The sequence below is a fragment of the Tursiops truncatus genome, chromosome 13 (assembly GCF_011762595.2).
Source record: "Tursiops truncatus isolate mTurTru1 chromosome 13, mTurTru1.mat.Y, whole genome shotgun sequence".
In the NCBI taxonomy this organism is placed as follows: Eukaryota; Metazoa; Chordata; class Mammalia; order Artiodactyla; family Delphinidae; genus Tursiops; species Tursiops truncatus.
The window spans coordinates 60,969,079-61,041,167 of NC_047046.1; the positions used below are offsets into that span (position 1 = coordinate 60,969,079).

Here is a 72,089-nt window from a genome sequence, read left to right on the forward strand (position 1 = left end):
CCTATTTTGGCCTAGGGGTGCTGTAAAAAATATTACTGAGACAAAGCTTGGATACCTTTGGCATATTCCTTGTAGACTGAAAGATAATGCACTGTGTGGTTTCACTCCTGCCTGACTGGTATCAACCCACATGGCCACTATGTCTCTACAGCCTGTAATGCCTGTATTAGCTACGTCTAGTGTCTGTCAGCTATCTCTGAGACATTTACATTGCCCTTCACTATTTAATAAACAAAGAGAAGCTTCTTCATAGCTAATATTCCCATACATTCAAGATTATGTTCTTAGAATAAACTCCTAGAAAAAGAATTGCTGAGTCAGATTAACCATACTTTCAAGCCTTTTGAAAATTATTTCTGGATTGACTAAGTTTAATTTGAGAATCCCCAAGACAGAGAAAACTTCCTGACACACAAGTAGCACTGAATTTGTGGGAACTGAGTTCAATCAAATCAAATCACAACGAAGCAAATCCAATCAAATTGAATCTCTAAAAGCACAGGACTATGCTTTTACTTCTCTTTGCCTGAAGCTTCCTCTACCTGTGGTACAGGCTCTGGCCACAGCAGTCAACAGCCCTGGAACAGGAGAGCTCTTGCTGTGGAAAAGGAGTCTGTGGACAGATTCTTTTACAAAAGAACTTGTCTGAGTCCTGAAAAGCCAAAGAGCTTAAGACTTAAGTCTGGCTTTGAAGCCAGACTGATTTTAAATCCCCCATTGACTAGTTGTTGACTTCGGGCATATTACTTAAACTTCTGTGACTCAGTTTCCTCATCTGTATAATGGGAATAAAAATAGAACCTATCTCATGAGGTTGCGATGAAGATAAAAATAACACAATCTAGGTAAATGCTTTGTACAGTGTCTGATATTTTAAGTTCTCAATGATAGCCATTAATTTTATTTGTTCTCCTGGATGCTGTTGTATGTCCTCAAAGCAAGATGCACCTGGATTTCCATTGCTTCCTATAGGCTCTCTGCTCTTGCTGTTGGTCAAAAACGTAGGGAAGACACAGCAGTCTATGTCCAGCCTTCTTATCCCAGGAACTAATCCATTTCCTATCATGGTCCCTGGATCCTTTTGAGCCTCCCTGAACAGGAGGCACTTTCTAACCCCCTTCTGATTAGAATACTGGACAGGAGGTCCAGGGATTCTTGTCCTGGGTAGAGGCAGCTACCAGAGCAACCGGTTCATAGAGTAACAAAGCCAAGACTATTGCCACCTGAGCTAAGCAAATGGAAAACGAAAAGAAAAATCGCTATTGATTTTGGCTTAAGAAGAAGAAGGGTTTCTTTCTGGTCTTCATCATGGTTAGTGACCCATTGCTTTGAGCATTAGAGGGCTAGGTTTCCACATGTAACATGTACTCTCAGGGAGAATTTTCTCAGGGACATTTAAAGCCTGACTTTGTGTCCCTGAAATGCCCCATGCTTCATGCCTCCAATCCCCTCCTAGTCTGTCTCATCCTGCAGAGATTTCTCTGAAGATACCACTTGGGTATCTTCAGAGAGCTATGAAGTGGGAAGCAAGCTCTCTAGAATACACTAAGCCAGCCAATGGGGATGGCCACAAGCCCCCCAGATACTTGAGTTTCACAGCCTATGCTGCACCTGATACAGCTCTTAGCTTGGAACCCAGGAACTGCATGATTCCCTGCCCTGCGCCTTGTGGGCCCCCTGACGACAGCTTCGATCCTCATTTTATTCACTTTTAAAATGGGGGTGATAATGTCTATGAAAGGAAAAATGGAGATAACCTCCACGAAAGTGCCCTGTTAAAATATATATGTAACTATGAGGAATTTTAATTAAGAAAAAAAGTTGAAGCCCACTGTGTATTGATTGATCAGGCCTATAGGAAGACTTCTTGTAGAAGAGGACTTTGGATACCAGAAGGGCTGCATAGCAGATGGATAACGAGAAAGTCTATGAGGGCCAGAGGGCCCTGGTGGGGATTGGCCTGGGGTGGACAGGCTAAGACTGAAAGATGGACAGGGTAGGTAGGAAAATGGATCCAAATAAGACTTTGTAAACCAGAAATTGGAGTCTTTTCTGACTAATCAATCATTCAAAATATTGTGATTGAGAACATTCCAAGGGCTCAGCATGGTGCCAACTTGATTACAGCTGTCAGGGAACTCTATAATCTGTTTGTGGGAGGTGAAATTGTCAGAGTCAAAACAACCAGAGATGATCCAGTAGGGGTAGTGGATGCAGAGCTAGGGGTCCAGGGGTGCTCTCAGAAAGGAGGAAGCTGGCCTGAGGTTGCTCTCGTCCTGGGCTCAGGGCTGGGGACGGGGTGAGAGGGTGGGGCTGAGGCTGCCACAATGTCCCTATTAGCTTTTCCCAATAGCGTATGACCAAGATTTCCTTCAGTGATGGACAAGGTGCTGAGAGAAATGACCACAGGAAAAATGATTTTTGACGAGGAAAGATTAGTACAGGAAGGAAGTAAAGGGTTCACAAACTTTAGAGCCGGATGGAGTCAGTTAACCCCAACACAGGGCTCTCATTGCACACAGACTGGAGCTTTGATGGATGACGTCACTTAACCTGGAAGTGAAAAGCAGGTCTCCAGCCTCATCATTTGGCAAACTTTCTACTCCTTGATGATAACCTAAATGGAGCCAGGGCCTAAGACCCTGGGCTACTATGGGGACAGGCCTGGATTGCATGCTGGGACATCTGCAGTGGGAATTGTGAATCCCTAAGCAGCCAGACAAAGGTGAAAAGGGACCCCAGGGAGAGAAGAGAGAGCAACACTCTTGATCGGTCCTGTAATAGTGCCAAAGCTCTGCCTCACCCCCATCTTTCTTCCTACACAGCCAATTCCCTGTGCTACACAGCCAGGATTTGGGATATATCTTGAACCTTGAGTGGAAGTAAAATGGACCAAGGGATGGAAATACGACCACAGTGGCTCCTTTACCATTCTCTAGATTGGAGCAGGTAGAGAAATAGGAACTTGGCTTCTGATCCATTGATGCTCTGCCCCCAGGGGATACCTGGAGCCAATAAACTCCTGTGCCTCAAATGAAGGGCTATGATTTGTTGCGCTTACAATTTATGCAAACAATTGATATTCAGATGTGCCACAAGCATGGCAGGGCCAGAGCCAGCTGAGGTGTGGGAAGCATTTGAGAAGAAGGCTGGAGCAGCTGCCTTCCAAACTCCCGCACGCCAGCTCTGCGCGGCCACAGCTCTGCCTTCCCCAGACAGGAGACAACATGTTCCAGAGACACTTGTTAACATGAAAAGGGAGAGGGAGGTAAGCAGAGGGGAAGAGATCTGTTCCACCTTGCAGCTTTCCATCTATAGCCCAATGGAGTGTGGGTCATTTGTTATGCTTAATGAGCTAGTGCCACCTTATGTGGAGGCAAAAATGCCAGTGGGATGATTGGGCAGGTTGCTATGGGAGACCAGGGGACCTCCCTGAAATTTGTACAGCCTGGCAAAGGAGTTTTCAGAAGAGGAAAGCTCATCTGTCTCCTTCCGTCAAGGTAATAAGCCCTTGTGTTTGTACTGAGTTTTATGTATTTCAAGGCTTTTTTGCATCTATTGTTATAATTGAGCTTCATAACCATCCAATACACTAGGTGGGTCTATTGTTATTTTCCCTATTTATCAGGTAAAAAGACTTTGGCTCAGAGGAGTTAAAAAAATTGTCCAAAGTCATGAAGGAGATAGATGGATATATCTCAGAACACTAGTTTCCAGATGTTTTTCCATATGTGTCTTTTTTTTAAAGAACACATCACCAGGGACTTCCCTGGTGGGCCAGTGGTTAAGACTCCACGCTTCCACTGCAGGGGGTGCTGGTCCGATCCCTAGTCAGGGAACTAAGATCCCACACCACATGCCACGTGTGGCATGACCGAATAAATTGATTATTAAAAAAAAAAAGAAGAAGAACACTGATAGCAATCAGGGGATCTTGACCAATTATACCAAATCCCATAGCAAGATGGAAATGAACAATTTAAGGTGAATCAAGGGAAGTCCCACTTCATAGAGGACAAATCCATAGACCTCGTTACCAAAGAGAAATTTAGATAGATATCTGCACTCAATGCATCTGGAAGAAATGACCAAGGAAAGCTGGGGTGGGAGTCTCTAGCTGAGCAGGGTAGGGTTCCTTGCCCTGGCCCTCGTACCTTTCTAGGCCAACCTGTCAGCACCGCCCCAGCCATACAGAACCACAGCTGCTCCTTGAATCCATCAGACTCTTCCCATTTCTGTGCCTTCTTGCATCCTTTTCCTGAAACTTCAAGTTCTAACATCAAAAAATCTTAAAGCCTGTAATGAGTTCATTGCTCCCTACTCTGAAATCACATTGAAATGCTGGGATGTTCCCCATCTATCTCTTCCACTAGACTGTGAACTCTAGAACTTCACTAGACTGTGAAATGTGATTTATTCATTACTCAATCCCCAGCATCTAAGGGGCCTGACACTTATTAGGATCCTAGCAGATGTTTATTAATTGAATGGTTCCATCATCATCACCATCTTAATTTAAATCAAAATCATTCATTGAGCATCTCCCTTGAACTGGTCATTATGTAAGTGATGGGGTGTGTGATGTTATCTCCACACTCTAGGGCTTGTGGAGACCTTTGGCAAAGCAAAAAGAGCATGTGCACCATATTGAATTCAAATAATTTAATTGACATAAGAGTCTGAATGGGGTGAAAATCTGAGCTGTTCAAGGATCTGAGGAGCCTTGAAGGAAGAAAAGGAGTTATGGGACAACCTAAGACTTGATTGAGGGCTCTTGCAGGGTAAGTTCTACGGCAGCTGCAAGATCAACATGAGGCAAAGCCCAGGTGTCACCAAGCTGAGAGGTACAAAGGCAACACAGCTGCAGCAAAAGAAGAAAATGAAGGACTATTCTAAGGAACTATTTCTGCCATGGAGGTATCAGAGGAGTGAGGACTAGAGTAATAGGGAAGGCTCCATGGAGGAGGTAACATGAACTGGGCTTTGGAATTTATTTAGATAAACAAGATAGATAGGCAGTCCTAGAATAAGGGACACCAGTGGGCCTAGAACCAGTAATTAATCAATATGGCTTGGAACAAGCAACGAGTAGCTCTAAATCTATCCTCTACTGTAGGACAGATTCCACTGCAGGCAGAAAAGACATGAAGATATGATACCTTTCTTCGCACCAAGGAGCTGTTTTTTTTTTTTTTAATATGAAGAACTGAAGAAAAAATAAGGCCTCCAGATGGATTTTAAACACAGTGAGGAATTGGGCGGTGTGACGGCAGATGGCTATTTCAGCTGCACATGGGTAAAAATAATTTCAACTCCCCAATACCCAGGACTGCTCGGAACTTGTGAAAACCTCTTCAGGAAAAGTCTCAGTGTGATGTGCAAAGCCCAGAGCTGCCGCAGATGGGGTCCAGGGCTCAGAGCTTCCCGACAAGAAGAGACCTACCTCTTCTGGAGCAGTAGCACCCAGACCATTTAAGGAGGCTCCCTGCTCACAAGACTCTGCCAGGGCTGACCCTCCGTGTTAGCCCAGCCTGAAGCAAATTCTCAGCCGTTTCTTCCCTTGTGTTGGGAGAGAGGGAAGGGAGATGGGTCAACTTGAGGGCTAGGTGTGGGGCTGTGGGACGAAGACATCAGGAAGCAGAAACTATCTGAAGGGTATAGTGGTGCGTGTGTGCTCATTGTGGAGAAGACGGCCCTGGAGGAGGGCAGGGTGGTGACTTTGAAGGTTGGTACGTCTGGGTGTCTGACAGCTGTGGAGTTTGCCAGACTGGCTTTCCTGGGGCAGGCTGGGTTTACCCACGTTTACTGCCATCTGCATTTCACCCCAGAGATGGAAGAGGAGCCCTATGTGGAAGCTCACTTTATCCATGTGACTACCACCTTCTGGAACACTGACCTTTTGTCACACTATGCTGTAGAGGCTGCAGGAATGAGCCGCCCACAGAAGGCAGCCAGGCCACCAGAGCACGATGAAGCAAGCATGCTAGGGCTCCAGTGCCAAAGAGCAGACAGGCACAAGTAGGTAAAAAACAGGAAGGACATGGGTCTACATCCCCCAGGAGACTAAATTCCAGAGGAATCATGTAGAACAGGAATGATTGACAGAAGCTCTTGGCTAGTTGTTCTGTGGTCCAAGGTCCAGAAGGTCAAAGGTCCAGGCAGGAGACCCTGAGGTGAGCTCTGACCCTAAACGGAGACAGTGCTTTCTGCCCTGGGTAATAGGTCCTGGTGATTAGGGACCACATTCATATATGATGTGTGCCATGGTTTCCTGGACAATATGGACTTGGCTGGGCAGTATGCTAGGTGCATATTAGCCAGAGGACACAAGTCACAACATGACAGAAAGGCTGGGGGCACACTGTGACATCAGGGAAGACTGAGTTCTAGAAAGGACTCATTTACTTGTGGCCCATCCAGTTTGGCATTCCCATTTAATGGTGGGAGGATGAAGAGGACGGGGCCATGGGTTTATACACAGCAGTGACTCTCAGTGACAAGCACAACAGGAAGGTCTCTCCAAGTGGACTCAAGGGACCCCAGGGTCAGGACCAACCCCAAGGAGAAACAAGTGAGGGGATCTGTCTCAGGGTCTGGCCTATGGACTGGACTGGGGCTGAGGGCTCAATTCCAGCTGAAGAAAAACGAATGAGCCTTTCTTCACATGCCACACCATCGAGGGCAAGGCAGAGAAGTATTAACAAAAGGTACTGTTGCTTTGTTGGTTCAAAAGGAGCCTTAACGGCTCCTTGTGTTTACGTGTGTGAAGGATGCTGGGGACCTGAGGTGAGGGTTATGTCTACCATGCCGGCTCCCGTACAGCCAGGCTCTGTGTCCAGCTCGTTCTTATCAGCCATGAGATCCTGCTCTCCCTTCTCTTGCTCTCAGCAGCCTTGTCTGTCAGGTCAGGGTGGACCGAACACCCTCGAGAGGCTTCATGTGACCCGCTCTGCCCCTTGTCAATCTCATTTCTTCACTCTCTCCCCAAGGCTACTACAGACACTTCCCAGTGATGTCCTCTCTCCCTGCTTCCCCCAGGGTCAGGGTCAACCACCAAGAGGAGGCAATGCCTTCTGACCCCAAATGGCAGATAGATATGATACTGGGAACAGAGGAGGTCATCGGGTGAATAAAGAGACACTCAGGTATTGTGGGTGGTGGGGTTGGCTGCCCGCTAAGTCCGAGTCAGGGTGGGCAGTGCTGAAGCTGCCTCACGTGGGAGTCAAGGACCCGTGAGGAGGCAGAGGCTGGGGCTCCCGGGCAGGCTCTGCGGAGGAAGCAGCCCCTATGCAGCTGTGCACAAAGGGGGGCCTTCAGAGAGGTGGGTAAAGGGGAGCACAGTCACAGATTTGGCATTTTTCTCAAGGGTCCCTGGCAGTGCAGTAAGTATTACTGCATAGCATTCTTAAAAGGGCTTGGAGTTAATTTGCATCTGATATCCCAATTCATAATAAAATCAAACACTTAGATTTTGAGATTTTCAAGACAAATCCTTTCATCTTGTAGATTTAAAAACAAGACCCAGAAAAGTGAAATAATTTGTTTGTGGCAGATCCGTGACCTTTACAGGGCTCCCAGTACCAGGCTCTGGTCCATATATGTCCATCATCATCAGCTCAGCCTTGTCTTGAGCTTGAAAGGTACAGCAGAGAGAGGAGAGTGAAATGGACCCTAGCAAACCCTGTGTGACTGTCAGATGGGAGAGGCAAGGGCGTCTTCTCCACTTACGGACCAGGAGAGTAACTCCTGGTGCCCTTACCACAAAGTGGGCACCAAGCGTGGCTGGCTCTTCCATCCCCCAGGTTTCTCTCCTCCCCTCATGTGCGTGGTTTTCCCTCCTCCTTTCTTAGTCCCCCAGTGCCCTGGAGCTGGGTCCTCACTCATAGAGTACAGATCGCCTAAGTACACACTGTTTGCCTATCACACACTAAGGATTCAGCAGTGGACACCCCAGACAAAGGTCCTGTTCTCAAGGAGCTGGTAGTCTGTGGGGGAGATATGGTCAAACACAAATAAATATGAAGTCAGGAGGTGCTGGGTGCTGTAGAGGAAGTAAAACAAGGAAGAGGGACCAGGAGAGCTGGTGGTGGCGGGAGCTGTGTTAGACGAGGTGCGAGGGAAGGTGGCTCCAGTGAGGGATGACAGCAACCTGGAGGGGGGAGGGAGACCAGCCACTGGAACACCTGGGACAGGTGCACTTATGGGCAGAGGATAGCAGCAAGTGAGAAAGATGTGGGTGGTAGCTGGGCCTACATGTTTGAGGAGAAGCTGGGGGCTGGGGTTGGGGGCTGGGTCTTGGGCTGGGTTGAAGAGAGCAAAGGGGAGAATAATAACAGATGAGGCCAGAGCAGGAGGCCATGGCAAGGCTTTGACCTGGAGCAAGATGGCAGCCATGGGAGGGTTTAAGCTGAGGAGGATCTGACATCTTAAGAGCACCACCTGGCTAGAGTGTGGGGGAAGGGACGTGAGGGAGAAGCATGCTCAGGTAACAGTAGTAATCAAGGTGAGATGTGATGGGACCTGGATCAGTAATAGGGTAGACAGGGGCTCCCAAACTTCCCAGCTCAAAGACCCCATTTTTGCATTAAATAACCTCCCAGCATGATAACAGTTACCTTTTTTTTTTTTTTTTTTTTTTTTTTTTGCGGTACGCGGGCCTCTCACTGTTGTGGCCTCTCCCGTTGCGGAGCACAGGCTCCGGACGCGCAGGCTCAGCAGCCATGGCTCACGGGCCCAGCCGCTCCGCGGCATGTGGGATCCTCCCAGACTGGGGCACGAACCCGTGTACCCTGCATCGGCAGGCAGACTCTCAACCACTGCACCACCAGGGAAGCCCAACAGTTACCATTTTGATATCTGTTGATCAGGCAAACACTTAAGGTCCACATTTCCAAATGAATATTCACATTTCAGCAGCATTTACATACATCTGAGAGAGCCCTAGCAGATGCCTGTGAGTTGCACTGTTTATTAGGTCTGCAGACTATTCAATGAGTAGATGATTTCAGACCTCCTCCCCACATTGTCACCCCAAAATTGAGCACTGAAACTTCACTCTCTCACCTTTCCCGTTGCTCTGGCCAGCCTAAGCCCTGCTTCCTCAGACCTCTGATAGAAGGCTCCAATAAGCTTATGTGGACCAGGGTGGCAATGGCAATGATAACTGAGCAGGGATTCATGGCTTGGAATTGATCCACAGGTGGGATTCGAAAGATCCAAAAACAGCCCAAAACTGTAAGCAAAATATCAGTGAGCGTGTACTATTTAAAGTCAGCTTCCATTCACTTCTCAATGGTCCTTTACTAAGAAAAAGAAGGGGGGAGGGGTAAGAACCACAAGGTAAATCAGTTATTCTTCCCAGATACTATATATGCTTTAACAGGGACTTTCAATGCTTAACCCCTAATCATGAGCACCAGATAGCAGAGGATAGACATTTTATAACCATATCCAGAAAGACCCACACAAGGTATAGATAAAAATGTAGTATCTCTGATTCCAGAAAGACAACTTTCTTTCCTTCCTAAAGTCGACCTTGAACCCTGCCTCTAACATGCTTAAAACAATGTAGGAGATGAAAAAAGGCCATAGGAGTGTTCCCATATGAGAAACAATATAAAGGCAAAATCATTCATAAGAAACTCAAGTATTTGGAGCAATAAGTAAATAAATATTCCATCCAAAGCCTGTATGCTCCCTTTGGATAAATTATGCTTGATTTGAAGGTCAAGAGCATTACAATGCCCTGCTTCACCAAGGTGTTATGAAAGCTGAAGCTTGTGGTTTGCTAGAAGAATTTGCAGGGTATAACTATGCACCCCTTCAACATCCCCACTGCCTTCCACATGATGTGAAACAATGTGTCACAGTCCTATACAGTCAAAGCAGTAATTTACAAGAGTCAGCTATTCCACAGGGCAGGTAGGCCATATTTCAAAATGGGAAAGGGAGCTGTGGGGAAGGAGTGGGGGACCAGCAGATCAATTTACAAAGATCCTGTTTCTCTGCCACTCTCTTGACCTTTCAGGCAAGACCTAATGCCAATTAGCTCAGTTATAAAGTCCATAATTCTTGTGGGGAAGGCTGTGTGTAGCACATGATCATTTTACAACGTTTGCCCTAATTTGCAGCCCCCAAACATGGACTCCTGGGGCTGCAAGGTGGGGGTGGGGGCAGTGTGTTGGCAAGCGATGGGAGCAGCTGGAAGGGATCACAGAGCACAATTACTGTCTGCGCATGGCCACATCTGGAAAACAGCTCCGTGCTGGCTTTAAAACGCTATTAATGAAGAATGGAACCTTGTGCTGGGAAGGATGGGGTGGGGGGTGATAGGAGGAAATAACGGGGGCGCCCTTCTACCCACCTTGGTGGGGATGAAAAAACAACAAAGGAAACAGCAGGCAGGGTATAAGACCAAATCCAAGGAGGAGTGGGTGTTGACAAGAAAGGGGAGGCAGAGAGATGCCGTGACTTTAGGGAGAGGTCTCTAATCCTTCTCATTTTTGCCAACTTCAAAACTGGGTATCCACACAGGACCGGCCCTTTCTGCATTGACTGGGCAGACATTTGTATATGGTGTGAGATTTTAGTGGTACCTGGAAGATTCCCAACTAAAAGAATGTACCCCACCAGTACCAAGTTCTACCACTAAACATTCAGTCCTGTGGTCAAGGGGTCCCCTCTCCTGACATAGATTTGAAAATGCAGATGCACCAGCTACCTTTGGGATCCCAGGCACATAGTATTTGCTCAATAAATATTTGTTGACTAGAACTGAATGAATGGGCTGAATAAGTCATTTTGTGACTATGACCAAATTAATTCATATCTCTGGTTTCTCAGCTATAAGGGTTACACTAGACCAGTGATGTCAATGTGAGGGCAGAGGGAAAGGGCAGCAGGTCTTTCCAAGGGGGTAAATCAAATTCCATGGGGAGGGGAGAAGGTAGCATTTGTGGTTTGAGAAAGACCATTCAATAGTATGATGTAGTTTTAGTTTGGAAAACTGAAGAATCTGCTCCTAATATTGATACAAGAGACTTCCTTAATATAATCCACAGAAATAAATGCTCGACCAAATCTTCCTGGCTGGTGAGGATTCATAAACTGACCTTAGAATTCAAAATGGGCACTTTCCATCCCGGCAAAAATCAGAGCATCTCTAGATCTCCCAGGGAAGGAGGGGGATTTATATTATCATGGATCAAAAAAAGGCTGAGGGCTTCCCTGGTGGCGCAGTGGTTGAGAGTCCGCCTGCCGAGTCAGGGGACATGGGTTCGTGCCCCGGTCCAGGAAGATCCCACATGCCGCGGAGCAGCTGGGCCCATGAGCCATGGCCGCTGAGCCTGCGCGTCCGGAGCCTGTGCTCCACAATGGGAAAGGCCACAACAGTGAGAGGCCCGCGTACTGCAAAAAAAAAGGCTGAGAAACTCTGAGTAGAGGGATTTGAAGTTCCCAACTCCAATCTTTTTCATTGGGCTGTTTCATGTTCCCACACTGATCAGACAGATCAGCTTCTCAGGTTCCCAGGGACTAAGGTAAATTTAAAGGGACAGGGCTTCCCTGGTGACTCAGTGATTAAGAATCTGCCTGTCAATGCAAAGGACACAGGTTCGAGCCCTGGCCCGGGAAGATCCCACATGCCGCGGAGCAACTACAGCCCACGAGCCACAACTACTGAGCCTGTGTGCCATGACTACTGAAGCCTGCGTGCCTAGAACCCGTGCTCCGCAACAACAAAAGCGACAACAATGAGAAGCCCGCGCACCGCAACGAAGAGTAGCCCCTGCTCACCGCAACTAGAGAAAGCCTGCGCACAACAATGAAGACCCAACACAGCCATAAATAAATAAATTTATTTTTTTAAAAAAACTTAAAGGGATAGTAAGAACACATTGCAGCGAGAACAGGGAGTCAGGGAAATATAATCAAACTTCACCTTCCTGGTCTTTGTGTCTGTTTCTCCGCCTGCCCGACACTGCATCTTTGACATTGCACAGGGGTGTGGAGGGCATGGCCCTGAACTTAGCATACGTTTCAGTGTTTGCCTGAAAACCCCGGAGGCCAGACCATAGACCTGTAGAGGTGAAAGGAAGCCTATCCACCCCTACCCATGAGACAGAAATTCCCCATCAGTGTCTGTACAAGACACTCTACACCGTCTCATTAGATACCTCCAGTAAAACATAGAAACTAAGACCTTCAAGCAGCCTTGGGCTCAAGTCCTAGCCATCTACCAGAGAAGTGACCAGAGAAGGCCAATTTACTTAACCTTTCTATGTCTTGGTTTCCTTTTCTATAAAATGAAGATAGTAGTACTCCCCATCATGGGATTATCATGGGGATTAAATGAGATAATATGTGTTGTGTGATTTCCCTGCTGTTTGGAATTCTACATTATATGCAATCTGTGTGTGGTCACATTCAGGATGAGTTGAGCGTGTGTGCCGAAAATGACGTAGGCAGTTATTTCTGCTTAGAGTCGACCCCTCACATTTAACACCCATAGAGGGCGATGTTTGTGTCACTTTCCCACTCTTGAGAGCACAGGCTTCTGCATGCTTTTACCAATAATAAGTATAAAAAGTTTATACACATGAGAATTCTTTAAAATACTCTTACCAAAGAAAGCATTCCCTACATGTTCCAAATAAGCCCAAAATGACATATCTGCAGACCTGAGCGCAGCCAGCTTTCTGCTATAATGAAATATAGCATCAGGCCCCACCCATAAGTTTTAAGAAAAGAGCAGACAATACTAGTTCAGACAGCACCTTCGCTGGTAGTTCAGTTCTTGTTGGGAAACCTGCACCCTCTAAATGCCTACTTCTGCCCCCGTGGGAGTACTACCCACAAAAGGAGAAGCTCTCACCCAGATGACAGTTCACTAGATATGTGACAACCACAGTGCTGTGCTCTCCATCTCTCACCCCCATCATCATTTCCCCATGCCTCCCATTTCCCTTCCCTAACAGTTCCTGCCACCTCGATCTGGATGTTCCCTGTGCCAGTGTCTCTCTTAAAAAGGACGTGTACACTCAGGCAGGCTGCGAGCCCTGTTAACACGTCTAAGTTTGCATTTACTTTCCTGCCAGCCCTGTCATGCCACAGCTTCAGGGACTAAAGCTGTGCACACATAACTTCCTAAGGAAAAGGTATTTGGAAACAGCCTGGAGCAGTTGGGTTTGATTCACAGTCTCCTGTTGTCCCCCCAAAATGTCCCCAACACTGTTTCTTTCAGGGTCCCAATTCCCAGCATCTCTGGACTTGAATTATGGCCATGAGAAGTTCTTGCCTTCATAAGACATGTCAGAGGCCCCACTTATTGGGTCTGGGGGCTGTGGGTAAGCATCACCCCAGTGTGGCTTCCTCTCCTACTTTTGCCTGTTTTGTCTGGAGAGCTTTCTCTCTTTGAAGCACTGGGAGCCCAGCCATAGTTTCTTGCCCACTTAGTTACTCTTGCCTAGAGACCATTCACACTCCTAAAGCAGGTAAGGCACATAGGTGAGACTATCCCCAGACCCACATGGGTATGGACCTATGAGGATGCCCTCTTCCCAACTCCCAGTGGGCTGTAAGAGTGAATTCAGCCTGTGTCTGACGATTTGGGTATTTCCAAGAGTGACACAGGCATAAACCAAACTGATTGTCCCTGGCCCAGCACAAGGTGGGCACTCAGAAACACTTCAGGTATAAATACTTTGTCAGTATGCGTAATTCCCAATCCTGGCCCACCATCTACCTTTTTGACCCATCTCTTACAATCCTTTCCAGCCACTCTGTTAGTTCACTTTTCCCAGCACTTTTTGCCCTCTCGCTTCCACATCTCTCTTTCTCTCTCCTTCACCAGTCCAAACCCTGCCTCAAGGCTCAGATCAAGCACCACACACTCTGTGAATCCCAGGACCCCACCTGGAAGAGAGCTCACCTCCTTGAATAGCCATGCCTTGTGTCACTAGGATGACCTTGCCTCGAATGGTGTTAATCTATGAATCTGGTTTACTCGACCCCACCCCAGTGGAACTGCAAGACCTCGAGTATCAGGCACAATGCAGAGAAGGTGGAAATGAGAAAGGAATCGTGCTGAGGAAGACAGCCTCTGGGCAACCACCTTGGGCGTGAGCTTGTTTCTCAAGAGCCGGAGGAAGTGGTTAGGAATTGAAGGGGTGTAGAGGAGAGAAGAAGCCACAAAGGCAGCGTCACCATGGCAGGATCACAGAGGTGCTGCATGTTATGTAGGGAACAGTAATAAGTCTAGCCTCACTGGGATAGGGGGACGGGGTATAGGGAGGTCGGAGCTGAAGCCAGGTGATGGTTACCTGTTAACGCTTGCACCTTGGAGAGCATGAAAAGTTCTAATTCCCAAGTGTCCATTTGGTCACAGACACCAAGGGACAAGGTGTTAGTTGGTCACTAAGGACTCTATCTTCCCAAAAAGTCATCAAATATTTTTGGTTTCCCTATGTGCCCAGTACTTTCCTAGGTGGATTAAGGGACACACTGAATTATAAACCAAAATAATCGGTGTCTTCAGAGAACTTAACAGTGTGAAAGAAAAGGTGAGGCACTGTGAAACAGCCACGATGCTAGTCAAGGAATATTAAGTCAGGCGGAGGTGGAGGCACTGAGCATTCCGAAGCTTAGGAATGGGAGAGTAGAGTGGTGGAGAGCAAAAGGTGCAGGTGAAGTTGAACCCCTTAACCCAGTGGCAAGAAGATGGGGTTTGGGTGGGGCTCTGATGATGGAACAGAGCGGGCTAGAAAGAGAGAAACAAGAAGGTGTGTTAAAGTGGGTTGGGGTGCTCAGCTCCACTCAGCAGAGAGGAGGTCTGTGCAGGGCGGCCAAAGTGGGAGGAAACACCAGAAAGACCTTCTGGCTGGTTTGTGGAAGGTTCCAGGGTCTAATTAAGAGGTTCAGATTTTCTTTCTCAGGGAACTAGGAAGTTGGGCATCCCAGATACATGAAGCCCTGTGGTATAAAATGTGTCCGGTCCTTACATTCTCCTCCCAGGTATTTCCATCCTGGATTTGATTCTGGGTCTTTCCTAATTAACTTTATGATTGCTGGTTATCTTCTAAACGTGTGGCCTTGGTGCTCTGTGTGCCATTTGACCAGATTACTAAAATCCAAGGGGCTGCTCTGTTTCCCATGTCCTCTGTGGAGTCGACTCAGTCCTGAGCTCTGATGGGGGTGCTTGAACCATCAGTGTCTATAGAGTCTTCCTCTGCCCGCATATCCCCACCCTGGGTCTCTAGACCAACTGTGAGCCATGCCCCTCCAAGGTCTTTCACTCACTTGTCGCTCGCCTATTCCTTCAGACTGGCCTGCGTTGGTCTGGCGTCCATCGTGCTGTCACACTGATGGCATTTATTTGTATAGCACTTGGGGTCGATAAACACTTTCACATATTTTACTTGTTTACATCTCAGCAGCCCAGCAGAGTTGTATCATGCCTTTTCTAAAAATAAGAAACCTGAGTCTCAGGGACGCTAAATGGCTTTGTCCAAAAAATAAAAGGTCAAAAAAATCTGTAACTTACCATTGCTACCCCACAGATGAGGACCCCATCCCCGCTGCCAGGACTTCCTCTCCACCCTGGTCTCCCCCCTCCCCCCACCTGCCTCTCTACTTTTAAACCCCTGGGGCTTAGCCCAGTTCCCTCTCCTTCCCAACCATGGCCTCCCATCCTCTCCCCTGAGTCTTCTCTTCTCCTAAGACTGGCTGACGACTAGGGTGCTGATCCCTGATGTCTCCTCACCTTCCCAGCTGCCTCTGAAAGAAACAACACCCCTGCATTCTATGGGATCTGATCCAATGTCCCTCCAGAGAAGGGTTAAGAAACCCTGGCTGGAGATAACCTTGATCTTCTCTGAAATGAGAATGAACCTCAGCCTTAGCCTCAGGTTCGGAACCCTTGTCCCTAAATCTCCTCGTAGGGCCTTCCATGCTTCACTCTCTCTTCCAGTCCTGCTTGTCCCCACCCCTCTCCAGGAAGGATCTCTTTTACGCCGACTCTGGAAATTCTGAACAATGTGGAGTAGGCCCATCAGACTTGCAGAGGACACCGGATTAGGCTCTGGTATTCTCGTCCCTTTGCTCAGCACAGAACCAGTCAACTTAGGTCCTTCCCTGACAGAGCGATACAAAGATAAGGCATCTTCCCTGTCACCAAGACAGAAGCGACAGCACAGAGCAGTTTGCGGTTAAAGCCAAACAGGCAGTGCAGATAGGAGTTCTGAGGACTGGAGGGGAAGGGGAAAGGTGGCATGTGGAGTCACAGGCAGGGCCTGGGCCAGGCAGAAGACGTTTATGGTTCAGAGCACTGCAGGGGGACATCCGGATGGGGAGCAGGTCAGGAACGAGTGAGGTATGTTTTGGGGACAGTGAGGAAGCCAGGCAAGATGAAAAAAGGGTGGAGGGCCTGTCTGGGGGCCCAGCCAGCAACTGGAGACTTCACCCTCATCTTGCAGGCCGCCAAGGTCCCTGGACTTTGCTCAGTGGTCATCTTCCCTCCCTCTTCCTGTTCCCTGCAGCCCAGCAGAGTCTGGGGAAGCTCCCTTGGGAGGTCACAGCAAAGTCAATGACTGGTTTGCTGCCAACCCAGCCCAGGTGTTCCAGGGCCAAGACAAGAAGTGGTATCTGTCCCTGTAGCCCACATGCCCCAGCCAGACCGAGGTCACGTAGCTGCAACTCACTACTGAGGAGGCTGGGAAATGGGGTCCGGGACTGGGCTGGGAAGAGGGGCAGCCCACTAAGAGGACACCTCTCCAGTCACTACCTCATGGACAGCCATGTACTCACCAAGCCAATCTAGCAAATGTTAACATTCTCTTATTTGCTTCAGATTTTTATAATGAGAAGAAAATATCTAGAAGGAATTAAACAGTCTGGGGTCCCGTTCCCCATTCTCTCCCCTCCCTCTGCAGAGGCAAGCCCTACCAAGATTTACACGTATTTCTTTCTCACCTCTGTGTTCATACATGGATATATTCACATGGCTCCATAAAACGCTGTGTGGTATTGGTTTACGTGGCATTCAATCTACATAAATTGTATCTTAACCAACATATTGTTCTACAGTTTGCCTGTTTCACTCAACATTTCTGTTCTGGGAATCTATATATATTGATAACTCAACTCCATATTCTTTATTTTAATTGCTCTAGAGCATGTTATCATATACCATATTCTTCTTATCTGTTCCCCATTGATGGACATTTTGCTCAGATTTTTTTTTATTTTTTTGTTATTTATTATTATATTTTTTATTTTTTCTATGCAAACAATGTTGCATTGAAATCCTATTTCCAGAGGCACACAGGTCACTATCCTGTTGTAGAGAAAATGCTGAGACTCTCCATTCCAGTCCAAATGCAATTATTAAGCCTCTATCCCACGCAAAACACCAAACTAAATACAAAGGATGCACCCAGAAGAGTTCCCGCCTTGGAGGAGCTTACAGTCTGGATGTAGGGATAAGCCTGTTAGAAGTGTGTGTGTTAAAAACTCTAGGACAGATGCAGACAGCCCATATGCAATTAAGAGATAATGCGAAGTTGACTCAATACAGAGGAGCTGAAGGCAGTGAGATTAAGTGGAAAATCTACACGGAGATGGATTTTATCAGGAAAGCTTTCTTAAAAGAACTTGATCTTGATCAGGGCCTCAGAGAAAATATAAGATTGAAGTGCTCAGGGCTAAGTGCTCATGAACAGGAGAGAGGGCATTCCTGGCAAGGGAACCTTAGGAGCAAGTGCCCTGGGGCAGGACTAAGTGTGGAATGTGAGATGTCTGGTTTGGCTGGAACGCCTGGCGGAGATGAGCGGGAGCCGTTCTCTCATTTTCAAAGTTGAGCTCAGGCCCACATGCGGGATGGTGTCCACGTGGCCTGTTGCCTAGGGCAGCCAGCCCGGGTGGTATTTTTCCATTACCCTGAGCAGGGAAGAAGTTCAGTCACTTGTTGATAGCAATGTGACCATTCAAGGAGAAAACAATTAGGGATGCTGACCTCTGGGCCCTCGAGAGGAGGGAGGGAAGGAAAAAATTTTCCCCAGAGGGAAGGGGCCCGGGTGGGAAACATCCAAGAGGGTAATTGGTAAATATTATTGTTTCATACCATGTTTGCCTGCTCCGCTCAGGTCCCTCTGCAAGTGGTGAGTTTAAATCACAGTCTGACTTTGGCAGGTTTAATTGAGTCGCCACTGAAAAAGAAATTAACCCTGTGCTATTAATTTTTATAGTTCCTTAGGGCTTTTAAAAAGTGTTTGGATTTTCTAGGTCTTTGAAAATGAAAACATTAAATTTTATTAAAAGGAAACACAGGGGGGCTGGCAGGGCCCAGCCAGGCCCTGACCAGACTGTTGGTGGAAAGGTTTGGGCCCTCACAGGCAGCGTAACAAAACTTTTGTCCCTTTTAGAATTAGAGTTAGATGGTCTCCAAGGATGTGTGATGTCAGCCAGGCCCGTGTTCCCCACCGGCTCACCGTGGGTGCCCTTGTCAGTGCCACCCAGACCCTGTCCCACATCCAGACCTCCTGCTGGCAGCCACAGGCCTAGGAACAGCTGTGCGAGGGAGCTCCTAGCTGGGCCAAGGGGTACATAGGGCAGACCCAGCTTGGGGGGGGGGTCAGAAAATTTTACAATTTGGGGGACCCTTTTGAAGAAAAAGCATTCAAAATTCCAAATACAAATTATGTTTGAAGGTGAGATTATATTTATAAAGAGAAAAAGCAGTCACAACAAATTACAAATTTTAAAAAGCTGACAAATTCCAGGCATCACAAAATCTAAAATAACTGTCTGACACTCATGTGTAATACTTTTCTTCCTACTTTTTTTTTTAGCGACAAACTCTTTGATCATCTCTTTAAATGAGTATCATTTTTCAATCTCATTTTTATAGATAGAATACAAAGATAATTCAGTCTCTCCTCTAACAAGTTGATCCAATTTTGTATTTTATTATTCACGGTTTGAAAAGGTTTCTTTCCGTCTCACAATTTGTCATTGGTAATGCCACGTGAATTTCCAGAATTGTTATCAACTTTGGAAAAACCTCTGTCAAGTATCTTTCATGCATGAACTATGAGATTTCAGGGCATTTCAACTTCTCTTTTTCAGCAACAAATCTAAGATACTCTGAATTTATGAAACTTACTACCAGATTGTCATCCAAGTCCTCATTGTAGTGGCGTATAATGAGTTTTATGTTGTCTCCGTCAATGTCACTATTTCCTGTCAAATCAGCAAGACATTTAAACATGAGAATTCTGATAAATTCGATGTCAGTAATTCCCATCAAAAAAGAAACAAAATGAATCGTGCATTTATGATTATATTACTTTGCATGATCAAATACATTCCTGAGACAAAAGAGAGCTTTCATTTTAAGGAGGCAGTGATGGGAACAGAATCCTCTGCCCACAGACCTGACGATTGGAGGAATCTCCAACCCACCTACTGGCTTCTGGCTCTGTATGTGTTATACTCTCCCATTCTCCGTGCACTTCCATGTCCCGGCACCATAGGACATGCTCACTCAGGTCTCCCTCTGTGGCCCACACAGAGTCTGTCTGCACAGGGAAGCAGGGTGTTCCTTGAAGACTTCCCCCACAGTGACAGCTAGCCACATGCAACTTACAAGAGAATCGACTAAACACCATGTAAATATGTCCCACTAAACCCAAACCAACACACCCCCAACTCAACTGCCCCTTAGGTAGTTTCCAAAGGGGACACTCTGATGCCACCAAAATGAGGATAGTATGAGGGGGATAAATCAGAGGTGAAAGAAACAGTGATATTAACAGATTATAACTGATATATTTTACATTCACCAGCTACACGAAAATGTATGACCATGAAAACACACTGTGCTGATGGGGGCCCTGAAGTTGAAGTGTCATTAGCATCACAGAAAATTTACTTCTGCACACTATGGAAGATCTGGGGAGAGGACCTTGAATTAACTAACTGTGCATCTGGAGACATAAAAAGAGCACAGGACTACACAAAACGCAAACATGACAAGGAAACTGAAGGGACTTGGTGTGGGGCTGCCGTTGAGGTGTAGACAAGTAGGTGGTCAGGGTGTGATGGAGCCCAAGAAGGCAGGAGGTGGACCTTGACCTGATTCAGATGGTGAAGAGGAGTGCAACTGTGTGTGTGTGTGTGTGTGTGTGTGTGTGTGCGCGCGCGTACCTGTGCCTCTGTGAGCCTGTATGCTTGGGCATGTGTCATGTGGCCACGTGAGCACGTGCAGGGAGGAAAGTAGTAAGGGATCAGCATGAGGTCTGCAGGGGGATCAGCCTGGCATGATGGTGGACATCAATCCGTCACATGAGGAGGACTCTGAGGCCCAGGAAGGTGAGGGAGCTGGGCCCAGCTTCCACAGGTGGTCAAGGGTAGAACCCAGAGCCACACCAGGCCTCCCGACACCACGTCCAAGGTGTTCTCCTCCACTTCACACCCCAGCTTGGACTCCTTTCCAGGGCTGGACCAGCGCATCCTGACCTGCTTCTCCACAGAGAGCACCCTTCTCAGCACAGGAAAGATGCAGGTGAGCCTACAGTCATCCTGCCTCCTCCTGAGGGTCACTGTTGCCGTAAATCAACCAGCCAGCCCTGCCCTCTTACCCTGTCCCCATTTAAAGCCACAGGCACTGGGTGCCAGGTGGGCGTTGAGTTCAGGGGAGATGTGCCTTTTGCTTCAGTGGCAGAGTAGTGGTGTTTTGTGTACTGCTTCCTTAAGGAAACAAAGTAGGTGGGGGTCATTTCTGTCTCAGAAGTAAGAACTCTAGGTGATTTATGCATTGTTTCAGGTGAGGAAACAAGAATGTGGAATAACTCCAATATCAGTTCAGGTAGAAAGTAAAGGAATAATAGTAACTTTAGATTTCTAGCCCTGTGCTAGGCACTCAGCGTTCTCAACCCTATAACGGTAATTCTTTGATCATGCCCATTTTATAGGCAAGGAAACTGAGGCTTAGAGAAGTGAAGGTGTTTGACCAAGCCACACAGGTAGAAGTAGCAGAGGCAGGATTTCAATTCAGAGGGTCTGCTTTCAGAGCCTGTGTCTTAACCACTATGATCTACTGCCCTCAATGGAGAAAAGTGGGATAATGCTCTCATAAGCACAGAACATTGACCAAACCCCCTAAAACATGGGACCATTTAAAAACCCTCTAAACAGAAAGCTGATGTCAGCCCTCTCCCTGCTATCTCTGACACACACACATACATAACACACATATACCACACACACACACACACACACACACGTCCACATCACTGCCTCCCTGATCTGGCCAGACGTCCTCCCCGTGGCTGTCCCTATCCTGACAATTAAGGCTCCAGCCAGTCAGCTACCGATCTTTGACTCTTGTTTAATCTCCACATGAACCTTCAGTACTTGCTGCTTTCGCCTTTTAATATTTCAGTGTATTAAAGGAAAAATCTCAGGGACAGGAGATTCTATCTCCATTAGCAGATAACTGCAGGACAGGGCAGGCAGAGAATACTTCCAGCTTTGCTCAGAAGGTCAGGTTTGCGAGAGATACCAGAGAGGGGGAGGGGGCAAGGTGAAAGGTTTTCAGAATGTGTGTGTGTGTGTGTGTGTGTGTGTGTGTGTGTGTGTTTTCAAGGTATTTTCATGTAACACTAAAGATGCATCTTTTAGTGGTCAATGGGAGTCTGGTGACTGATTTGGGTTGAGTATTTGAGAAAATCTAAATGTCAACTACTCTATTGTTCTGTCTCATTTTACAGCTGGTGTATGTGCACATAGCATGTGTGTGTGTGTGTGTGTGTGTGTGTGTGTGTGTGTGTGTGCAACTCACAAGGAGAGAAAGGACCAGAGAGTTAGCCTGACACAGGCTGAGGGATACCAGTTCCAAATTTTCTTCGTAACTCTGTTTACCATTGTTCATGCCAAGAAGTAAAGGCCAACGCCTTCTCCCAGACTGAAGTCATAAATCTCAGGCCTGTGGGAACAGGGCCCACCCTTCCCAGCAGAGATAGACAGAGACACTGGCCCAGACACACGGAGTGTGGAAACTTCCACTGGCCTGCATTTGACCTCCTTACCTCCAAGCTCTTGAATCTTAAAGGGCCCCTGGCTGACAGAGAGCAAGCTGGCTGGACAGGCAGATCCATCTGCCGGTTTTGAGCTGTTGTCCTTGAGCAGGGGGCAGCTTCTCTGTCTTATTCAACACCTAGGATGCCTGAAAACTTCGGAACGACTCAGAGTGTCCCTTACATGCAGAAGCCTGAGCTTATTTTTACTCTACTTCTGAAAAAGCTAAGCTGTGTCTGGGGGTTAGCTGGGCGAGTGTGAGGCACACAGGGCATGTGCGGAGGCAGGACCCCTGGGCCTCGCTGCCCTGCTCTGAGCCAGCTGCTTGCCTTCTGGGCCTCCACCTTTGCCAACCATTTCATTGGAGAGTTGTTGAGTTCAAAGTCAAAGTGGTCAGTTATGTCAAGAGGAGGCCTGTTTAAGAAAAAAAAAAAAAAAAAACCAAGTAAGTGTAGATAATTCGTGAATAACAGACCCAAGCCACGGTCTTTAGAAGAGAGCAATGAGGACATAGAGAAAGGAAGCTATGGTCTCTCAGAACCTGCCCCTCAGAATCACAGGGCTTGACCCAGGCTTGTCCTTCCAGTGTCCTGACACTAATTACTGCAGTTGAACCAGGGTGGGTGTTGAGCTGTCCTCATCCCCTCAGCCAGACACTCACAGGATGCCCAGCTTCTGCTCCTGAGAGGTGCTGGGGGACTGGGCCTCTCACAATGGCAGCGTCAGTGCCCCCATGATAATGGGCAGCCTCCTTTCTCTGTCTTACTGCTTGTTCCTCATGTCCCCAAACCCTTCCCTTCCATTGCCACCCCCAACAGGACCTTGCCCCACCCATTCCCTGCCTTGTCTGCCTTCTGCATTTTGTGGCCTGTGGCCGTGGGGCCATGCTGATTGGTGAGCTCTGTGGGTGTGGCTGGCACACCACTTCTCGTGCCTGGCACTGTGGCTGCCCAATACGGCACCTCTACCAAGAAGCAGGAGCCCGGCATGGCCTTGCCTTCAGAGAGCATGTTGCCTGGCTGGAGGACTGTGGCAGTCATTAGCACTGTTGGTTAAATATGCATGGGCCTCCCCCATCCAAGGCGTGTAGTAGGATTACTCTTCCTGCTGTCTGTGGAGCGTAGAGTTCCAGCCAATGAGTTGTGAGCAAAAGCGTCGTGTCACTTCCAAGCCAGAACATCTCATTGCTGAGGCAAGACCTCACAAACGTTCTCTTATCTTTGGCATGAAGACCAGCTGCTTCATCAGCCTGAGTCTCTGAAGAACAACGTTGATCAGAGCCCACCACCCCTAACCCCCATAAACCACGTCAGACATTTAGTATGAGGAAGAAATAAGCCTAGTTTTTTAATCCACAGAGATATGGGGGGGCTGTCACTGCAGCACAACCTAAGCTACCCTGACTGGTACAGAGACACTTGGAGTGGAGGGAGATCTTGGATGAGACGAGAGTAATAAAGGGATGTGCATGGTCATATTCTGAATGTTACAGAACTGGTGGTAAGTGCCAGATGCAGTGAAAGAAGAATTTATCACAAGCTGGCATGGTCTGAGAGCACTTCCAGGAGTCTGAGTAGGATTTTAATTAGGTTGATGGGAGAGGGAGGAAATGCTCATCTCCCCAAGTTCCCCTTAAAACTCAGGCGCTTATTCCAGCCACAATGCACTTGCAACATTTCATTAGTCAGGAGGGCATCAGGCTTCACCTGCATCCCTCATGACCCCCTGCCCCCATCTCAACTGCCTCTCTACAAACACCTTCAATCTTCTATGTATTTCTATCTTCTCTCACCCTTACCTCGAGTCTGAGAAAATGTGGTGCCTTCCTCCTGTCCACATCCAATCCACCCACCAACGCTCAGGGGCTCTACTCTCAATGATCCACCCTTCCCTTCTCCTGTGTTCATGCCTCCCTCTCCACTTGTTCCTTGTCAACAGCCTGTAAATGCTCTCAAATGCTTCCCTATTTGAAATAAAAATCACCTCTAAGCCTTGAATCAATCTCTGCTCTAGTCTGAATGATTAATTAATATACCAATTCTATACTTCCCTATTCCTTTAGAATCCACTATGAGCTTCCTCCTTACAAAATCAAATTCAAGATTTAGGAATCAAATGCTATAAAAGCAACTCAAGGTATATTTAGCCCAGACTTCATATCTCATCCCTGGCAAGCATTAGCCACATTGCAATATATCTGGGAAATCAGTATTCCATAAAATAGGGATTTCAAGAGGAAAGTTTACTTTGGCTGGCTAAATGTGGGTAATTAGGCATGCGGTAATGACAACAGACCTGATTTACTGTGAAATGCTCATGCCATTATGGTAAAATAATTTGGCTCATTAAATAATCTGTCTACCAAGAGTACTGGTCCACACCCTTACCCACTCTCAATGACAGTGGGAGATAGAGCTCTAGGGTGGAAGTCAGGAGTCCTTGGTTCCCAGCCCCTCCACCAGCTAACCAGCTGTGTGACCTTGAGCCCATCATGCGCCTTCTTCAGGCTTCAGTTTGCAGCCCACCCACCTCCACCCTTAATCAAGAGAGCTTGACTAAAATCCATGCATTGGTCTTTAAAACTGCAAGACTATTTGATTCTTTCTCATCATTCTTTTCTGTGCTAAATTATAGTGTTGTCAAGAATGAAGAAAGAATTGGAACTGTATCAATTTGTTCCAGATAAGCAGGAACAAAGTATCTTTCATCCTGTAGCAAGTGTGCCATTGAGGGGAACCAGCTGGTGAGGGATTGACATGAGCTGGTGTGTGGTTAATATCTCTTAATAGAGAGGAAGTATAGGAAGAGCACAGCACCCTGTTCTCGTCCCAGCAACACCCCTGTTAGCTGTGTGATCTTGAACTTGTCACTTAACCACTCTGGGCTGCCTTTTGGCTCTAAAATTCCATGACATCTTACATGTTCTTGAAGACCCAATCTGCAGTCTCCCCAAACCCTCACCTCACTCTCACCTTGAAATGAATCTTTTTTTGGATTATATAGTTGGCACTTAACCCAAATAATGGATCTTAAAGAACCATGGCAGAGGTCCTTCCTCTCATCTCCCAAAGCAGACTGCCTGGGCAACTTCCTACTCTAAGACCAACCATGCCTACATGTACCCAAATACTGGGGTCTGAGAGTGACAGGAGAGTAGAACAGCAGTTTAGAGAATTCACAGCTTACTCAGAGTCCACTGTTTTCTGGCACACAGTACATTAGTAACTTGGAATTATAAAATTCTTATAAAAAGTAGCCATCCTTCATATTTACATTGTCTTGAAGTCTGCAAGTAGTGTGACGCCATCATTTTAATTGATCCTCACAAGACTCTCCTGGGACTTTTGGCAGTATCACACGAAGGGCCAGGGACCTGGGCCATGGAGCCTCCTACAGCGCCGTCTGACACCAGAATTGTGAAGCAAGGGCAAAGAGGGTGTTAAGAAATTGGAAGATGTAAGTGTTTCCTTGTTTCTATATTAACAAATGCAGATAAATTAAGGAATTTACCCTATCTCCCTCCACTAGAGTAGAAACAACACAAGACCAGGGTCTTTTTATTGTTGTTCTTTGTTGACTCCCAAGTGCTACAGTAGAGCCATGCATATAGTAGATACTCAGGAAAATTCTGATGAATGAATGAAGGCACATAGTATATGAATTTTTAAGCTCAAACTTGAGACTTTGGGGAAATGGTGTCATCAAAGACATGTCACTTTAAGCTCTAACCCTAGGCTCCTTGAAGTTCATTAGTTTATTTGCCCGAGCCTATGGGGCACTTCCTGAAGACTGGAAATTAAGAAGTGATTTATCCCACTTTACAGAGGAGGAAGCAGAGCTCTATGAATGAAAAACATGCTCAAGGATACACAATCCGGAAGGAATGGAAGCCAGGACTAGAACACATGTCAACTTGACAATCATTTATTTAATAAATTCTGTGTGCTGAGCATTGTGTAAGTTGCACTTTTAAATACAAGGGAGCCACGAGGGACTTCTGTTCCCAGCTGGCTTTCTTCCTGGCAGCCCTGTTCTTTTTATTCTCTTGACAGCTGTCCATACCCAGGCCTGGCCTGTGGGTTCCTGCCATTCAAGATGTTATGCCACAAAGCCTTCCATTTTTCCTTTCAGACCCTGACAACAGGCTTGCCATCCTTTTTCAATTCTAAAGATTTACTGGTAAATTCTATGGGGATACACAGAGGAGTATAAAAAAACAAACATGTGATAGTTATAAAGTCTAAGAAATTGGACAACATTTTTACAATTACAGTCCTGATCTGTAGCTCCTGACTGGTTATTAGGCATTATATGGAAGTCTTCAGATGCCTACACCCAGAGTCCTTTCTACTGCTCCACCATACCTTCTCTTTTCTTTTCTGGGTCCATATTTTTTAATATGCCAGCCAAGATCACTTATGTCTGCCAGACTCCCCAGCCTGCCAAGACCATGGCAATCTGCTCCATTATTTGAAAAGCCACCAAAACTCAGAGACAACTGATATCTGAAGCAACAGAAACATTTCCTCATTGAACACTATCTGTGCTGGACCCTCCTGGGGCAGCAGTTTACAACCCCAGCTGCACATGAGAACCACCTGGGGAGCTTTGGAAATATAACAGTGCATGGACCCCATGCTGGACTAATTAAAATATAACAGTGCATGGACCCCATGCTGGACTAATTAAATGGGGTAGGATCCATTTGCTTTTCATTTTTATCTTTTTTTTTTTTTTTTTTTTTGGCCACACCATGCAGCTCATGGGATCTCAGTTCCCCGACCAGGGACTGAACCATGCCATGGCAGTGAAAGCCCAGAATCCTAACCACTAGGCTACCAGCGAACTTCCCTGAGGTAGGGTCCAGATATGGATTTCTTAAAGCTCCCCTGTGATTCTAATATGTAGCCAAGATTGAGAACCACTGCTGTGATGAACTTGCTCCCTTTCCTCTGGGGTATCTGAAATTTTGTGGTTAGACCAGTCTTTAAAACTATTAGGAGTTAAACACATAGACTGGCTCCATGGAGCCAGCCAAGGTAGATTCCAAGGTAAGTTTCAAGGGTTCAGGCCTCAGACTCTGTCTTCTTTCCTGAAAGTATGTGATCAGATGCCCCCAACACAACACCAACTGAATATCCCTTTGACCTTAGAAAAATCTAAAATATTACCAGTGACCTATTATGCCAGTTTTCTCACTCGGAGTTTCCAGATTCCTTTGCCCACTAATAAGACCCTCAATACCTGGCCCCAACATCCTTTTCAAACTTTCACTCATCCCTCAACACAGACCCAACTGCTGGTAGATGGTTCCCATCTGCAAGCCCATTTTAGTCTATATATTTAATCCTGGCATTCACCCACCTGGGCTGATCAAAAGTGCCCTTCCTCACTATCTGTCTCTCCACAGCTTATCTTTAAGTCTCAACTCAAAACCCATGTTTGATATGTAGCATTCTGTGTGACCATGCCAGCTCTCAGAAGCTGTTTTCTCTTTGAGTTTATTGTCCATCACATGTAGCATTTATTCTGACACTTCAAGTACACTATATGGCCAAGTGAGTGTGCGTTCCCCAATGGGCTGTAACACCTACATGTGGTAGAAACCAAGATTTCTTGATTGTGAATCCAATGTAATATAATAAGAATCTGGGCTCCCTTGAGAATTCTGAGAGATTTTTAAAAGAATGCTGCTAGAGTGTACATGCAATGAATTATTTGATCTTTAGAAAACCTTGTAAATAGCGTTGTTATTTTCACCATGTCACCAGTCCAGAAAACTAAAATGAGAATAGTCCATCTTTATCCCCAAATATACCAAGACAGACAGAAAAACTGGCATGAGGAAATTAAGACTTAGAGTGAGTCACACAGGCTTTTAATAAAAGCGGCAGAACCAAAATTCAGGGTCTCCACTGCCAGCTCAGTATTTTTCAACTAATAGAGAGGTTCTCAGACTTTATCATACATCAGAATCACCTGAAGGGCTTGTTCAACTAGTAGATCTGGGTGGTGCTGATGGGTATTGGCTATCAGCAGTACCCATCAGATGGATACTGGTTCACAGATGGGTACTGGCTCACACTTTTGAGAACAACTGTTCTAATACAAGATATTTCCTAAAAGAAAAACAGATAGAAACAGAGATTCTGTTAGAAACTTAAACCAAAGTCATATGGAAATAATAAGAAATAATAAATGACTGGGCCTATTTATTTCAACATATGCTTGTCTATGAGAGTAATTTGTTATAAATTGCAAATAAAAACTCAAATTTGTAATAAAGAAATCATTCTTATTAAGACTTCAAGCCAAAATATCAATATGTTCAAAGGGGTTGAAATAAATTCTAGCATGATAGATGCATAATGGAATAGAAATAAACCAATGGAATGATTTAAAAAAAAAAAATGGCAAGGGGAGAATGGAAGCCAGACCACCTGAGCTCTTTGCAAATTTCTTTATGCGGGAGGGAGGTTGGCAGCTAATCAACTGATCGCTCCACCAATCTGCCTGTCACTTAATCAGTTGAACTTTGCTGCATATCAACTTTTTATCATTATACTCTGCTGACCAAGGAGTGGAATATGAAAGTAGCCCAACAGAGAGTTCCTGCTCGTGAGAAATATGTGATCCAGTTTCAGATACAAAATCTACAACTAAGAAAATTTGGAGAGCAATGTAGAAATTTTGTTAAAATTTAGTCACAATAATGTTATACGAAGAAGAAATTAGGAAAATCAAGATCAGGGTGAGTTGAAGTAAAAACAAAGAAAGAAAGAAAGATAGATAGATAGATAGATAGATAGATAGATAGATAGATAGATAGAAAATAGATAGATAGATCTTCATGGCTGTAACCCAGGAATTGGTACATGCCAGAGTTTCACCGATTAGTTATTCAATGAATTAATTAATGGATAAGAAAAGTTTAAGAAGTTCAACTTGAACTAGATCGTTTTGGCCTTTCCCACTGCTTTCCCACTCTGGATGCAGAGGCTCAGCAGCCATGGCTCACGGGCCAAGCCGCTCCGCAGCATGTGGGATCTTCCCGGACCGGGGCACGAACCCGTGTCCCCTGCATTGGCAGGCGGACTCTCTACCACTGTGCCACCAGGGAAGCCCACCCTGAACTAGATCTTTAAAACTGGGTAAGATTTGGATGCGTGGAGAGCAGGAGGAATGATATCTGAGAAAGAATGTGTCATGAGTAAACTGAGAGGAAGGAACCTGCTCACGTGTGTGTGTGTGTGTGTGTGTGTGTGTAGTAGAGGAGAGTAGGGAGAAGCAGTGAAGAAGTTTATACTTACACACAGAAGGTTCATGGAGGCAAAGAGGATAGTTGTAGGAAGTAGGTTTAGGACAGTAGATTAAGTCCAGAATGTTCCGTAGGTCTTCAGAGCTTTTCCCATATGAGAGGAGCCTTTGCTGACCCTTGAGCTGAGAAGATTTATGAGAGATACTAAAATTGAAAGCAACACCATCGCACACATACCATCCTACCCTCAAGGGAGAAGGCTGGAGAAAGGCTGAGCTCCCTGCAGTTGACACAATAGACTAAAGTCATGCTCTGTCTCCGCCCTTTGCACAGACCCTCTCCTAACATTTGCAGGTCAAGGCAAGAGTGCATATGGAGGCCCATGTGCGCCATATGGCTACATAGGTCAGAGTTATACATCAAGATAACAAACGTCAGATATTCAATACAATATGTCCCCTCCTCCTCCATTCACAGATATACCTTTATATCAACCTGGAAAACCAAGTTTGAATTTAGAATACTCAGTTTTCTGTACCAAAGCCTAAGGAGGTATAGGGTCCAGGCTCCGGCCTATATTTCTTTCCTCTTCCCACCCTTGGCTCCATTCACATTTTAAGGGCCTTGTGCACGTGCATGTGAACATCCCAGACCATGTGTCCCAGCTCCTCCTCCTATAAATAGCCACCACCCGGCCAACCCTCAAGTCTTGGGAGGGACACAGCACCTGTGTGGTCTGTCCTCAGAAAGATGAACCAAAGAGGAGGCCCATGCAGCCCCTGGGAGTGGGCTTAGAGCCATTTGGTCAGGGAATTACAGATCCCAGGTACCCAAGGTGAAGTCTAGAAGAGGACAGTGGGCTACAAATGAGCATGTCTTTGTAGTCCTGTGGGTTTCTTGCCTAGGTGGAAGGTGTGGCTGGAAGGGGGCAAAGTAAGGAGCCTGGATCAAAGGCTCCTCTTGCCTGGGTCTAAAGGTGATTCAGCCCCTGACCTGCTGTGGGTCTGGATTGTACTGTTATAATCCACAGCCAATCAGTCTGCTTCCTCCACAATCCTGTCATTCTCTCCATGCTAGAAATTTCTCCCTTCCAGCTAATGAAGGAAGGGTCAATAAATCAGAATGCCAGCCTGGGCCCTCAGATGCACTGTTTGATAGAGAGCTCATTCTATGGAGAGCATGCCAAACAAAGCGTCCTGCAGGAGTCTCACCTGCGGAGATTTGTAGCCCACCCTTCACAGGCCCCCCTCCCCACACTCCAGACGCCTGCATATCGAGGGCTTCAGAAGCCCATCTCATCACTTCCTTTTTAATCTCCATGTTAGCACTTGTGCCCTCCTTCAAGTGTTCCAAGGTAATTTTAAAGAATACCTCATTTTGCTTTCATTTTGCTCTGGCCTGGCCTTCCCATAAATCAGGGCTGAGGCAGGACTTGAAAGGACTGGGCTAATCAAGACTTCAATCTCGAGAAATGTTTAAATATAAATCAAAAGACTTGAAGGCTCTCCAGATCCTCAATTTTCTTTGAAACCCTGGTTTGTCTCATTTTCGTTTTCTCCCCTCTCCTTTTTTTTTCTTATTGGCCACACTGAGCTCTGAATTTTATCCTGGTGCCCCCAGAAATATTTCTAAATAGTTTTAGATATTTTCTTTGAGGCATTGCACCAAGTGATACAAGAGGGCTATTACTGGTGCTCTGGGGTAGTGGGGTAGGGGCAGTCTATAGAATCTTGCTAGAACTGGAGGAATTTCAAATTTCAGGAATTAAATGATCCTAAAAGACATGAACAGTGATTTAGCAGTCAGAGGGAACAGGAATGAAATCAGCAGAACCATGACTTTGATCATGCCTCCTGTTTCAGATACCTTTGACTCTGTAACAAACCATCCAAACTGAGAGATACAAAATAATAGTCATTCTTTATAATTACCTCTCACGGGAATTGACTGGCAGCCCTTGCTAAGGGTCATCCATGAGGTTGCAGTCAGAAGGTGGCTGGAGCAGGGGTCTTCTCAAAGGCTCCCACACATATCTAGCACCTGGGTTAAGAAGGCTGCAACATCAGCTGGGTCTCCTTGGGCATCTCCTTCCCTCTCTATGTCATGTCTACATGTGGTCCCTCCAGCATGGTGCTTTCAGTGTACCCAGACTTCTTACCTGGTCTTTTAAAATGTAGGTTTTTTTTTTTTAGATGTTGGGGGTAGGAGTTTATTAATTAATTTATTTATTTTTGCTGTCTTGGGTCTTCGTTTCTGCGCGAGGGCTTTCTCTAGTTGCAGCAAGCAGGGGCCACTCTTCATCGTGGTGCGCGGGCCTCTCACTATCGCGGCCTCTCTTGTTGCGGAGCACAGGCTCCAGACGCGCAGGCTCAGTAGTTGTGGCTCACGGGCCTAGTTCCGCGGCATGTGGGATCTTCCCAGACCAGGGCTCGAACCCGTGTCTCCTGCATTGGCAGGCAGATTCTCAACCACTGCGCCACCAGGGAAGCCCTAAAATGTAGGTTTTATTGTTATTTAGGTATGGTAAGATCAGGAGACAATTTCCATTGAAGAGATAGTTTAGTACACTCACATATCCCAAGAGGAGGGGGCACTTGGAGAGCCACAAGAGGAAGCACCAAGGTCTGTTAGGGGTGGGGGAAGGGTGGAACGTAGGGAAGAGCCTCTATTGCATTTCTGTGGGAGGAACTGGTGGTGCTTAAGACTGGCTGGTTTAAATAACCTCAGCAGGCTCAAGGGCATAGGAGCTGTCCCTAGTTGTCTGGTATCAGGCACTGGTGTCATTAGAGTAGGTAAATAATGGCCCAGAATATGAGAGCCCAATAAAGGAGGTGGCTGGGGACATGGACTGTATTGGTTAGTTTGAATATGAAGTATGTGCTCCCAGGTGATTTCCTTGCTGTCTCTAGGAATTAGCTAATTTTGGAGGGACAGCCCCTTCAGGGTCAGCAAGACATCAAATATCAAAGCATCAAAATGCAGAAAATAAAAAACACGGTTAATACACATGGTGACTCAGGGCTCCAAAGACGCATGTCCAAAGCTACAGAGAGCCAGGCAGAAGCTATACTGCCTTTTATGAGCTACCTTCAAAAGACCTGCAGTTATCACTTGTCACTTTCTACTTATAAGAAGCAAGTCACTAAGGTTAGCCCATAGTCAAGAGGAAGAGAATCAGCTTCACATTTTTTAAATTTATTTTTATTGAAGTATAGTTGATTTACAATGTTCTGTTAGCTTCTGGTGTATAGCAAAGTGATTCAGATATATATATATAAACATATATATATATAAACATACATATATATATATAAACATATATATGTATACATATATATATTCTTTTTCATATTCTTTTCCATTATGGTTTATTACAGGATATTGAATATAGTTCCCTGTGCTATCCAGTAGGACCTTGTTGCTTATCCATTCTATATATAGTTGTTTACATCTGCTAATCTCAAACTCCCACTCCATCCCTCCCCCACTCTGCCTCCCCTTCAGCAACCACAAGTCTGTTCTCTATGTCTGTGAGTCTGTTTCTGTTTCATAAATAAGCTCATTTGTGTCATATTTTAGATTCCACATGTGAATGACATCTTATGGCATTTATCTTTCTCTTTCTGACTTACTTCACTTAGTATGATAATCTCCAGGTCCATCCATGTTGCTGCAGGTGGCATTATTTCATTCTTTTTTATGGCTGAGTAATATTCCATTGTGTGTATATATATATATATATATATATATATATATATATATATACACACACATATATACCACATCTTCTTTATTCATTCATCTATTGATGGGCATTTAGGTTGCTTCCGGGTCTTGGCTTTTGTAAACAGTGATTAATGGCTTAAAGACTTAAAAGTAAAACATGGCACCATAAAACTCCTAGAAGATAACATAGGCAAAACATTCTCTGACATGAATTGTACCAATGTTTTCTTAGGTCAGTCTCCAAAGGTAAAAGAAATAAAAGCAAAAATAAACAAATGGGACCAAATTAAACTTAGAAGCTTTTGCACAGCAATGGAAACCATAAACAAAACGAAAAGACAACCTATGGACTGGGAGAAAATATTTGCAAACAATGCGACCGACAAGAGCTACCTTTTGATGGAAGGATTGCCAAAGAATTTGTGAACATGTTTAAAACCAGCACACCTCCCATAATAATCTCCAAAACTTTAATGGCTAATGGGCCCCTTTCCCCATACCTTATAATCCGGAAGTCTTAGACTCAAAAGCTGTGAAGTCTAATTGTCCCTCTCTGTTAGCATCACATTTCCCCAGCCACAATGCTAGGCAGGGTGTTGTGGTCAGAATAATCTTCAGGACTTCCTTAAATGGCAGGAGCCAAGGAGAGGAATTGTGATCCCAATGCTGTGAGTTACAGGAACTTGGCACAGTGAAATTCATCACGTATTCAACATACAAGTGTCAACTCTCCCGGTAGACATCCAAACTGCAAGGATGACATAAAGAAAGGAGGAAGCCAATTCTACCCTCCAGGAACATGCTCTCTGGAGGAGGAGGAAAGTCGTGAAACAATTAATGCAGGACGTGGAGTTAAGACAAATGATAAACTAGTCTTTGGAGAGGAATCAGGGAAGGCTTCATTGAGAATGTGGGCCTTAAAGGACTTCTCTGACATTGTCCCACTTTCATGATTAACTCACTCCCTTCCAAGGCCCAGAAGCCCTTTTAGCCAGAAGAACCAAACTTCCTGATCAGTCCCACAAAAAATAATGCTCCTACCTTCCCTGGAGCCATATCATTCTCCTCCCTAAGAAGGCTCTTCCCTCTCTCCTTCACTCATTAAAATCCTATCCTGCGTTTCAATCCACCTTTTCCATGACCCCTTTTCTGACTACCCTCAATCAACCACCACCATCTCTACCGCACTCTGAAGACATAGAACTTCTACCAAAAATTTCATCACATACATGTCACCATTTTTATATTGTTCACCATTATTTCAGGCTTGATCTGTTTTTCTCCCACTAGATTGAGGTTATTGGCAACCATAAACTACACATTCTGCTTGCCCTGAATGCCACCAACTGTCTCAAGGCCGTGTCTAAGTAGTTTATATATAGTATACTGGGCCATGATGTAAATATACAGTTTATTTAGGGCCCTGTACCAGCTTGAATGGAAAGAGTGCTCTTTTGACTAGTTTTCCATATTGGGACCCTACACAATTTGACTTGAACAAAGGACTCTGTGACCAACCAATTATTGAAAGGCATTGTTGTGGAAACAGCATTGAATTAGGAATTGAAGTTTTGGATCATCAAGCCTCCCCATCTATAACTGCCATTCTTGTCCTACTTCTCTCACAGGGAGTGTATCAGTTAGCTAGTGCTGCATAACAATCTATCTCAAACTTAGAGGTATAAAAAACAATTAGTTTAGTTCACAAACTGAAGATTGGCTTGGGAATGGCTGGTCTAGGATGGTCCTGCTCATGGGTCTGCTGGCACATGGAGGGTCAACTACCAGTTGGCTTTGTGAGCTTGTTCATGTGGCAGAGGTCTTGGCTGGGATGAATCAGCTGGCTCAGTTCTGCTCCATGTGGCCTCTCATTCTCCAGTAGACTGGCCTAGACTTATCACATGGTAGTCACAGTGTTCCAACAGAGAGAACAGAAGCCACAAGGCTTTTGGCGGCCTAAACTCATGTTTAGCACAATGTCACTTCCACCAAGTTCTACTGGCCAATGCAAATCACAAGGCTGGCACAGATCCATGGGATAGGGAAGTTTATTCCACCTCTTTTTTTTTTTTTTTCCTTTGGCAGTACACGGACCTCTCACTGTTGTGGCCTCTCTCGTTGCGGAGCACAGCCTCCGGACACACAGGCTCAGCAGCCATGGCTCATGGGCCCAGCTGCTCCGCAGCATGTGGGATCTTCCCAGACCGGGGCACGAACCCGTGTCCCCTACATCGGCAGGCAGACTCTCAACCACTGCGCCACAAGGGAAGCCCTATTCCACCTCTTGATAGGACAAGATACAAAGGCTCTTTATAAAGGGCACAGATACAGAGAGAGATGGAAAATTGGGGCGATTTTTGCAGTCTGTCTCAGGGAGTTTATGAAGATCACATGAGATCACACATATGGAGGTCTTTGAAAGAATATACGACTTTATGCAAGGGATAAATATTGTCATGGGAGTTTCCTTTTTCTCATCAATGGGTTGGCCTGGTAGTGATGATCTAAGACACATTCAGGTGTTCACATTAACAGGGATGTTCAGAGAGCAGGGAACTTCCCCTCCTTAAATGGTTTTCTAAGTTACAGTTATTCTCAAATGTTTTAAAATTATGTTTCCTTCTCAAAAAGGGGGAAAATATGCTTCCACGATTGCAGATTTGCTGTTGCTCAGTATATGTCATTGCCATGCCTGCAGCTTCCACGTTAGCAGCATAGGAGCAGGTGGTTCACCCATTCATTTACTAGGCATGGGCCAGGCACTAGCTCTGCACTGGGGCTGCCATAGGCACTAGAGCTACAAGGACCAATAAGACCCATCCCTACCCTCAAGGTGCTTATAGATTAGTGGGGGAAACACAGTGCAAAGTACTGGAAGTATAAACTGAAACCTGTAGGAAACATAAAAAGGAGCAGTTAATTTTTCTTGGGGGGAAGCAGGAAAATCTTTGCAGCAAAAGTCAACTGAGTGCTAGAGAAAGAGCCTATGCACCATGCAGAGAGCTGAGAGAAAGGTACACCTGATGGAAGGAGGAGTATGTGCAGAAGCGTGGGGCTGTGGAAGGGGATGGGGAGTTTGTGGAGCCCTGAGATGTGCCTTGAAACCGGAGTGTATGATGTGTAGGATGGTGTGTTGGGATATTGATGCTGGGGAAATAGATTGTGGCAGACCGTAAAGAGGTCACAATACCTCAATCTTTAGGCAGAGCCATGAGATCAGACCTGGAAGATGTCTGCAGGCATCAGGGAGGCTTTCAGTCATGTAGGAAACCAGACAATGTGAGCCAGAACCATAGCGGGGTCAGTAGGGGATAAAGTGTCCGTGAAATATCATCTTTCTGCACTGGGAACACCTGAATGTGTCTTAGGAATAAGAAAGGGAGCTGAGAAGAGAGGGCAGGAGGGTTGAGGCCCCAGAGAGGCACCTGATAGGCATGGGCCATGTGTATGCCCAGCACTCCCAGCAGAGCTCAGTACCGCAGGGCAGGGCTGCAGGGTGGAAGGACAGGCATGGGATGACATGGGAGCAAGGGGGTCCAGCATCCTCGAGAGAGACCCCCTGGGGTGACCCGGCTCAGGATCCAAGCTAAGTCGAGAGGCCACAGAGCAGAGAGTCCACAGCAGCAGGGGGACAAGAGAAGGTGCTGAGAAGTAGCACTCTTCATGGGCAGGCTTCACAAGAGAAAAGGAAAGCCAGAGGCTGAACAGGAGGAGAGAGTCACCATGCCACAAGCATTAGGCGGTGGCCAGAAGCCACACCCACATCTGCTCTGAGTCAGAGAGACCGAGCTGGAATGCTGGCTCTGCAAGTACACCTGGGGCAAGTGGTGTATCTTCTCTTAGCCTCAGTTTTCTTGTTTGCAAAATGGATATAATAATAGTTCTACTCACACAGCTGTGGAGAAGTGCTTGGCACATAAGCAGTCAGTGTGGGCCTCTGAGTCCTGAGCCAGCCTCCGGGACAGTTATTCAGTCTAGTCTCCAAGTAGCACAAAGAGAACCACAGTCTGAGCTGCTCCTGGTCTTCCAGAGAAGCTGCCCTCATTTTCCTATGAGTCTGGGGAATAAGCCCTCCTGTCTGCACTCCCTTGCAGACACCTCTGAGGGTCCTGTGGCGCCCACAGCCCAGGGCCCACGGGACAGCCCTACTTCCTCCCTGAGACCTCCACTTCCTTCTGAATGTCTACAGCCTCCTTCCACCTTCCAGCTCCAATAAATCAACCATCTGCCACCCAACAGCCCTTAAGGTGTTTGAAAACAGCTTCCGTAACTGCCGCCACCTGAGTCTTTCCGGTTTTTTTCCTTAAAAATATTTATTTATTTATTTATTTGGTTGTGCTGGGTCTCAGTTGCAGCACGCGGGCTGCTTAGTTGCAGCAAGCGAATTCTTAGTTGTGGCATGCATGTGGGATCTAATTCCCTGACCCGGGCTCGAGCCCGGGCCCCGTGCATTGGGAGCGTGGAGTCTTAACCACTGTGCCACCAGGGAAGTCTCCCTTCCTTTTTTTTAACTAAACATGCTCAGTTCCAAACAGACCTATGTCTAAGTTTTCCTGTTTGCATGTTTATTACAGAAATAGCTTGAGGGAAACATCACTGGAACTACTGTCATGACACTTAATCCATCACTGAGGGTTCAGAGCACAAGGCCTGGAAGCGGCACCTGGGTTCCACCTACTTCCTGGTCACTTACTAAGCCCTTCAGCTCCTGTTTTCTATTGTCATTTTGATTCTCACAAAATCTCTGTGAAGGAAGACAAGGAATATTATTCCCCTCTTAAAGACAAAGCAGTTAAGGTGCCAATGAGGCAGAAATGTGTTCAGGGTCACGCGGCCCATTTGCAGGCAGGCCAGCACCCTACAGGATCTCCGCACTCCCAGACCCACTGTATGCTTTGGAGGGCAAGATGCGGACCGGGGGGACCAGGCAAGGACCCATAGCAAGCGTCTGTAGGTGCTCAGAGGATGTTCAGGGAAAAGACTTGAGACTAGGCAAATTTCACAAAGAGAGAACTTGAAGGAATTGAGAGTCAGAAAGGAAACGAGAGGTGTCTCTGGAGCTGGGTGGGGGGGCCGGTGATCAAGTCATCAGGGTGAGGAGAGGAGGGTCTTGGGAGCAGCCTGAAGGATGGCTAGAGGAGAGCGATGCTGGAAGAAAAGAGCCTCCTTCACCCAGTGGAACTGTGTCCTCTGACTCCCCTGGGTGCCACTGATGGCTAGAGGGCAGAGAGAAAAAAAGCGAGACAAAGCTGTCATTTAGGACCACTTTCTGACATAGGTGGGCAGAGTGACGACAAGTGAGGTACAGATGAAAAAGGAAATGGTCAAATAGAACACGCGTGACCCCGTCCAGTTCAGAAAACCTTTGCTCTTGGCCCACTGGTTTCTGAAGCAGCACGAGCCCCAGCCACGGAGAGATGATGAAAGGAAGGGCCCGCCCTGGGCACCTGGTCCAGGTAGCTGAGTCTCTGCATCTAACAACTAAAGAGTGCAGCCCCTGATCTCAGGATAGACTGAGACAGCCCCTGACAAGTGAGGAAGGAAATGATACTGGGCCAGAGATGAGAAAACTTTTTTTTTCCTTATGTGCTACTGACCAAAACCACAACAATAAAAAAGAAATTAGGGTTTATTTATGAGAAGTAGAAAATATTCTTAAAACTTAAGAAGAGGATACAGAAAATAATCAACAAATATCATAAATGTTGAAACATAAAATTGAATCTAACTTGCCCATTTTAGAGATGAGGAAACTGAGGTCCAAAAGAGGGGGTGATTTTCCTATTATAAACAGCGAGCCTCTGGCCATGTGCTCTTTTCACCATCCTTTACTGTAACGTCTCTATGCTGTTCCTACGCTGCTGCTGGCACCAATGGACAGAGATCTTATTTCACATTCACTCTGCACTTCCAGTGAGACACCCCTGTATTCCAAAATTACCCACCCCCTTAGGAACACTCCAAACGATGAATTACCCCCCAACTTCCACACATGGAGTCTCTGAGTCCATTGCCCTTAGAGGGGTCCAGTCTGATCTCCTCACCACTCACCAGGGTCTGACATTTGAAGTCTGTCTCCTGCATGGAATCCCTGACCCCTGGGAGATGAGGCTTGAAAGGTTAAACGCTGTACATTCCAATTTTCCATTATTAGGAAGAGACATTGGGGAAGAGGAGAAGAAAGGAAAAGAGAAAATATGTCTGAGGCTTCTTTGCATGTTATACAAAGCCTTCCTTGTTGTGTTCCAAAATTCTCTTCCAGTCTTATCTAACATCACTCCCCCATCCTGTTTCCCATGCTGTGCCAACCCCAAGTTACTTGGCAACCTCATTCCCCCTGGAATGATCTTTCCCAGATTCTCTCCTGACAAACTCCTATTCATCCTTAAAGACCCAGCTCAAATAACCCTTCTTCTCTGAAGCCTTTCCTGCCCCTGTGTCTCACCCCTGTCCAGGCTCTGCAGGCTGTCCTATTTATTTGACCCCATCTTTACCACTGTCAGAGTGGTCTGCCCCAACTTCTGTTCTCACTCCCACTAGATCCTGAATTCCCCAGGAGCAGGACTGTGATTTATTCATCATAAATCTTCATGGTCTAAATCTTATACATAGTACTTATTCAATGATTGTGGATGAAAGAATAACTAAATAAAAACAATAGTACAGGCACTAGGGAAAAGAGACAGAGGAAAACACACAAAACTCCCACATTCAACCTGCACACCCAGAAAGGAAATCTTAGGAAACAAAACACCTAGAATAGAACTAACAGTGAAATATAATGTGAGGAGTGGTGTGTTGATAAACGAACTCTTTAAAAAAAAAAAAAATCCCTAATTTCTAGCACTTGCCAATTTCCATGGTGTTAAAAATCCCACCACTACTGATTCCAAGCCACTAACCTGACCTCACTAAATACAGAGTTGGGAAGAAAGGGCACACAACTGGCTCTCACAAGCTGGCATAAGCCAGTTCCAGCGACTGCTGAATATAAGCCACATATGTAATTTTAAATGTTTTAGTACTCCCATTAAAATTATTAAAAGAAACAGCCAAAATTAATCTTAATATCTTAACTCAATATATCCAAAATATTACTTCAACATCCAATCCTTATAAAAGATCATTATTAAGATATTTTACCTTCTTGATTTCATAATAAGTCTGTGAAATGCCAGTGTGTATTTTATACTGCAGGACACCCCCCACCCCCACCCAGCCCTGAACTGTACATGTGGCTGGCGACCACCGGTACTGACAGCACTCGTCTCGAATCAGAGTCAGAGCAACACAGAGTGACAGGGACATCCTGCCATTTTAAGATTTTGTCAATGGTGATGGTTTTTAAAATGGCCTTGTCTTTTTACAACTCAGGCAGAAAGAGTGCTTGTCCCGTGGGTTGGATTAATTTCAGAGAGGCCAGATCTTCTGCACCTTAACAGGACCTCAGGCCTCCTCTCACCCACACGCCTGAACCCTCGGGACCCTGAGCGCTTACTAATTGCCACACATTCCTTCCAGCTTTCAGTATGCGAGACTGAAGGCTGCTAATGAACCCAGCTACACCCTCCCCTCCGCGGGCCAATTTATCATCAGAAATGACCCTCCCCCTAGGGCTACTCCTCCCCCACGCCACTACTGGAGAGTGCTGGAGCCTGGGGAAGGGGACTGGAATTCTCAGAAGCTAGATGTCAGTGGAAGCACTCAGAAACGCACCTGTCGATTAGCCAAGGAGGTGAGTTACCGCGAGGAGCCCGCAGGGAGATGCCAGGCCTTCATCTTTGAAAGGCGGGTTCTGCGACTCTAAAAGTGGTGGCCTGGCGGGCATTTGCAAGTCAAGGGTTCGGGCTCCAGCTCTGTATGACTTTCAGAAATCCCTTCATCTCTGAAGCTCGGTTTATGCTCCTGTAATCTGACACTGAGAATCTGGCAGCAGGTTTCTGCATATAGGACAAAATGATGTTTGTGAAAAATGGTCTAGAAAATGTTACATGCTGGAATATTGAGATCAAAATCAGCAGGCCTTAGTAAGGGATGCACAGGCTGGAAACTGGAAAGCCTGGGCTCTTTTCTTGGATCTGTCAGAAACAGGCTATGGACTAGTCGTTTTACCTCTCTGGACCTTTTCCTTAGCACTAGAATGAAAGGGTCCATCTAGGTGACCGTTGAGACAGACAAGACAAAGTTCTCTTCCCTCCTGTGACAGAGACAGACAATAAACAAATATGCTGATAAATATATAATACGCTATTAGGCGATGATAAATACTATGAAAAAAGTGGCATGATTTAGGTACAGAATGTCAGGGAGTGCTGCCCTAGATGCAGTGACCAGGGAAGACTGCCTTGTGAAGACCTCAGTGAAACAAGGGAGTGAGTCACATATCTGGAAACAACGCGTGCAAAGGCCCTGAGGCAGGAGTGTGCCTGGCTAGTGCAGGGAGCATGGAGAATGCTAAATGGCTAAGGAGCGGAGCACAAAAGGAGAGGGGGCGAGAAGTTAGGCAGGAAAGATAGCTGGAAGCTAATTCTCATAAACCTTAGAGGCCTTAGCTTGGATTAGGGCCTTGTTCCCAGTGCATTGGAAAGTGATTGAAGGATCCAGAGCAGAGAAGCAGCAAGATCTAATGTTTCTTCTGGCTGCCGCATGGAGAATATTCTGTAAGTGAACAAGAGTGGAGGCAGAAGGGCAGGCCATCGCCATAGTCCAGACGATGCTCGGTGGGGGCTCGGACGGGGCCCTGACTGGCTGCACTCCCCGTGCCTACCCCAGCCTATTGCAGGCTTGTGCACCCTTTGAGGACTTGCTCTTCCTTCAGAGCCCACAGGTCTCTTCCCTCCATCCTTCAGTCATGTGTCAGTGGTTGGCAGGCACCGGCTACCTCCCCCTGTAAAATGAATGGGGCTCCCACAGACCACACACTCCCAGGTGAGAGGTGGGCGTCCCCAGGCAGGGATTGGTGGGGAAGGGTTCAGTTTTGGGGAAGCAGTGGTGATTAAATGCCAGCTATAACTTTGACCCTTTACCGCTTTAAGAACCTATAATAGAATGTGCATGACTGAGAATAATGTTATAGAAAAATATTCTTATTCTGCTTTATTTTTTTAATTACACACTCACAAACACAGTCCCTTAACTGTTACTGATAACACTTGGCTTGGAACATACCACTGCACAACCAGTTGCTTTCACCAGTGTGGCAACATTGGGAATGAGAATCCCCTTCCAGGATACCCTTTGGGGGTACATGGTTATAAGACGTCCTGCCCTGTCCTCTGATTCTGTCCTCGTTGTACCTCTTGTCTCATGAGCCAGAAGGTAGGTTCCCAGCAGGCAAGAGCCACATCTTCTTCTTCTTGGTCTAGTGCACTGTCGGCACCAGTTGATAGATAAGCAGAAGGCAGTAGGATCAGAGATACAAAAGCTTCCAGGGCCTTGGCTCCAGTTGGCATCAACACCTGCCCTTGTGACCCTGTTAAACTAGAAGGAATCTTGGAAGTCATTTAATCCAGCTCTCTGATTTCCCAGAGGAAGAAGCCAACCCCCAGAGGGGTAAAGTGGCTGGCCCAGAGCCACCCAGCTAGGAAAGGCAGGTGAAGATGGTGAAGAAGGAGGGGAGGCCACCCCACTCTCAGCAGCCAACTGTGTTGGTGCTGAAGAAAAATGCAGCAGAACAAACCTCCATGTCAGGGCCGTCCTCAGTCATTCTAGGCAGTGGGAACAAACGGCAGAACTACCCCTATTTTGTAGGTAGAACAAGCAAAGGCCAAGATTGTGCTGAGTGGTCTAGACCATATATTGAATTGGGGTGGGGGGGAAGGAGTGACGAAAAAGCTGGGCTGGTCCTTTCTTAATCCTTGGAAAGGGATGGTTGGGATGAATATGATAATAATATGATACGGATACAATGATACAATATGAATATGATAATATAATATGAATATGATAATGTGTGATATGAATATGACTGTCATTCAGAGGGATTGAATTCTATGTAGCTTCAGAGAACAAAATGAAGGCCAGCAAAAGCAAAGAATGAGAATTTGGATCTGGGCTCAATAGGAGAGACAGCTGTCTGATCATTAGAGCTCTCAGAATGTAGAAGAAACTGCCTGAGGAGATGGTGGGCTTTCGATTGCTGGAAGTCCTGGACACTGTCAAGAGGACCCCAGCTCTTCAGGCGCAGCTGGACTGGATGGCGCCTGAGGTTCCTTCTAAGCCTGATATTCAGCAGTTCTATGCAAAAGGAACTAGGCATTGGGTTTCCTCCCTTTGAAACCAGAAGGAGTTGCTCCTACCCGCTTGGCTGGAGGCATTCTCCCCAGTGAAGTCGTACCAAAGGATGACATCTAAAAGTCTTTCACTTCCTAAGGATGTGATAAAGAGAAATGGCCTTAGATCATGTGACTGCCATAGGGCCTGTGAAAGACTTCCTATACTGTAAGCTTAGAGATGGGGTTCAGTTGCCAGAGAGTGTTACACAAACTCCTCTCTGGGTGACCTCTGAGGAGAGGTGGCTACCCATGGACCTCAGTGCTGTAGATAAAGCAGTGTGGAGGCAGGGGGATGGACTTCGCGACCTCTCTACGTTCCTGCCAGCCCATTCCAGCTATAATTCAATGATAAAACCATTAGAGGGTCCAGAGGTGGTTTAGCCTCATTTCTCTCATCCTGGTGATTGAACACATTTTTTTAAATCCCATAAACCCTAAGCCATAATTCTTTTACAGCAGAGGGAAAGACAGGACAGTCATGCACAGTTTGAAGCAAGGGAGTTGCGGGGAGAGGTTAAAGGAGAGGAAGTCTTGTTTGGATTGTGGTTGTCTTTTTTCATTTGGGGTTGATTGGGGGGGATGTTAAATGTGAAGTTTGATGACCGAACAAAAGCAGAGCAAAAGAGAAAAAAGAATGTGAAAAAACTCAAACCTGCAGTTTTCTGATACATAGAAAGGAAATCCAAACTCCACTCATTATGGCGCATATTTCTGGCAGATCATAACATTAAATTACAACCCCGCAGCCTCGGCCAGGACCGGGGAGTTCTTCCCATGTGCTTCCAATTAAGCGCGTTTGAAGTTGCCCTGGATATTTATTTGTAGGGGATTTAATGCACAGAACGATTAAAGTTTGTTCTTGTTAGGAGTTTGGAGCTAGTTTGGGGGCCAGGGAGATGGAAAAGAAGAAAGCTAGGGAGAAAGGGGGACGTCCAGGGTACCCCCATGAATACGTGTGTATGTTAGAAAGTGCACAAAAACACATACACAAGCGCCCTTTGTTTTCAACATGGGGAGGGTCCAACATCTCTGACTGTGATTTTGTTTATAGGAAATCCTTTATAATGCACGTTTAGTGTTTCCATATGGAATTCTCTTAGGACATTTCCCCGCACCACCCTCCCCCCTCCCCTTTTTTATTTGGATAAGGCAAGAGAAAAGGGACTGTACATTCCAAAGATTCATAGTCATTCCGGATCAAATTCAATGGATTTTGGCAAGAGTTGAAAAACCCAGATGCAGGGCTTCAGTCTCCCGCTGAGCCGCCTCCAGCTGCGAGTGTCTGGTGGAGGTACTTTGTAAAATCATGAAAACCCTATTAAATTCATGAAATATGATATACTGTCATTTCAGACTAACTTTCCATTGAACTGTCCACGAAGAGAGAATTTGGTTAACTTGCAGAAGAAGGGGGAAGTGGCAAGGCTGGGGCAGGGTGGGAACAGGAGGCTCTATGGAGGAAAGTGCAGAGAGGTGCCGGGAATTCCTAAGAGGCTGCACATTCGGGTGGGTGTGGGGAGGTATGGGATCTCCTCCAGACCCCAGCAGCACCAGGCTTCCTCAAGGTTTGACTCCTCCAGAAAGGGGGTGGTCACCACCATTCCTCTCCCTGTCAAGATGCTGACCAAGACTCCAGCTAAACCGGGGGATATTTAGGTTGCAGACCCTTGTTTTATACCTGAGGGACCCAGGATGGAGGGAAAGAGAATGATTCACCCGAGGTTCCTGAAAACCCAGGGCTCCTGAATCCACCAAAGCATGCCACCTCCCTGCACAGACAGGGCACCAGCTCTCTCTGTCTCAGATCAGAGCTGCTGACATTGTTTTTTGCAGGAACTCACAGACCCAGACTCCCCCCAACTATGAAATGACCCATCCTGAAGGAGTTGAATGCTCTTACTTCATTTCCTATTGAACTACAATTCACATCATAAACTGTTACATGTTTATTTTCAAACAAAACAGGGTGAGGACTCCCTGGAGATGAATTGGTTTTGTTTTCTGGAAACTGCCCCAGGACATGGCAATGGCAGGAGCTCACTTGTGTGTTCAGAGTTCGCCTTGCAGGAAGCCAAGTGGGGCCCTCCTTCCCCAGGCCTTGGCACCCTAGGGACCCAAAGTCCAGACCCCTGGAATGGAAGGGTGCACAGAGCATCATGACTCACTTGTCATTCAAGCGGTGGTCCCTAAAATAGGAATGTCACACTCTGCAGGCAGCGACATCTCTGACCCAGTTGTCAGGGGTGGCTTCATGCATGGAAATGATCAGAATAAAAACTGACTTTAATTAAGCATGTGCAGCGTGCTAAAGCGCTGTTCTAAGGGCTTGGCAAGAATTAAATCATTTCATCCTAACAACGACGAGATGATGTCGTGATACCATTATCCCCATTTTGCATATGAGAAAACTGAGGCAAATTGCCCTAGGTCTCAAAAGAGACTAAGATCACGTAGCTGACATAGTCAGAGTCAGTTTTTGAACCTCAGAAATCAGGCTCCAGAGCCTAAGCTCTGAAACTACCCACCCCCCTCCCCAACCCACCCCCTCACCACCCCCGCCCAAACACAGACCTAATTACCAAAGTCAGACACAGGTCTTAACTCTCCCCTTCTCACCCCATTGGAGGTATACTTTTTGAAATAAACACTTCACACTCTCTCCTTACCCTTTTGTTGTGTAAATACCCCCGAATGCAGCAATGAATTAAGTCACTAATACCCTAAACCAAGGCTTCGCAAGTTGTAATGAGCACACAAATTCCCTAGCAATCCTGCTGAAATGCAGGTTATCATTCAGCAGGTTTGTGGAGGAGCTGAGAGTCCGCATTTCTAACAGGCTCACAGGTGCTTCTGCTGGGCCACGGAGGCACTTTGAGCAGCAAGGCTGCAGGCTATTCACCTGGCTGCTTCCCTACACCAACAGAGACTTCCTCACGAAGGCACACGCACAGGAGGCAGCTGGCAGGGCCAAAGCCATTTCACTAACGTCACGGCTGTGACCCAAACTAGCCCTACTGCCACCCGTCAGTAGAGCCAACAAGTTCCCAAGCTTCAAGTCTCGGGCACTGGGAGACCTGGGGAAGGTGCAGAGTCTTTGGGGCCATGAGAAGCCCTTTGACTGAAATCTTTGCAGCAGCTGGCAACAGCCAGGCACCGCAGGAACAGAGTCCAGTATCTCTACATCCCTGGCAGGGGTGGGGATGAGTGTGCTGTAATCACTGAGGTCAGGAACAGTCAGCACCAATACCTCTCCCACATCTCGAAGGGAAGGCTGCTCGCCAAGAGACACTGGCCCAGTGTGGCAGCTTCCACCTTCTTGATGGTGAGTTTGGGCAGAAGTTTAACCTTTCTGGTTCCATTATTTGACATGTAAAATGAGAGGATTATACTAGAGAATCTTTCAATCTCTTCTCTCCTTCCTATCCCAATCTATGAGTCTCTAAATGCCTGTACAGTAAATAAAAATTCAGCCAATTATCTGCATGTCTAAATATTCTGATGTCTTGTTGTCAGTGCCACACATCAGGATATCAGATGGAACCAGGTTCCTTTCCATCTGGAGGCTGAGTACCATAAACACAGCTCTCCCACGAACCTAGGCATCCCATCCCCATCCACATCTTGGGAAGCAGATGCAGGAGGTTGATTGCCACAGCCAAGCCTGCTGCCAGAGACTGGAAGGTGGAGCCTAGTCCCCAGGGCTCTGCTTCACAGCCCAAACACACCAACTGTATTGTGCCTACCAGTTCTGAAGGCTTCACTCAGCCAAGAGAAACAGGCATTTTAGATCAGGAAGGGACAGAACTTGACCCCTGGCCTCCTCCATCTGGCTGTCTCTGACAAGGAGCCTAGTGAGGGGCAGGGGGCCCAGTGGACGTCTGGTCCACCAGAGCTGGGCTTGTATCCTCACTCCCCCAGATCTCAAGCTCTGTGATCTCTGATGTCACTGTGCATGTCATTCCTTATAAGACTAGGTGCAGAGTAGGTAGGCAATAAGGTGAAGCTATCCTTTCCTTCACATGACTGTTGATAATAAATCAGACACTCCCCAGATCTGTTCTTCAAACTGACAGAGTCCAAGGGTACCCCTGGAACCAGCATCATCAAACAACCAGCGATCCAGGGTTCTAAACCAGCACTGTCTAATAGAAACATAACATGAGCCATTGATGTGTGTTGCATACATAATTTAAAAGTGTTACTAAAAACAATTTAAAATTTTTAAGTGTATTACATTTTTTAAAAGTAAGTTTTAATTAATTTTAATAATATATTTAATTGAGCCTAATATATCTAAACTAGTATCATCTCAACATGTAATTGACATTAAAACCTATTAATGAAAATTTTCACATTCTTCTCTTGTACTAAGTCTTTGAAATTTGGTGTGTATTTTACATTTACGGCACATTTCAGTTTGGACTAGCCGTATTTCAAGTGTTCAGTGGCCACATGCGGGCAGTGGTGACTTACGAAACAGTGTGGATACAGAGAACCGGTGGGGGCACCATGCCAGGGGTAGCGTTTAGCCTTTCCATCATCTCTGACACCACCCCCCAGCCATTCCAAATAATAATCCTATTAATAACAATAAAACCCTAAGACTAATGTTCTTAGATACAATGACTAGGCATTTCCTCAATCTTAGGTAAAAGAATTTTTAGAAAAGTTTGCTATTTTTATTTATCTCTAGGATTCCAGCTAAGGAAAAACTCTGGGCTTGTTCTTCACATGCAACTGGAAGGTATTAACACCTCACCCTCCCAGCCAGACTATTGCCCTTAAGCTCCTTCAATAAAAAATGTTTGAAACTATGACTGACCAGTGGAGAAGGCAAAAAATGTACCTGCGGGAGCTCCTCACTGACGTGTTCAGTGCTGTTTACTTTTTAAAAATGTTATTTAAATGAGGACCTCGAACACCAGAGCAGAGGACACTGGTAGGATAGACTGCATGGCTGCAGGGTTTACAACAGTCAGGGCACTGGGGGCAGAGGGAAGCGTTCGTGAATACGAACGGCACAGATTATTTGCTACTAAACTACAGATTTGAGAAGCACCACGGTATAGATTCCAGCACAGGATACCAGGCTAGACGACTCAAGGATGCAGAGTATTAGGGGTCTTGCTATAGCGATGAAGGACTGAAGTATAAGACACATCACAGAATATTGGGCATTAGATACGAGACTCAAGGGAGCCAGGGCCTGGGGTGAAGGGAAAGCAGAGTCTGAACAACCCATGGCCTCCTCCAATCAGTTAGTGGCAGCCTCCAGCCTCGCCTCTCCCTCCCACACACTCTGCAGCATTGCAGGCAGTGTCCTTGTTCAAGCTGCCTGACTCAGTCCTTGGGAGCCAGCATCAGACTGAGACTGCTGCCCCTAGCAGATGCATTAAGGAGGTTTTTGCCACCCCGACAAATCATGAAGACAGTGCAGAAATGGGATCGTGGGGCCCGTGTTGCTCATGCTTCATGGAGGCCCTCCTGTTGAGCCATGTAGATTACATCCAAGAAAAAGAAATCCACCCATCATCATGGACGGGGGGGGGGGGGGGGGGGGGGGGGGGATGTGGGGGGAGAGGCATGGGGGGGAAGGAGGCCTCCCCCAGCTCACAAGGACCCTCTCCCTGCCAGCCCTCCTTTAAACTCCACCTATGCACCCAGTTGCCCTCTCCCGTCTCTCCATGGCAGCATGAGGCTAAATTAATAAATGTGGGTAAACCATGTGGAAATGTTTGGCTTGCCAAGCGCTCTAAGTGAGTTTGAAATACTATTGGAAGCAGTGGAAATTGGCACCGCTATCTGGAACAAAACTGATCTCGCCCCCAGGACTCCTGAGATTGAGTTTGGTTAATTGAGGCATATGCAGATAGAGCAGGATCTCCGTTAGAAACTTGGTGGATATATTTCAAACCCTTATTGGGGAGCAGGGAGATATTATTAAAATATTAAAAGAGATGGAAAGACAGCGAGGATGGGGATTCTCCTGTGATGTGATAAACCCACAGGGAATTGCCCAGGAGTTGACAAGAGAAAGGGGGTACTTCTAAAGTGAGGTGCATTGGGCTAGGTTGATTTGGGTCTCTGAGAGCCAAGAATCATTCCTGCCATTGCAGGGACGTGTACTTTGGCACACACACACAAGGTGGGTAGGTACGTGCTTCCCTTCCCCAAACAGACTCATCTTTGCTACTGGCTCCTCCATGGGGCTCCTGATAAAGGAGGCAGGGGAAGAGGCACCCTGGCCTGGGGAGTGACATGGCTTCAGGGAACCAAGAGGCCTTCCTCAGGTGAGGTGTGGGTTTTGTTTCCTCATAGCTGTTGTATCGATCAGGGTCAACCAGAAGAACAGAACCAGTAGGAGATTAGATAGATAAATAGACAGATAGACAGACAGATAGATAGACACAGACAGACAGATAGATAGATAGATAAATAGATAGCAGATAGACAGACAGATAGATAGACAGACACACAGACAGATAGATAATAGACAGATAGACACATAGATAGATAGATAGATAGATAGACTTATTTAAGGAACTGGCTTATGGCTTATGGGATTGTGGGGGCTGGCTTGGCGAGTCTAAAATCCATACGGGACTCTCAGCTGCCTGCTATCCTCACCAGTCAGCCCACCTCCTCTACTGTCAGACCCTCGACTACCTCCTGAAGCCTCCCCTCCTCAAGCAGCTCCTAGTGTCCTGGTCTCCTGAGAATGGCCTTTGAGCTGTCTGCCAACCAATCCCATCCAAACCTCAAACAGGTCTCCAAGGTGGTTGCCTGCATGCCTCCTTACTCATCACTTCTTACTTACATCAATTCTCAAGTGAGTTCCTGAACAGCCTCCTGGTTGCTCTCCATGCCTTCAAGTCCATGTTACCCAGTGTATTTCTAAGCTATGCACAGGGCCAACCCATTCTGTGCTAGGTCCCCTGCAGCTCCTGGTGCAGCTCCTCCCCTGCCCACTCTTTGCTTCAACTGTCCTGTGCTTTCACAGTTCCTGGACGATCACACTCCATCCTCAACCCTGATGAGGGCTATGCTCTCCTCTGACCATAGCCCAGGTCTTTGCCTCACCACCTCTTCCTCCCCATTAACGACTGGCTCAGAGCACAACGTTCCCTGGTGTGGGAAGCCCCTCTTCTGGGCTCCCTGAGCACCCCTGCTTCCCTCTGCTAGCACTCATCACTCTGTGGCATAACAACCTGTCCACCGCCTGCCCCTCCACAAACCAATGAGCATCGCACCTCTGCCCCCACCCCCTACCCAGCGCAGGTCCCGGCATCCACCTGGCTCACAATGCGCGTTTCATCAATGTTGGCTGAATTAATGAACAAGATGTTTGCCAGTAAAATTACCTCAGTGCCCCTGTTTCATCGCCAGCTCTTCCAGCAGTGTTCTTCACTTTCTTCCTCTTCCCATAGCTCCATCTGAAATTTATTGGGGTGGGGAAATGATATTTTTTTTCTCCCTCTCCTTTGCCCGTCAATTTGAGAACTGTTTTGAGCAATAATAGTGTCATGATAATTTATGGTGTAAAAAAGTTACGACCTGAAACCGTGGGGCCAGCTTCAGGAACTGAAAAAGCACAGAATGGCTGTCGCCCAGAGGGCGAGGTGGGCGGGGCGGGCATGGAGGCTGGACGCTGGTCTGAGGGGTGTGCTGTTCCCTCGAAGGCTGCCGGGAGCCTCAGCAGGATTCTCGCAGGGGAGGCACGGGCTCTAGCTATATTTTAGAAATACTCTCCATTGGCAACATGTGGCTGGGGCAGGGAGACCAGCTACCCAACATTTGAAAAAGGTGAGGGATGGAACTAGGCAGGGGCCCCCATGAGACAAGGAAGAATCAGCAAGATTTGCAGTTCCAAATCTGGGATGAAAATGGAAAACCTGACCATACAGGCAGATGTTCAGACATTTTCAGAGTAAACTACTTTACAGTCCCAATCTTTTTTCCATTCATTCAACAAATATTATTTGAAATGTGATTTCTTGTAAGCCTAGAGATACAACAAGTAAGGCATGGTCCCTCCCTGGGCGGGGAGGGGGGAGGTGCTTTATCCCGATGGGAGGGACAAACAGTAAACAAATGGGGGATGTTAGAGCAGCAGGTGATAGTGAGTGCGTGGGGGAAAGTCCAGCTGGGGCTGCGATAGCAGAGAGGGAGTTGGAGGATGCATTTCTGAGGAGCCATGACTAACCAGGGAGGGTATTCTAAGCAGAGGGAATGGCGCATGCAAAGGTCCTGGAGTAAGAGCAGGTTCCACATGTTCGAGGCAGGAGAGGAGGTGACAGGAAGGAGGTGACATCAAAAAAGTAGCCAGAGTCCAGGTCCTGGAGATGCAGTGGGCAGCAGAAGGACTCTGACCTGTGTCTGAGTGAGCTGGGCAGTCACCAAGGTCTCCTGAGCAGGATCCCAGCTACATACTCAAAGGACCACTCAGGCCGCTCAAGCTGGACTGAAGGAGAAACTGGAGAGACTGGTCCTGGTCCAGAGGCTGCTCACATAACACCGGAGAGACATGATGGTGCCTTAGGCTTGGCCACCTAGCAATGAGCTGATGACAAAAGCTGATTCCACATGTGATTTATAGGAGCAGCTAATAGGAATAGCTGGTGCACCTGGGTGTGGAGTGTGAGAGAAAGAAGGGCCTGAGCCTCTCTGGGCACCTTAGTCTGTTCAGGCCATATAACAAAATTGCACAGACTGGGTGGTCTGTAAACAACAAGCATCTATTTCTCACAGTTTTGGGGGTTAGAAGTCAAAGATGAAGGGGCCAGCAGATTCAGGGTCTGGTGAGAGCTGGCTTCCTGGTTCCTAGATAGTCTTTGCACTGTGTCCCCACATGGAGGAAGGGACTAGGGGACCCTCTGGGGCCTCTCTTATAAGGGCACTAATCCCATCCATGAGGGCTTCACCCTCGTGGCCTAATCACCTCCCACAGTCCCCATCTCCCAATTCCATCACATTGGGGGTTAGGTTTCAACACATGAATTTGGGGGCAACTCAAAGATTCAGTCTATTGCTGTGAGTGACAGTTGCTCTTACTGAGATGGGGGAGCCTAGAAAGCTGATCAGGTTTGAGGAGGTGCAGGCCAATCCACACACACCCAACCAGAGGTATGAAACACATTTTACTAAGTGGAACTTTCTATAAATGGGCACCCACACTTTGACATAGCAGCTGTGACTGGTACATATCCTGGAGACCCTCAGGTGCCTTCTGACCAGAACTGAGTTAGCAGGGGTTTGCTGCTCACTGTGTATTTGCTCACGCAGCTTATCTCTATCACTCTTTACCCATCATAACATGTTACTCAGGCCCCTCTTCCCAGTTTGAAATGATCTTTCTGCAGAGAGAAAGACAAAAACACATTTGAGACAGAAGAGTTTACTTATAAAGAGTGGTGTGGGGAGGGGGCAGAACCTCATCACCATGGGGTGGGGCTGATTCAGGAGGCTGGGTCCCCCTACCCCCAAATTTCTCCCACAGCTATCTTGGTTGGTCAGTAGGGCCACATTATGACTTGTGGGGGCCCTAGGCACTTGGCTTTCATAGGTCCCTTCTTCCATAAAGAAATATTAAAAATTATATTTTATGACTGCATTGGTAATGAGATAAATATAATGCAGGCTGGATTATGTACATTTTTTTCTTATGATTTTAAAAGAAATTAAAGCATTTTTGTGGACCCTTAAAAGTACTGTGGGCTGTGCCTGCTGTGCGCAACGGGGAAGTTGCGCTGTGTACAGGGCGGGTAGGAGGGTGGGTCTGGAAGAGCACTGGACATCAGGAGAGCCAGGCCCTCATCCTGACTTCTGAGCAACAAGCTATTAAGAGCTCTGATCAGTCCCTCCACCCCTCAAGGCATCTGCCTCCCCAACTTTCCTAGGAGGGTGGAACTTGACCATCTCTCAGCTGCCTACTAAGCAGTAACCTTCCAAGATTCTACCTAAATCGTGCAGACCTCGAGCTTCATTTTTAACTTTCTGATCCCAAAGGAAGGCTCTTCCCCACAACTACAATATTAAACTTGTTTTCCTTTTCTGGATCTCCTTCTCTCATCAAATCATGTGCTGGTGTGTGCAGCCAATGATCTCCAAAAAGCAGCCATAAAACCATAATGAGTGTGGAGATACCAACATGAAAATGACAGAGAGAAAGCCATAAACATTCAAATAAATATATAAACAAGTCTATAAACTAAACTCTGGAGGTATTTTAAACACATAGTATTTGTATCTCTTACTTTGCGCAGCAGAACTTTCAAAGGAAATTCATTTATTTCTATTGCTCACACTCCTAACCCCTATCCAGGAGTAATCGTTAATAACAAGCACAATTATCACCTCCCTCCTGATCAAGAGTTCATTTCAGAAGCTCATTCTCGAATTCATTATCATGCTGGAAATGAGCTGAATTGCAGTGGATGTGACCACATGATGAGCCCCTTGCTCTCCTTCCAACTGAGTTCAGTGAAATGCCTGCCACAGCCCTGGTCCCGACCTGCCCTGTCTGTTGCAAACGTAGTTACCTGTCAATACCTGGCCCGATTTAAAGAAGTGTGTCTGGAGTTAGGAAGAGACCAGACAATTCTCTCTTTACTGTGAGCTTGATGGGTGGAGGGACGCCCCCCAGGGAGCATGACTGCAGCCCTCCTGCTGCAGAGGAGCAGAACCTGAGCTGGTCCGCACCACCAGCCAGAAATGGACAAGAGTGCGCTGAGCACGCTTCCGCTGGGCCCTGTCCCCAGCACCTTCAGGTTCTTGCTCATCTAACCCTCACCACAGCCCTGAGGCAGATTCAGGGCCAGATACAAAGCCTGTGGGGCTTCGTGCAAAATGAAAATATGGGGCCCTTGTTCAAAAAGCAGGAGAAATCTACGGTTAAAGGTACTGAAATATAAATTTTTTTATTCTTCCTTGGGTAATTTTCTCACTCTCTCACTCTCTTGCTCCCTCTGCCTCTCTCACCTTGGCCTGTCATGGTGTTTTCATCTGCTACTTAATGTTGCACTGGCCAGGTGAGTGCAGACCGTCCCAGATACCAGGAGCCCCACCCTGCATCTCAGTGCAAAGACAGAAGGCCCACTGGCTGCCAGGTTCCTGTCCCCCAGCCCTCAGACAGACACACCTGGTCCAGCGTGGAGGAGTTGAGCCAGGTTTCTCCCCCTGTAAGGCGTCACCCCAGCCCTCTGTGAATGGTGACCCCTCCCCCTGACAAGGAATGGCAACCTCTGTGCCTGGATTCACTTGGTACCAGGAATGGCCAAGATTCCTCAGGGTGCACCACCCTACACTTGTGCCCATGTGCCTGAACGCACTTGTGCACAGAGGGCAGCAGCCGTCCCCAGACTCAGGGCAAAGAGGGAGAGGCTAGGCAGGGCCGTGGGCACCTAGAGATGGGGGAGCAGGCCAGAGAGATCAGGGGAGGTAGCAGGAGGCAGGACTGAGTGTGAGCTGAGGATCCAAGCCTCCCCCACTCGTGACCCATTGTCCTATCAGACTGCACTCAACGCAAATTTAAGATTTTGAATAATTGAAGGTATTTGAGTTATGAAGAATTTCAAGATGGCAATTATAAAGAATCAAACCCCAAGCCCAGACCCTCTTAAGCTCAAAACCATGTACAACTGCATTGGTTGTGTGTCCATGAAGCCGACTCTGGGCAGATTATACCACTGTCCTCATTTTGCCCAAGGGAGAACTCAGGCCCTTAGTCTGCCCAAAGTCATGATACTTTGGCGGGGGTGGGGGACACTGAGACTCAAACTCAGTCATCTGGTTCCAGAACCTCATTCTTCACCACTTCCTTATGTTGTCCCTTTTTCCATCAAATCTGGCTGCCCCTGTGCAGTATAGTACAGTACTACATGATCCTGCAGAACAGGCAAAAGAGAGTGCACGCCCCAATCTGCACTGTCTTATTCAGTCAGCTACCCACTGGCTGTGTGACAATGGGCAGTTCCTTAGCCTCTATTAGCCCAACCTGCCACATGGGGGCGCTGTGGAAAAAACATGGAGTCCTAAAGGTCCATTTATATAGAAGCACCAGTGTCACCTAAAACACAGAAGTGGGAGAATCATCTCCTCCTTTCCCAGGCTTTTCCCCACCCCTCACCAGGCAACTGACCCCAACCTTGAATGTCCAGAGAGGAGAGCGTACACGCACGCTTTGTAAATGTAACTGCTCTGTAGCCCCTCAGTGAGAAAGGGACAAGGTTAGGCCAATTCACCACTCAGGCCACTTAGGGCTGTAATATTTTCGGAGTCTGGGATTTCATCATCTAATTCCAGTGGGAGGGGGGGTTTCTCTATCTATTTAGTCCAATGGGGTAGCTCTCTCCATTAGTGATCCAGAAGGATGCCCCCAGCCCAGCTGACATCTGTACCACAGAACAGATGTTTGCTGAATGAATGCCTTTGGAGGAAAAGTCTGCATGATGTTTTTCCTCAAATGCATTGATCAGACTGACCCATTAGTAAGCACTGACTTGAGGAACACCAAATCTGTAGTATTGATACCAACCAGGGTCCTTGGCCTTCCCCAGTCAATAGAAATTGACTAGAGGCCAGACAAGAAATGCAGGCAAGGCTTTATTGGGGCCCCTGCTGCAGCGGGGGGGGGGGGGGGGGGGGGGGGGGGGCGAGAACAAGTAACAGTTTCCCTTGCTCACTCGTTCCCCAAGGGGCGCCGAGCTTGTTCCTTGTATGGGGTAAGGGTAGGGGTGCGTCCAGAGGGGTGGCTTAGGTGTTTTGCCCACCCCTTTGTGGTGTTGAGTGCAGGGGGCATGCACAGTACCCTGCTTTTGCTCCTGACACCCAGTTTTTGCTCCCGGCTCTTCAGAAGTGGCAGTTGGACATTTTTTCCTTTGGTTTTGTGTATCTTTTGGTCCAGAATTCACCCCAACTGCATATGCACAAAGTTATTTTTAGTCCCATATAGTTTCTTTATGTTTTGTTGCTCGAGGGGAGGTGCGTCCAGGCGCAAACACTGCAGCAAATGTTCCCAGGTCCCAGCCTGTCTCAGTATGATGAGACATAGCTTTGGTGACCCTCAACCTCTGAGTCTTTTCTGCTGAACTAGAGTGACATGGGCTTTCTCAGACAAGGTCAGAAGCATTTCCTTCGGTCTCATCAAAGAAGCTGCTACTTTGGCAGCACTGTCTGAGAGATCTGAACGGTCAGAGCCTTTGGCATCGGCCACTGCAATAACTCACTCTCGGTGAGGGTGTACATGGCCATACATGATACCCAAGGGTCTCCATCATTCTGGGATTCAGGGCCTGTTCCAGGAGTGCCAGTTCACTGCCCAGATCAGGCCAAATGCATCCAGAAATTTGCCAGAACTTCAATTCTAAACTGCCGCCCAGAACGTTAACTCATGAACTACCCAAAATCTGTAGATGAGCCATATGACGGTCAGGGGTTGTTGGGAACAAGAAATGAGGTAGCATGTGTAAAGTGCTCAGCACAGACCTGGTACACAGTACGTACTGAAATGCCAGTCTCCGATGGGAATGTAATCTCTCTCGGAGAGCGTTAGTGAGCAGAGAGATTTGCCCCTCCTTCCTGGGGGGTATTAGAGGCTATTTATCCTAGAGAGGGACAGTATGAGGGTGTTAGACACTCTGATGAAGGAAGTAGGAGGGTGGAAAAAGTCATTTGAGGCAGGCTGAGGAGTGCGGATCACGAAAACTGAAAACTCATTTTACTGGTAGGCAAGGTTTTTCCATGGTCTGGCTCTGGACACCCCAAGGACAGAGTTAGTGTGAGGTCTCTGGTGAAACATAGAAAACATCTACCCTCAGGTTCACTTCCGCTGCTGCTACCCTCCCCAGAGACTTAAAACATGTAATTGTAACGGAGCACATAAGCTGGTCTTTCCTGGAGAAACTCAAGTCCTTACAGAGATCAGAAGACACAAAAGAATCACTCAGGTCTTTCAAAGAATTCTCCTCTCAGCTTTTTGTTTCTTGAAGCCAAACAGCTTGTACTTCCACCTTCTAAAACGCAGACACTTGAGTGCTTTCTCCAGAGCAAAAATTGGTTGACACTCCCTGCTGATGAATTCAAACATTTTGACTGAACTCATTCAAATTCCTGTCAGTTTAGTCGATTGATGTCATATCAGATATCTGTCAGCATAACCAACCAAGTCAATTATATACCTGGTCTTTTTAGGTAGTTAAACTTATGTCTAACAACAAAAATAAAAAATCAAGATAAAAATAACCTATCCATTTATTTAGCAACTGACTAATAACTTCTATCAAAAAAGTACATTCTTGTCAAACTACTTTGATTTTTTTCACTGAATCTACTAAATCAATCAGTTGTATGTGGTGGTGCATTATCGAACACGCAGGGAGGTGAACGTCAGAAATGAAATCTTCAAAACATGCCATCAGGACGGCCACAATATCACACTCAATCATCCACAATAACAGGGAGAAATGGGATCCTGCAAGAGGATAGGTAACCCCTAATCACAACAATTTTGTGCATTCAAGAGCATTTTTCTATTCTCCCTAGAAATTCCCCTTCCTGTCTCTTGTTTGTCCATAGTTGATAAGAAAATGGTGTGATTGCTCAGAATCTGACTGTGCCTGGATTGCCCTTCAACAAACAAGCCAATGCAAGTTCACTGAAAACTGGAAGTGGACTGTATTTATTGGGACCCCTTGAAGGTTGTATTATACTGAATTAATTCTGAAAGATGTGATTCCTACCCAAGTCCAGAGGATTATGATAAATTCAGTGTTTGATACAGTCAGTTTTAAACCTGAGCTAAAGGGTTAAAATCAGGTTCTTTTTTTGTTACAAATGAAACCATTAAAGCTGGCTTTTGGTGCTGTGCTTCTCTAACTTCACTCTCCTCCCACTCGCCCAACCTCCTCCTACATCCCCTCCCAGGATGCTCAGAGCCCTAGTACTCTCCCAGAGCTCTCTGCACAGGGGGAACCATTTAATAGACCAAGACACACTGAGGGACCGTTGACTCTCTGTGCTCTTTCCAGGGCTGCCTGTTTTTTGACAGAAGATACCTGAAGAGATCTGGGTTTAGCTCAGAAGGGTAAATCACTAATGACATACAGTCGTCCCTCCGTATATGCAGAGGATTGGCTCTTGGACCCCAGTGGATACCAAAATCTGCAGATGCTCAAGTCCCTTATATAAAATGGCATAGTACCGTCTGCCCTCTGTATCTGTGGACGCAGATCCCATGGTATGGAGAGCCAACAGTAATTTCAGATGCCAGGTAACTGGGCAGAGTCCAAGTGGCAGCAGACATGATGTTAACAAAAGCAGGTATAGTGAAGAGCCATCTTGCTTAGGGAATCAGAACATACTCACTCTCAAAAATATTCATACAGAATTAAACGACCCACTTTTGTCTGATTCAAATCTTCCTCTGGTCAGATTTTTCTCCTGGTCACAGACATTTCTGCAATGGGAATAAGATGATTATTTATCGTTAGTCACTCACCACCTACAATTCACTTTTCCAATTCTCCTGTGTTGCCTATACAGTGCCACTTTGTCAATCCCTGCATTTTATTGACTGTGTTCTGATGGCTGGGGTAAACAATTACTTCAAGAATGGCTGTGGTGCAAAAACGGCATTGCTTACTGGGTTCTAAATGATGCACGGGTGTGTGATCCAGTTGGTCCTAATGTCAGCAAGCAATTCACCATTACAAGGGTGCAGGTTGCCATAACCCATCCTAGCAGGGACATAATTTTGTATGGTATATAATAATTACCTTTTTTAATTCAAGGAAGTATGGGACAATATCCAGATCAAATGATTTTGCAGATAAAATACTCCAAATTTTCAAGTCTACTCCTTTAAAATACACTGTGAACATACTACACAGTAACAACTCCACTTTATAAATGCAATAAAAGCGTCAATAACCAAGAAGTTCACATTCTTGCATTAGGCCAGAATTCATTAATTGGATCTAGGGCAGGTTCTTACAACGCCTAGACCCAAGTCTATGCGCAGCTCAGTGGTCTCCAAATTTCTTTACTGCGCAATTCTACCATAAAAATATTTTTGAGCAGGCACCCCGATATGTTTGTTTAATTATAATTTATACTCTTGTACTTACAGCAGCCAATATGTCAAGGCACAATACACACTTAGGTGAGGGTCATCTTTAATGACAGTGAATGTAAATCCTTTTTAAAGTCGACTTCATTATTTTTATCTTTTTTTGGCCTAATTCTCATTTTGGCTAATTAGGTTGTCATTGCCTTTACTTCCTAATATGGCTGATAATGAGTTTATAATCAGAACTGAGGAAGCAATAGCACCACCACTTTTTTGTGTGATTTATTTGGGCTTATTTTAGTCAATCTTTCTTTATAATCTGAAGTTTCTTTTTTTTAATTAATTTATTTTTATTTTTGGCTGCGTTGGGTCTTCGTTGCTGCACGTGGGCTTCCTCTAGTTGCGGCGAGCAGGGACTACTCAGTTGCGGTGCGTGGGCTTCTCATTGCAGTGGCTTCTCTTGTTGCAGAGCACGGGCTCTAGGCATGTGGGTTTCAGTAGCTGTGGCACACGGGCTCAGTAGTTGTGGCTCGCAGACTGTAGAGCGCAGGCTCTGTAGTTGTGGCGCATGGGCTTAGTTGCCCCGCAGCATGCGGGATCTTCACGGACCAGGGCTCGAACCTGCGCGCCCTACATTGGCAGGCAGATTGTTAACCACTGCGCCACCAGGGAAGTCCTGAAGTTTCTTTACAAGAGTCTTATTAATTGACTGTCCATTTTGTGTAAATCCTTTTGCACCATGGGGGTTCCACTCTTTACCAGGATGATAATAATAAAATTAAGAAGAATAATATAAGATTAATAACAAATAAAAAGCACGTATCCAGGAAGTCTGACTCCAGAGCCTGCATAGGTGACCTGCAGTGCTGACCTTCACACATGGTACCCAATGTCCACACGTGACATGTGATGACTTGAAAAATGATCTGAGCCAAGACTCCTTATCTTAAATTCACCTTAATTTTTAGATAAAAATATACATAGAAGTTCTAGTATTTTCTACTCACACCCCAGTGGACTGTTTTATGTACCCTTCAGGATGAATGTCCCACTTTGGGAACCACTGGCTCTAGTTCACCTTAAGATACAGCCTATTCTGGAGAGAGGGGTGGAGATGCCTACTGAGACCAAATCAGACTTAATGTCCTGCCCAGGAGTTTTTGACAACCTGGGGGCACTGGGAAGCATTAAAGAGTCTTAAAGAAGAGGGGATATGACCTGATTTGCATTCTTACCAGATTATTCTGGATGCATCTAGAAGAATGGATTGTGGAGTATGCACAGATATCAGGACTTGTAACAGGAGAAATGATAATGGTCTGAGTTAAGGTTGCAGCCTTTTAAATGGAGCAAAGTGGGCAGATTCATGAAATAGTTAAGATCTGGTTATTAATTAAACCTGCCCAAGGTTAAACAGCAGGTAGGCAGCAGAGCTAAATTTAGATCCCAGGTCTCCTCACTCCCAATACAGTGATTTTTCTTCTGATTTGCCATGTCAGAGAACACCTGGTCCCTCTGTTTTATCCTCCCCCAGGGAGACAGGTGATCAGGAACTGAGCCTGGACAGCAGCTTGCAGTTTCCAACGGGGTGATGGAGGAAGGTGAAAGGAAAGGAAAAGCACCGCCTTCTCCAGATGTATTTATCTTTGCAGGATCCATGAGGGGCTCCATGAGAGTCTGTTTTCTGGGTATTGAATCCCATATTGAAATAACACACTTCCCAGTGACAACAAACAGAAACTCCAAGAAACTGTTCATTCAAGTCTAGGCTTTAATGAAAAACATAACCCATCCTGCTGAAGGGTGGAAGGTGATAGAGAGGTACCAGCTTGGGAGGAGAAACAGGCTCTTTTACTCACTCTTACCATGGTGCTCTCATCTCTCCTCTTGGCTGTTTGAAATCCTTATTCCTTTATGCTAAAAATTTACCTCTTCCCCAAATTCCTTTCTTATTACCCCTTCTCAACTGTCCCCTGCTCTAATCTCTGAACACTGGGTTTTTTCTCTGACATCTATCAGTCAGGGCTCAGTACAGGAAACAGAAAACCTTGCAGGTATTGTAAGCAGAAAGGGATTTAACACAGGTATTTAGGGGCTTACAAAATTTGGGGCAGAGTTGTAGGAGGAAGCTCTCTAGGTTGGGCCAGAAATTACTCCCGGAAACTATAGAACTGATTTACCATAAGAGCTACTACCTCTGAGGCCACCACTGAAACTTGAGTTCAAGAACCACCACTGAATTCCAGGAATCAGGAAGCCAGAATCACGAAGTCACTACAGCTACTGCCTCTCAAACCCCAAAAAGCTGGTGGCTGAGCACCGAGTGGCAGAGAACATCATATGTCCATGACCTGACTCTCATCAGAAAACAACTGAAGTCTTCTGATTCACTTACACCTTCTAAATATTTCCTAAATGCCTCTAATTGACAAAAGCTGATTTTCTTCTAAAGCCTAGCTTCAAGGGATGCTGAAAATTTTGACATTTAACTTTCCAGCCTCTTGGGTATAGTAAGGTACCCTAGAAGGAGGATTAGGCAATCCAAGCTACAGGTTCCACCATGGGAATTTTCCAAATAATACATCCTACGTCATTTTTACATGTCTAACCATCCTTCAGTCCCCAGAGGAAGGAAATCATGTATTTCACATTCTTCAAGGCTACAGCCTTGCAAATGAGAGGCCCTTGCTAAGGACAGCCAAATAATTAAATGATGGAGTGCTTTAACTCTGTCAGTACTTTCTCAGTTTGCTTTCTGATTCTGTTCCTGCATTTAAGTGTTGTCTCTGCCCCCTTGAAGGTAATACTGGTTAGTACTTCTCAGGCAGGTCCCCACAGAATGTGCCACAGGGCTGGGTATATACATTCCTCAAACACTGGGTTGATTGTGTTTCACAGCCAATATTCACAGCCAAAAATATTCACAGTCAATATTTTTCCCAAAAGATATTTCTGCCCCATGATAATCAATAGGAAACAAATTTCCTGCAAAAGTGTGAGGCAAACAGATCTTTTTTATAGGTCCTGTCATCACATTTTGGCAGCAGACTACCTCTAAGCTGGTAAGCAAGTGCCCTCCACACTATTCTACAGGGTTGCTATAAGGATTAAGTAAGATAGCATAGGGTAACAATACCTACCACACTGTAGGTGTTCAATAAATATTGGTTCCTTCCTTCTCCCCAAGAACCTTTTCCTATGAAGAAATGCCTTTCAAGATTCCTGCTAAGAGACTGGCTAAAATCAGATCCTTGAAGAGATATTGATGGCTAATGTATTCATTAGCGATTGATGTGTAACAAATTGCCCAAAACTTAGCAGCTTAAAACAACAATAAATATTTATTATCCTCAGAATGTCTTTGGCCAGGAATCCAGAAGCAGCACAGCTGGGTCATTCTGGGTCATTCTGGGTCTATAATAAGACAGCAGTCAAGATGGCGACGGGGCTGCTGTCATCTGAAGGCTTGCCCAGGGCTGGAGGATCCACTCTGAAGGTGGCTCACTCACACAGCTGGTGAGCTGATGCTGGTTGTTGAGGAACTCCTAAGGCTGCTTGAGTGTCATCACGACGTGGCAGCAGTTTCCCCGAGAACAAGCGAGCCAAGAGTGCAAGGCTGTCTTTTATAACCCAGCCTCAGAAGTCACAGACCATTATTTCTACAATGTTCCACTGGTTACACAGGTCAGTGCTGTGACTACCAACAGGCAAGGATCATTGAGTCCCACCTAATAATAGTCTAATATATTAGTTCTTTTTTCTCTGGATAAATAGAATTAGAGATAGAAGACAACTTTGAATTACAATTAAAGAATAAAATAAAAACGTATAAACCTTGACAAAGCAAAAATAATAATGGTAATAAAATTAATAAAAATTGATAAAAGTATGGAAAACCAATTTCCTCATTTTTCTTAGTGAAGAGGTAATCAACACTACCTAAAAATGAAACATGGAATTTTTTTAAAGATACTGAATTCTTGATTTTTTTCCAAATAGTTTTTCTGTTTTCTTAGTCTTAAAGGGTTATAAAAACCAAAAATATTTCCTGTGATAAACACTTATCTGAAGATCAGCAGTTTCTTTAGTTTCACTTTAATTCATTTTTCTTTTGTTAAGGTCACATAAAATTAAATATAATACTTTTAACTTTAAAAAATATTTTGTAAAGCATGATCCTATTTCTAGAAAATTATTTTTGTCTGTCCATTTCTCTGGCTGCTTGTGACTATAAGCAAAGAGTTGTTTGGAATGATAGATCCCCAATGTTTATGATGGCCTTTTCTGCATCTGGACAATGGAATGAGTTTTTGCTCTCTTCCTGTACTCTTCAGTAGTTTACGTTTTCACAACGAATGTATATGATTTTATGAACATGATAAGTATAAACATGGTTAAATTTTAATTTAATTACAATTAAATTAATTTTAATTTAATTCTTAAAAGAATATGATTATTGGGTGGGTTATACTGTCATATCATTTTTAATGTGTATTCCCAAAAATTTATGTCTTAGAACCTCAGAAGCCCTTGAAGATGTTTTAGATGGGTCATCAGTTTTTAGAGGGGTTTTCCTGACTCTTGTCTGTATGCTAACTCTTGTGAGTTAGCATACAGACATAATGCAGCCAAAGACAGTGTGTTCAGATCCACAATGAGCCATTTGTGTTCTCCCAAATCTGTGGTCCCCATCTGTACCCCTCATCAAAGCTAGACTCCTGGTAGAGGCAAATCGCTGATCAAGGGGGTCTGTGAATCCTAGAATCCTGATTAAACCCCACTTCTTAGTTCACAGTTCGTTGCATGAGCTTTGTGCGTGAAGGAATTAGGAATATTACCAAAAAATGAATGTAATCATTATATAGAAGGCAAGGCCCTAGGAGAAAAAGGCCTAGAAAATCTGGAAAACAAAAGAAACAGGATACAAGATCCCTTAACACCCAATTCAAAGATCTCTTAAAAGCTGATGTTAGGGAAATGATGATATTAAAAATATTTCTACCAGCAGGCAAGTTTTTGGTTTCCATGACTTTTTTCACACTTGGTCTATGATGGTTTCTCACCGAGCATTTTGAGTGGGACAATCCCTTGTCATATAGGCTTGTCCTGCATATTGCAGGATTTTTAGCCTCCCCATTCTTCCTCCCAAACATCCTAGTTATGTCCCTCAGTCTCTCAGGTCACCAAGAGGTGCTCCCTTGTTTTCACTTCCATAATCTACACTCCCGCCATGGGAACCAGACAATCTCATCCCTGGGCACTTACAGGTTACCTTCTGGTTTCCCTTAGGACAAGAAGGGCTCTTTCTTTCTCACTGTTGAATCTCCAGTGACTGGCACATAGTAGGTGCTCAACAAATACTTTTGAATGAAAGAATAACATCCGATATAAGACCTGCTATGAAGAAATTTTTGGAAGATTAACATTTCTAAATATTTACATCAGCCAATCCACTCTCTTAAAATCCCTGGTAGTTGGAGTCCTTAGAATTTGTGGACAACCCCAGAACATGTGGGTGGATAGAGGTAGAAACTGACACCGGTTGACACCCACCGCATGCCAGGCAGTGAGCTAGGCCCTCTGCATGTGGCCTTGCAAGGTAGTTACCAACATCCTGCTTCACAGTGAGGAAGGATCTGTGTCTGAGGTGGCACTGTGGTGACTGGCAGAGCTGGAATTTGGCTGGACTCCAGAGTCCATGTGCTTTTTGTTCCATCCCAGTGGGATTTGCTCATCAACACTCACCCTCCTTTCAGATGTTCAAGAGAAAACACATCTTCAGAGATTTCACAACAAGCTCAATTTACTTTCCAGTGATGTCCAGACAAATTCCATCTCTTCAGATTTTTGGCTGTTTAAATATAGCCGACTTAGCTCTCCCATTACCTCAGTCAAGCCTCAGGGAGTCAGAAAACAAGCAGCTTGGCAAATGCCTTCAGCCACTTCCAAATGCACACATTCCTTGACACCCAACTGATGCAACCCCAAGTGGCTTCTTTGGGCATCTGAAGAAAGATTGTTTTGTCAATCTGATTAGTCATATGGGAGGAGTGAGGGTGGGATGGAGCTGGAATTGTTAAGCTCCTCTTTTCCTTTTTAGATAGCTGGCCCGGGGGCTATTTCTGAGTCCAGATGATATGCCAGGGTGATGAAAAAGAAGCTCCCCGATTCCTCTTCTCTATCCTTCACAGGATTCATGGAAGAGGGGAGGAGGGGGAAGCCAAGCCAAGGGGTGTGGCAGCTTGAAGGCCGTTGCCCCATCAGAGCAGAGACAACTGGCTCAAGGGCTGCTGTCTGCCTGCCCCGCCCCGTCCGTCTCCTCCGCAGCCTGGTTTTGCCCCCTTTCCTTTACTACCAGCACGTCAGCGTCTACAGCGTCTACTGCGCTGTGACTTCATTTTCTCTTTTTTCCTCTCCTCAGTCACATCTTTTCTCCTTCTTCTTCTTCCTCCTCCTCTTCTTCTCCTTCTTCTTCTTTCTTGTGTCTAGAATTCTCCAATCCTTCCACTTTTTCCTTCATTTCTGCCAATCCCAGCTGTATTTCTCTTCTCACTACCCGCACAAAATGTCCCTTTCCACATCAGGTGGGGCTCTCTCTGTCCTCTCCTCTCTGAGAGTGCACACTAATCTCTTGATCACTGAGTGTTTTCCTCTTGTTGTGTTCATCCCCACTGAAGCTTCTGGCAAGGCTGCATGAGGCCGCCACAACCGAAGCCCCCTAACTTCCACTCACCCCAATGTGGGTCCAAGCTTCTGTTCTCTTCGGGGATGGGCAAATCCACAACCCGTCTGTGTCTCCTCTTTACATTCTTGTATGGGCTTACAAGGCAAGGTGAGCATTCAATTTCGATATTCCAACAACTGAATGAGCCTCTGTTTCCATAGGCAGCACATGCTTATTTCTGAACTTGTGCAGCCCTTATAACTAGCTTCCTTGAGAGTAGGCCATTGCTATGACCCTGAGCAGGTTGCATGGAAAGCAGGGACTTAGCTTCTGCAGGCCAAGGCACACACTGGAAAAGACTGGAGTGTTTGCTACATCCTTTCATCTGGAGATAGAGGACGTAATGACATTTAACTAAAGTCATACATCTTTTGTTTTGATTTTGTTTTGCTGTTCTTAAATCTGTCTGGTTTTGCTTGTTTACTGCATGCTCTGACCACTAAGCAAAAAAGTTCTGAATTGAATGAAGATCTTTTCCAGGCCCTCTCCTACAGCTCCCACAGCCCACCCCTGCCACCAGCTGAGACCCTACATCTGTGCCACTCAGACCTGAAGGAGCAGACATGGGGCTCTTGTTCAAATGCAGATTCTGCTTCTGCAGGTGGGGCTGAGCTCCTGAGTTCAGAACTGGAGCTGATGCTCATCACACATCTTGAGCAGGTGGGAGCAGACTGTATGCAAAACAAGAACAGACTTAGCGACCTAGGTCAGCACTTCTCCATCTGTGCTGCACGTCAGCATCCCTGGGGAATTTTTAACCATCCCAGGCTGCAGCCCAGACTACTTAAGTCAGAATCTCTGGAGAAGGAGCCCAGGCAGCAGCATTTTTAAAGCTCCCTAGAAAGAGACGATGCCTGTGTGCTGTCAAGGTTGAGGACCTTAGCTCTCAGGGTTTAAAGGAAGGGGCATTCACATCCGGCTGGAGGGAATGGGGAGGTGCTTTGAAAACAATTCATCCCTACTCAGTTCCCACCAAACCAGATGAAAACGGTGGCTTGGGTTCATCATGTGCAGAAAATGGCTTATGTGAAGCCAGTTTTGAAAACTGGGAGACTGGGGGAGAGCCAGCTCCTAAGCATGTTACAGCACATTGAGAAGCGCTGTCTAAAGCCGTGGAGGATGGGGCAGGCGGGATGCCGCATTGGGAGGATCCAGTCCAGTCGCCCCTTCGGCTGGTGCTTAAGAATGACCTGAGATTGAACACCAGCCCCTTAGCTGCCTCCCCTCCCTCTCCCATCAGTACCCCTCACCCCATTCTAAACGCCTCCACTCTGTCCACAGAGGCCTTCCATATTCACCTGACTCTGTTTTAGCTGAATAAGAGGCTCCAAGGACAGCGCCTGATGGGATCTGTCCCAGTTTCTGCACCCTCCCAGGGACAGCCTGACTCCCCTCTCTAATCAGTGTCGCTTTCAGAAAGCAAACATCTGTGCCGGGAAAAAAATTATCAAAGTTTGGTTGAAAAGAAAGGGCGTAGCTCAAGGGCCTTACGGACATGCCAAACAAAGCCTTTTGGAGAGGTCAAGTACAGAACTCTCTCCCTGCCACGGTGGCAGATGGGGCTACACACCATCCCAGTTACACACGCAAAGTCCCAGCTCACACTGTGGTCCAGTTCATGAAAGGAGGCATGAGTTTGTACACACGGCATCCAAAGACCAAAAGCATAAACTATATACAGCCAGGCCCCTGGTATATGCATGCGAGGAGAGAGTCCTCCTCAGGGAAGAGTCCAGGACCCGTAGCAAGGGTGTCAGTGATACAGAAAGAGCCCAGGTCTGAGCATGAGGAGGCAGGGTCAGCCCCAGCTCCTGTGTCAACCCCCATGTGACTTCAGGCAGCTAGCCTCACTTTGCTGGGCCTGTGAAGTGAGATGAATACACCATCCTACCTCTCTCCACACATCATGGGATCGTTTGAGGAGACAAATGCAGTTATAGTAGGGAAAGTGCTTTGTAAAGTATGAAATACTATGCGCATGAAGGCTTAAAGCAGTGCAAAATTTGTAGTGTTCATAGTGTGTGCACGTGTATATGTGTGTGCAAGAGATATGTGTGTGTGAGTGTATGTATGATTGTGTGCGTGTGGCGGAGGCATGTTCATGAGTGAATGTGTGGATGAGTGTGTGTGTGTGACTCTTGCACTGTAAAACAAATCCCAGCCACCACATGGGTCAAAGACAAGGTCAGAGCACCTCCGGGTGGTCAGGAAGGTACCGTAGTGATGACAGGGCCAGGCTGTGGGCAGAATCAGGGTGGATAATGGAGAGCACCACACATGACGCAGAATCAAGCCTGAGGGGGCCATGGGGCCAGAGGAGACCTCCTGCCCAAGCCAGGGGCACATGCTCAGGCACAGGGGGCCCAGCCCTCAGGCAGAGCCGCAGGGAAGCGAGGACAGTGGCCTCCTTCAGTGCTGCTTAAGTTTTCCCCCAACTGATGGAAGCACTTGACGCATTGTCCCCAGGCGGTCTGCAGACGTGCCCAAAGCAGCCAGCTACATCCAGAAATGTTTATCTTAAAAATTAAAATGTTTGCACGCTACTCTTTTATAAGCCATGTTTGCTTAAATATACAACAATTTCCCACCAAAAACAATTAGCATGTGGAGCAGTGTGCATATCCCTTCCAGAGGTAATGAGACACTCAGACCTGGAGCACCTGGGAAGCTTTTTGAGCCGTGGCATGACCAAGTAGTGTTTTAAGCTAATATATCCACCACCGGTGGGGAGGTGGAAAGGGATGTGAGCTGGCCTGGAGAGGGGAGGGCCTGGCCCAGAGGGAGAGAATAGACTGATGCAGACAAAGGCCCTCGAAGGGTGCTCTGACGGCCTGGTAATTGCTGCAGTTGGGATGGTGAGGCAGTGGCTCAGTACATAGCCCATGGAAGGGTCATCCCACTTGAAAAGTGTCAGCTGAGAAGGGTGTGGTGCGCACCTCTGAATGTCCTTCCAGACACAAGCTAGTATCTAAGGCGGAGATCAAAGGTCTGGTCTCTTACCTCCACCTCACATAGACTCCTGAGACTTTCAGCTGAGGGCCCTGGTTAAATTCCCAGCTACAGGCCCCAGCCCTGGCCCTGAAGGAGAGGCCAGAAAGATACGGCCCCCGGCACACTGGCCACCAGCCGTCTAACCCCAGACAGTCTGCTGATGGCCCAGAGGAGTTTTGCTGCCTCCTGACTCCCGTCCCACCCACCTGACCTTCTGGCCCCAGTGAGTCAGGCTCCTCTGAGCCCAAATCAAACTCATTGGGCTGGAGCTGCCAAGAAAAGCTCTGAACCACTCCTAACAAGAGGCAGCACTTGGACAACATCTTATACAACTGACCCTGAGAAAGGCACCTCTCACCTAGGCCCGGTGGCCTGCCAGGCCCCTTCCTTTCTTCCCCAGCCTATCTGTCTATTGACCAGGCCTCTCCCTGGCCTCCCTCGGGATGATCCACCAGCCCATGGGCCTCTTCTGTCCCCATTCCAGTGTCCACTGAGCCCTGCACAGCTGATTTCTCCCTTTCAGCAGCTGTCCACCAAGCTCAGGGATCCACAGAGCCCCTGGCCTAGGGACCCAGCCTGACTCAGCAAGGTCCTTCAGAGCGAAGTCCCTGCCTTTGATCCTGCTGTCACTGTGATCGTAGCAAGACGGCAGAGAGTCTGGGGGCCTTGTCTGCTGAGCCAAATCAAAGGAAGCTCAAGGGCTCTGCCCTAGAGAAAGGAAGGTTTGGACTCAATCCCTGAAGTGCTCTTATGTGGCACAGGGAGTGCGAGCATCCTGTGCCAACGTGACAGACAGAACCAGAGCCCGCGATGGGTAAAACTCAGGGGCTTGATGTCAGCTCCACAGACCCAAGGGTTTCCAGTAATCAGAGCTGTTCACAGTGAGAGCAGACTGCCTCATGGGATTGTGGGACCCCAGCCAACAGTCAGAGGCACTAAAAAATGGACCTTCAAAGTTTGAAAGAGGCAAAGGATATCCCTTTCCGTCCTACAGTTGTAGAAATTTATGGAAACTCTCCCTTTCCATAATTGTATCAATTGTAAAGTCTTGGGTAAAATTAATCAATTCAGTAAATATTTTGGAAAACGTACTAATCACTTTTCCTTCTCCAGAGCACTGCAACCTCAGTAACTCAGCTGGGTGGAAGATGACGTAAATGAGGCCATTTTAGATTCACTCCCCATGACAAGGTCACGGGCAGACTTAAACCCAACAAGCCACAGCGAGGGGGAGCTTCTACTGTGCACTGATTCACACCAAAAACTCAAGAAACCCTTCAAAAAAAAAAAAAGAGGGGCTTCCCTGGTGGCGTAGTGGTTGAGAGTTCGCCTGCCGATGCAGGGGACACGGGTTCGTGCACCAGTCCGGGAAGATCCCACATGCCGCGGAGCGGCTGTGCCCGTGAGCCATGGCCACTGAGCCTGCACGTCCGGAGCCTGTGCTCCGCAACGGGAGAGACCACAGCAGTGAGAGGCCTGCATACCGCAAAAAAAAAAAAAAAAAAAAAAAAAATACAGAAACCCCTCAATCACAGGCCCTTTCCTCTCATAACTGCAGGAATATGCCAGGGAGGGTGCAGCTTCTCCCCACTGGGCAGAGGCATGTTTTTACATTGCTACTGGAAACAGTCTTTTAGAGAAAAGAGCTAGAAGAAGAATTTCAAAATTAGTACAGTAGAGTGGAAGCCACACTTTCTGATGTTGGGAGGTGAAATGGGGTCCAAGTATATGGACTGAGAACTCACAGTCTGGCTTCTAACACCCAGCTTCGCCTTGGCTGCTGGCTGACTCCGGCTCCAGCAGGCCCACAACCGGGATTTCCTGGCACAAAACAGGTGTGTATTTTTTCAGGCATTTCCTTGGCTGGAGTGCTCGCCTGCCTCTTGCCTGCTCAGCCAAGCCCTAACAGGAAAGCCTGGGCTGGTCTCCCTGAGGCAGGGAGGTTGGGGAACTGCCCTGTGCTTCGACAGCAGTCCCTGCATCCCCCCCACCCTGGCCCACTTTCCCTCCACACCGAGAGTCTGCTGCCTCTCTCCCTGCTTCTCTACCGCCAGAGCAGCAGCTCCGTGCCCCCTGGGATAGCCTAAGGGCACACAGTAGGTATTCAACAGGGAGCTTCTTACAAAGAGGAAGGAGGGCCCAGTCTATCTGAGAAGCCTCCTTGCGGAACGTTGAGGCCTGGCTTTTTGGAGAGATAGGAGGCTGATCCAAACAACCATTTCTGTCCACATTTCTGAGGGAGAAGAGGAGGTGCGGGCAGCCAAGGAGAACGTTCTCACGCCAAGCAGATAATTATGTGTTCTTGGAAGCAGGTTTCATGGACTGGCTCAGAACTGAACTGGGAATGGGCTCTGAGGGCTGCCGCCTTCTGACGGGATGTGGCTCGGGCAGCGATTTCACTGTCCAGTTTTAACAAGTGGCCGACGCCTTATGGAAACTTTTGAAAGGCATTCTGCTTCAGACCAGCCAGTTTGCACCTCATCTGGTTGCTTTAGCCATCTTTCCCTTCAATTTGGGAGAACACGAAGGGAGGAAAATAAAAATCACCGAGCACCTACTGTGTGCCAAGAACCAAGTCAGCAGTTTCACTGTCCTAAGAACCCGTTAAAGAGGGAGAGACAGAGGCCCATGCAGCAACTCCTGGCAGAGAAAAGAGTGAAGCTGGGCATCTCAGCTTCCACAGCCTTTGCTCTTTCCAAACAGTGACCTTCTCTTTACACGGCCATTTTTGCTGCACGTCTCGCCCCTACCCCAAAGCCAAAATTCCCCCATTTGAACAGGATAAACATTCCCATGGCAAAGGAACGCTGTGTTCCCCAGAGGAGATGCAATCACGTTGTGGGCTTATGAAATAGGACACTGGGCTGAGGGCCTGGCCCCAGGCTGGAGGGCTGCCTGCCTCCCCCCCGCCTCCCCCAGCTGTGCCCTGCAAGGCAGTTGGAGTAATAGAAGGAGCCCAGGGTGGGAAACTGGGTCTAATCT

General features: G+C 46.6%; 1 long non-coding RNA gene across 2 annotated transcripts; it reads right to left on the minus strand.

The window, feature by feature from the left end:
• Positions 1 to 25,343: 25,343 nt before the first annotated feature.
• LOC141276265 (uncharacterized) lies at positions 25,344 to 29,506 on the minus strand. Of its 2 annotated transcripts, none has more exons than XR_012325535.1 (3): positions 29,382 to 29,506; positions 28,051 to 28,190; positions 25,344 to 25,473 (listed from the first exon to the last, which is right to left on the minus strand). It is a non-coding gene; the product is annotated as an uncharacterized lncRNA (long non-coding RNA). The 2 variants fall into 2 exon arrangements; XR_012325534.1 differs by lacking the exon at positions 25,344 to 25,473 and adding an exon at positions 25,990 to 26,257.
• Positions 29,507 to 72,089: the final 42,583 nt, after the last annotated feature.